This window comes from Arachis hypogaea, chromosome 1 (assembly GCF_003086295.3).
Source record: "Arachis hypogaea cultivar Tifrunner chromosome 1, arahy.Tifrunner.gnm2.J5K5, whole genome shotgun sequence".
NCBI lineage: Eukaryota > Viridiplantae > Streptophyta > Magnoliopsida > Fabales > Fabaceae > Arachis > Arachis hypogaea.
In genome coordinates, this window is record NC_092036.1 from 43034196 (window position 1) to 43106284 (window position 72089).

At 37.0% G+C, this 72089-nt stretch overlaps 2 protein-coding genes, 1 long non-coding RNA gene and 2 other non-coding genes across 11 annotated transcripts; 3 read left to right on the top strand and 2 right to left on the bottom strand.

Annotated features, from left to right (window-relative positions):
* The first annotated feature begins 451 nt into the window (after window positions 1-451).
* On the top strand, window positions 452-555 carry LOC112716539 (small nucleolar RNA R71). The gene has a single exon (XR_003160395.1). It is a non-coding gene; the product is annotated as a small nucleolar RNA R71 (small nucleolar RNA).
* Window positions 556-18740: 18185 nt separating this feature from the next.
* Window positions 18741-25253, bottom strand: LOC112803065 (probable lipid phosphate phosphatase beta). Of its 7 annotated transcripts, none has more exons than XM_025846537.2 (3): window positions 24563-25253; window positions 23128-24352; window positions 18741-19163 (listed from the first exon to the last, which is right to left on the bottom strand). In XM_025846537.2, the coding sequence occupies exon 2, from the start codon at window positions 23813-23815 to the stop codon at window positions 23129-23131; it is 687 nt and encodes a 228-aa protein (XP_025702322.1). In that variant the 5' UTR covers window positions 23816-24352; window positions 24563-25253; the 3' UTR covers window positions 18741-19163; window position 23128. The 7 variants fall into 7 exon arrangements, with proteins under 7 accessions (XP_025702322.1, XP_025702347.1, XP_025702338.1 ...); XM_025846562.2 differs by lacking the exon at window positions 18741-19163 and adding an exon at window positions 20006-20223; XM_025846553.2 differs by lacking the exon at window positions 18741-19163 and adding an exon at window positions 20006-20678.
* Window positions 24697-26163, top strand: LOC112803104 (uncharacterized). Its single transcript, XR_003202646.3, has 2 exons — window positions 24697-24843; window positions 25613-26163. It is a non-coding gene; the product is annotated as an uncharacterized lncRNA (long non-coding RNA).
* Window positions 26164-40966: 14803 nt separating this feature from the next.
* Window positions 40967-43275, bottom strand: LOC112719646 (uncharacterized). Its single transcript, XM_025770323.1, has 4 exons — window positions 42949-43275; window positions 42847-42900; window positions 42674-42693; window positions 40967-42440 (listed from the first exon to the last, which is right to left on the bottom strand). The coding sequence occupies exons 1-4, from the start codon at window positions 43273-43275 to the stop codon at window positions 40967-40969; spliced, it is 1875 nt and encodes a 624-aa protein (XP_025626108.1).
* A 16693-nt stretch (window positions 43276-59968) lies between these two features.
* On the top strand, window positions 59969-60072 carry LOC112715946 (small nucleolar RNA R71). Its single transcript, XR_003160074.1, has one exon. It is a non-coding gene; the product is annotated as a small nucleolar RNA R71 (small nucleolar RNA).
* Window positions 60073-72089: the final 12017 nt, after the last annotated feature.

Here is a 72089-nt window from a genome sequence, read left to right on the forward strand (position 1 = left end):
AGTTATGTAGCTCCAGAAAATTTATTTCGAGTGCAGGGAGGTCAGAATCCAACAGCATCAGCAGTCCTTTGTCAACCTTCTTATCAGAGTTTTGCTCAGGTCCCTCAATTTCAGCCAGAAAATACATGAAATCACAGAAAAACACAAAAACTCATAGTAAAGTCCAGAAATGTGAATTTTACATAAAAACTAATGAAAACATCCCCAAAAGTAGCTAGATCCTACTAAAAACTACCTAAAAACTCCCTTCCTTTGAGGTGTCCCATTATTCACGGAATTCCTCTCAGAAGTGTACATGAACTAGTTATTTGCAACCATGTCAATAAGTTCTTGAGCCTCTGCAGGCGTTTTCTTTAGGTGAATAGATCCACCTGCAGAATGGTCCAGTGACATCTTAGAGAACTCAGATAGACCATAATAGAATATATATATCATGGTCCATTTTGAAAACATGTCAGAAGGACATCTTTTGGTCATCTGCTTGTATCTTTCCCAAGCTTCATAGAGGGATTCACCATCTTTTTGTTTGAATGTTTGAACATCCACTCTAAGCTTGCTCAGCTTTTGAGGAGGAAAGAACTTAGCCAAGAAGGCCGTGACCAGCTTATCCCAGGAGTCCAGGCTATCTTTAGGTTGAGAGTCAAACCATGCTCTAGCTCTGTCTCTTACAGCAAAAGGGAAAAGCATGAGCCTGTAGACTTCAGGACCTACTCCATTAGTCTTAACAGTCTCACAGATCTGCAAGAACTCAGTCAAAAACTGATAGGGATCTTCTGATGGAAGTCCATGAAACTTGCAGTTCTATTGCATTAGAGCAACTAATTGAGGTTTTAGCTCAAAATTGTTTGCTCCAATGGCAGGAATTAAGATGCTTCTTCCATCAAACTTGGAAGTAGGTGAAGTATAATCACCAAGCATCCTTCTTGCATTATTGTTGTTGGGTTCGGCTGCCATCTCCTTTTCTTGTTCAAAAATTTCAGCAAGGTTGTCTCTGGATTGTTGTAATTTAGCTTCTCTTAGTTTTCTCTTCAAAGTCCTTTCAGGTTCTGGATCAGCTTCAACAAGAATGCCTTTTTCCTTGTTCCTGCTCATATGAAAGAGAAGAGAACAGAAAAAGAAGAGGAATCCTCTATGTCACAGTAGAGAGGTTCCTTATTGTTAATAGAAGAAGAAAGGGAATAAAGAAAGAAAAATCCAAACACAAAGGTGAGGATAGGGGCAGAGATTTTAGATGAAGAGAAGTGTTAGTGAATGAATAAATAAATAGAATAAGATGAGAGACATAAGTTTTCGAAAATAATTTTGAAAAGGAGTTAATGATTTTCGAAAATTAAGATAGGAAATAAAATTAAAATTAAAATTTAAAACAATTAATTAATTAAAAAGAATTTTTGAAAAAGAGGGAGGTATTTTCGAAAATTAGAGAGAGAAAAGTTGTTAGGTGGTTTTGAAAAAGATAAGAAACAAACAAAAAGTCAAATAGTTAGTTGAAAAAGATTTGAAAATCAATTTTGAAAAGATAAGAAGATAAGAAGATAAGAAGTTAGAAAAGATATATAAAATCAAATTTTTGAAAAAAGATAAAATTTTGAAAAAGATATGATATAAAAGATAAGATAAAAAGATATGATTAAAAAGATATGGTTAGAAAAGATTTAATTTTTTAAAATTAAAATTAATTACTTGACTAACAAGAAACTAAAAGATATGATTCTAGAATTTAAAGATTGAACCTTTCTTAACAAGAAAGTAACAAACTTCAAATTTTTGAATCAATCATATTAATTGTTAGCATAATTTTCGAAAATAAAGATAAAACTAAGAAAAAGATTTTTGAAAAATATTTTAAAAAAATAAATTTCGAAAATTAATAAAAAAATGAAAAAAATTTGATTTTTGAAAAAGTTTTGAAAAGATAAGATTTTTAAAATTTGAAAATTTGACTTGACTTACAAGAAACAACTAATTTTAAAATTTTTTGACTAAGTCAACCCAAATTTTCGAAATTTTGAGAGAAAAAAGGAAAAGATATATTTTTTTATTTTTGAATTTTTTAATGATGAGAGAGAAAAACACAAATATGACCCAAAACATGAAAATTTTGGATCAAAACCAATGATGCATGCAAGAACACTATGAATGCATGAATTTTTGAAAAATGCAAGAACAAGATAAATATGCAATTGACCCCAAACTTAAAACATGACACAAGACTCAAACAAGAAACACAAAATATTTTTGGTTTTTATGATTTTATGATTTTTTTGTATTTTCTTTTATTATTTTCAAAAAATATATAGGAAAAAGAAAATAAGAAATTCAAAATTTTTAATAAGAATTCCAGGAATCTTTCAATATTAGCCTAAAGCTCCAATCCAAGGGTTGGGCATGGCTTAATAGCCAGCCAGCTTTAGAAGATATAAATCAGGCATGTAACAACTGATATTCCAATTAACTTGCCTCTATGCTGATGGTTTTGAAGCCTCAATCCAATTGAGTTAGACATGGCTTTAAAGCGAGCCAAGCTTCAACATACTTTATGAAACACTAGAATTCATTTTTAAAAATTTTGAATAATTTTTCGAAAACAAAGAAAAAATTTTGAAAAATATTTTTGAAAACTTTTTGAAAAGAAAAATAAAAAGAAAATTACCTAATCTGAGCAACAAGATGAACCGTCAGTTGTCCATACTCGAACAATCCCCAGCAACAGTGCCAAAAACTTGGTGCACGAAATTGTTATCATCAACAATGGCACCAAAAACTTGGTAGCGCTCTCAAACGTGAATCACACTTTGTCACAACTCCACACAACTAACCAGCAAGTGCACTGGGTCGTCCAAGTAATACCTTACGTGAGTAAGGGTCGATCACACGGAGATTGTTGGTATGAAGCAAGCTATGGTAACCTTATAAATCTCAGTTAGGCGGATAATAAATGTTATGGAGCTTTCGAATAATAAATAATAAATAAACAGGAAATAAAGATAGAGTTACTCATGTAATTCAATGGTGGGAGTTTCAGATAAGTGTATGGAGGTGCTATGATCCTTCTGAATCTCTGCTTTCCTACTGCCTTCCTTCAATCCTTCTTATTCCTTTCCATGGCAAGCTGTATGTAGGGCATCACCGTTGTCAATGGCTACATCCCATCCTCTCAGTGAAAATGGTCCAAATGCTCTGCCACAGCATGGCTAATCATCTGTCGGTTCTCGATCATGTTGGAATAGAATCCCTTGATTCTTTTGCGTTTGTCATCACGCCCAACAATCGTGAGTTTGAAGCTCGTCACAGTCATTCAATCCCCAGAATCCTACTCGAAATACCACATACAAGGTTAGACTTTCCGGATTCCCATGAATGCCGCCATCAGTTCTAGCTTATACCACGAAGATTCTGGTTAAGGAATCCGAGAGATATGCGCCCGGTCTAAGGTAGAACAGAAGTGGTTGTCAGTCACGCGTTCATAGGTGAGAATGATGATGAGTGTCACGGATCATCACATTCATCATGTTGACGTGCAACGAATATCTTAGAATAAGAACAAGCGGAATTGAATAGAAGATAGTAGTAATTGCATTGAAACTTGAGGTACAGCAGAGCTCTATACCCTTAATCTATGGTGTGTAGAAACTCCACCGTTGAAAATACATAAGTGATGAAGGTTCAGGCATGGCCAAATGGCCAGCCCCCAAACGTGATCAATAGTCTCCTAAGATGAATAATAAAATAAAACTGAGACCAAAGATGTCTAACACAATAGTAAAACGTCCTATTTATACTAGACTAGCTACTAGGGTTTACAGAAGTAAGTAATTGATGCAGAAATCCACTTCCGGGGTCCACTTGGTGTGTGCTTGGGCTGAGCTTGATCTATCCACGAGCTGAGGCTTCTCTTGGAGTTGAACGCCAAGTTGTAACGTGTTTTGGGCGTTCAACTCTGGTTCGTGACGTGTTTCTGGCGTTTGACTCCAGAATGCAGCATGGAACTGGCGTTGAGCACCAGTTTACGTTGTCTAATTATGAATAAAGTATGGACTATTATATATTGCTGGAAAGCTCTAGATGTCTAATTTCTAACGCCGTTGAGAGCGCGGTATTGGAAGTTCTGTAGCTCCAGAAAATCCATTTCGAGTGCAGGGAGGTCAGAATCCAACAACATCAGCAGTCCTTTGTCAGCCTTCTTATCAGAGTTTTGCTCAGGCTCCTCAATTTCAGCCAAAAAATACCTGAAATCACAGAAAAACACACAAACTCATAGTAAAGTCCAGAAATGTAAATTTTACATAAAAACTAATGAAAACATCCCCAAAAGTATCTAGATCCTACTAAAAACTACCTAAAAACAATGCCAAAAAGCGTATAAATTATCCGCTCATCACTGCTCCACATACACTTCTCTATCTATCACACCATTCAAAAATGCACATTTCACATCCATTTGATATAATTTAAAACCACAAAATGCAACATAGGCTAAGAGAAGTCTTTCTGGCTTCCATTCGGGCAACAGGGGCAAAGGATTCATCAAAGTCTATTCCTTCTTCTTGGTCGTATCCTTGTGCCACAAGCCTTTCCTTGTGTCTTGCAATGCTGCCATCTTCTCCTAACTTGTTCCGAAATATCCACTTGGTGCCGGTCACTTTCTTTCCACTTGGCCTTGGAACCAAAGTCCACACTTGGTTCTTCTCAAACTCAAGAAGCTCATCCTCCATTGCTTTAACCCAAGAAGGGTCACTAAGAGCTTCCTTGACATTTTGAGGCTCTATTTGTGAAAGAAGGGCAATGTTTGATCCTTCATTTTCCTTTCTAGTGGAAGACCGAGTTTGCACTCCATGAGAGACGTCCCCAATGACAAATTTCTCAGGATAATTCTTCAAGAATCTCTATTCACGAGATCTGGTGGACTTGGAGGCAGATTCAGTCACCAAGGGATTCTGGGTACTGCTGGTTTCAGGATTTTCTTCAGATTCATGAGACAAAATGGAATTGTCTCTCAAATTTTTAGCAGCTATAGCATCTAGTTCAGCTAGTCCAGAATTTCCATTCTCTTTATTCAGAGCAGTTTCATTGTCCTTTTGAACTTAATTCTCTGCATCATAATCTTCCAAAATACTTTGCACCAAGTTAGTATCACAAAATGTAACATGTATGGACTCTTCAATAATTCTAGCATCTTGATGATAAACCCTATATGCTTTACTAGTTGTGGAATATCCTACAAACAAACACTCATACGCCTTTGGATCAAATTTACCCAAATTATCCTTGTTATTTAAAACAAAACATTTGCATCCAAAGATGTGTAAGTAGTCTAAGTTTGGTGGATAGCCTTTCCAAAGTTCATAAGGGTTTTCTTTAAAAATTTCTTTATGATTGTTCTATTCAAAATGTGGCAAGCCGTGTTAACTGCTTCAGCCTAAAGGAATTTTGGAACATTACTCTCACAAAGTATAGCTCTTGTCATCTCTTGTATGCTTCTATTTCTTCTTTCTACAACACCATTTTGTTGTGGTGTCCTTGGACAAGAGAAGTTGTGAGCACTACAAGAAAAAAGGCCTGTCGGCACCCTTTTTTCTTGCCATGCTTTTAAAGCGTGCCCAAAGGTAGTCTATGGGCACGCTTTTGCGAGGGTGGCCACTGATTTGTGATTTGGCCACACTTTTTTTGCCATGCTTAAAAAGCATGGCCATAGAGAGAAATCGGCGCGCTTTTACGAGGGTTGCCAAATTCTTGTATTCGAGATATTCCAAATTCTTCACAAAAGGATTCAAATAAATTATTTTCAAATTCAGTTCCATGATCACTTCTTATAGAAGAGATCTTTAAATCCTTTTCATTTTGAATTTTCTTGCAAAAAGGTTCAAAGGTCGAAAAGGCTTCATTTTTGTGTGCAAGAAATAAAACCCAACCAAACCTAGTATAATCATCTACAATCACTAAACCATAATGTTTACCACCTAGGCTTTGAGTTCTTGTTGGACCAAATAAATCAATGTGTAGCAACTCAAGTGATCTTTTAGTAGAGATGTCTTCCTTTGGTTTAAAAAAACCTTTTGTTTGTTTTTCCATTTGGCAAGCATCACAAGTGATGTCTTTGTCAAACTTTATCAAAGGAAGACCTCTTACTAATTCTTTCTTTACAAGTTTGTTTATTTGAAACATACTTGCATGGCCCAATCTCTTGTGCCATAGCCACTTTTCAGATTCTTTAGAGTGAAGACACGCTGCATTTTGATCCTTTAGTTCATCAAGAGTAAGTCCATACATATTATTAAAATGCTTGGCAACAAACATCACTTCATTTGCCTTTTCATTAACAATACAGCATTCAAGTCATTTGAAAGTCACTAAATATCCTAAATCACACAGCTGACTTATACTCACAAGATTGTGCTTCAAACCACATACCAAAAGTACATCATCAATGAAAGTAGATTGCTCATTACCTACTTTTCCAACAGCAATAATTTTACCTTTACCATCATCTCCAAAGGTCACAAAACCTCCATCATACTTATTTAGTTTGATGAAGTAAGTTGACCTTCCAGTCATGTGCCTTGAACATCAACTATCCATATACCACATGTCCTTTTTGTTCTTGGATGCTAGGCAAATCTCATCAAGATTGTTGTTTCCAGCCATGAAACAGTCTTTGTCTTCACCTTCTAATTCTTCTCCTTCATTTGAGTCGTTCTCAAGATCCTCCCAAGCTGCCATGAGCACTCTCTTCCTTTCCTTCTTTCCTTTGTCCTCCTATTTAAGCTTTGGACAGTTTAGCTTGAAGTGTCCAGCCTCCTTGCAGTGATGGCACGTCACCTTGCTCAAGTCGATCTTGTGCTCCTTTGAACTTGAACCCTTATATTTTCCCTTGTTCTTCATCATCCTTCTAAATCTCCTAGCAAAATACAAAAGCTCATCATCTGAAATACCATCACTAGACTCACTCTCTTTTGGTTCTATTTGTGATTTGAGGGCTATTCCCTTTTTCTTTGAGTCTTTGTTTGTGTGTGTGGTTTCATAGGCAAGGAATTTTCCTCTCAACTCATCATAGGTTATGGGGCTTAGGTTGTTGCTCTCGGTTAGGACAGTGGCAGTGGTTTCCTATTCTTTTGTGAGGCTTCTAAGGAGTTTTCTCACCAAGGTTTATTCTGCATAGTTTGTACCCATAGCATCAAGGTTGTTGATTATGATTGAGAATCTCTCAAACACTTCATCAATGCTTTCTCCATCCTTCATATTAAACATCTCGTACTCTTTTTGCAGTATATCAATCCTCGTTTCTTTGACTTGTTTAGTGCCTTCGTGTGTAACCTAGAGTTTTTCCCATATTTCTTTAGCTTTCTTACATCTAGACACCTTCCAGTACTCTTCAAAGCTGATAGCACAGTGAAGAAGGTGGATTGCTTTAGCATTCAGCTCTATCTTCTTCTTATCATCTTCATTCCATTCAGCTTCTTCTTTTGGAGTCACCACTCCATCAGCACTTATTTTTGTTGGGATCTTGGGACCGTTCACAACGATCTTCCATATGTTGTAGTTAATAGACTGGATGAATATCCTTATCCTTTCTTTCCAGTAGGCATAGTTCTTCCCGTTGAAGAAAGGTGGCCGGTTTTTTGACTGGCCTTCAGTGAAGGTGTAGGCAACTGTGGTTGTGCCCAAGTTGTTCACCATTAGATCTTTGCTCCAAGCGGTTAAGCTCGATTCTTGAGACCTTAGCTCTGATACCAATTGAAGGTTGTGGTAGGCTTAGAGAAGGGGAGGTTGAATCTATGCCTTCCTTTTTAAGTTGCTGTTATGACCTTTTAAATTAAACTTTCAATTCTGATTCTATTTGTACTCAGCAGTGGAAATTTATGAGACAATTTATTTTTGTCTCATGAATATCAGAAAATAGAACACAGCAGAGAAGAGAAAAGCTAACACCAGCATATATCCTGGTTCGGTTGCCTTGTGCTATGCAACTTACGTTCAGTCTCCTCCACAACAATGGAGGAATTTCTACTATAGTTAAAAGTATTACATACACCAATTTCACACTCAAGTTCTAACCTAACTTGACATTGGCTATGCTAACACCTAACTAGTCACTCTTAGTGCTAACCCAACTAAGAAAGGGATACCTAACAGATACAAGATACAAGACACTTAAACAACCTAAATAAATCAGAAAATAACTCTAGGCTTTTCTCTCAAGTGTATCACTCAGCCTTTTTCCACTCATGGCTTTTACTTGAGCTTTCTCACAATGCCTTTTCTCACAAGAAATTATAGAAAAATAAACATAGAAAAGTACATCACAATCTGTAAAACATGAAGGAGATTGACTTCATCAACAGCCTTTTAGCTATGTGCATAACCAGATTCACAAACCTCAAATTGAGTTCTTTAGTATTGGCCGAATGCTTCTTTAAAAGAAAGCATTATCCAAGTAGAGGAACTTCTCTTCAGAACACAACTCACAAACTCTGGTTTTATCTCCTTAGTTCTGAATGAGCAGAAAGTCTTCTTTTATCTCCTTGTATGTTGCTTGGTTGCTCTTCCTAGGTCAACTTCTTGAGCCTTGAGCTTCACTAACCCACTGTCTCACTTTTTTCGATTAATCCTCACAATGGAAACTTTGCTTCTGACCTTCCTTGGTTGACCGAAAGCCACTTTAACAGCAGAAAAGATTTATTCAATATTAAACCCAGATCTTGACCATTGAAACACAACTCGGTCCCCAAGACATATTCTCAACCGTTGATGCACAGCAGTGAGGAACAAAAATCCTCTTTTCCATATAACCCGAAATGGAGTGGTAGAGAGTTGAAGATGAAGAGAAGAAAGTGTGTTGCATGTAAAAGGAAATGGGTTACCTTTAACCTAAGCTTGATTTGGTTTGAAATGGGTGATTAGACTTCTGAGTTTCAAGCTTGGACTTTCTCTTTCTTGCTTCTTTGATGATCACCTTAGGGAAGAAGCTTTCTCTTTCTCTTTCTCACTTTTCTGAGTTTGTGATTTGACATGGTCAGAGAAGAGAAGAACGTTGAGTTGGTGAAAGTAAATGAGAGGGATTTGAAATCAATTCGGGCTTGGATCGGGTTCTACTCAAATTCAGCCCATTAGTTATCTTGCTTTGATTTCTTTGGGCTTTCCTTGCTTTATAGCCCGCCAACCTTGTTTCTTGATTTCAATCAGTTTGGGTTGCTTGCTTTTATATTAGGTTGTTGCAATGTTGAGTTTTGGCCTGCAACACTAAATAATTAGTAATATGCAATTATAATTAATCAACAATAATTATTTATTTTGCCCAAATTAATATTTGTCATCACTAATTAAATTTATTAATTTCTTATCTCAATAGAAGAGTTAAGCTAATTCAAAAAAAATGAAGTTTGAACTCTTGTACCTCTCCTAAATTTTAAGAAGGTAATCGATACCAAGTGGATCTTTAGAAATAAATTGGGTGAGGATGGTAATGCGGTTCATAACAAGACTAGATTAGTGGCCCAATGTTACGATCAAGAAGAGGGCATTGACTTTGATAAGTCATTTGCTCCGGTAGCTTGAATGGAAGCAATAAGATTATTTCTTGCATATGCTTCCCATAAAGGCTTCAAACTCTTTCAAATGGATGTCAGTGTGCATTTTTGAATGTCTTTATTGATAGAGAAGTATATGTAGCTCAACCCCCAGTTTTGAAAACAAAGTTTTTCCAAATCATGTCTTTACACTTGCAAAAGCTCCTTATGATTTGAGACAAGCTCCTAGAGCTTGGTATGAAAGGCTTAGTGCCTTCTTGTTGCAAAATAATTTTCAAAGGGGTGCTACGGATACTACTCTATTCATCAAAGAATCTAATGATCATTTCTTGCTTGTCCAAGGGTATGTGGATGACATTGTGTTTGGTTCGGCAAATAAAACCTTGTGTGAAGAGTTTGGAAAAATAATGAATAGTGAGTTTGATATGAGCATGATGGGAGAACTAACATTCTTCCTTGGACTTCAAATCAAACAAACTCCTAGTGGTATTTTTGTTCACCAAGGTAAATATGCCAAGGAGTTGGTGAAAAAATTTGGTTTAGAAAATTCCAGACCAATAGGTACTCCTATGCATCCAAATACCAAACTAGACAAGGATGAAAATGGGAAAGATGGTGATGAAACTAGGTATAGATGAATGATTGGATCTCTCATGTATCTCACATGCTCTAGACCGGACATAGTTCAAAGTGTGGGTGTATGTTCTCGTTTTCAATCTCAACCTAAGGAATCACATCTTTCAGCTGTAAAAAGGATCATTAGGTACATAAAAGGAACATCTGATCTTGGTTTGTGGTATCCTAGTACTAATGAATTTTGTGTAGTTAGATATTGTGATGCAGATTTTTCCGGTGACCGTGTGGATAGAAGAAGTACATCGGGGATGTGTTGCTCTCTTGGACAATCCCTAAATGTATGGTCAAGTAAAAAATAAGCCACTATTGCTATATCCACTGCTGAGGCTGAATACATCTCAACTTCTTCTTGCTGTTCACAATTAATTTGGCTTAAAACTCAGCTTGCCGATTATTAACTGAAAATTGATAGTATTCCCTTACTTTGTGATAATATGATTGCAATAAATATTTCTAAAAATCATGTGTTACATTCAAGAACTAAGCACATTGAGGTTTGGTATCATTCTATAAGAGAACATGTGCAAAAGAGAACTATTGAGATTTAATTTGTAAAATCAGAAGATCAATTGGCTGATATCTTCACAAAACCAGTATGTGAAGATAGGTTCTGTAAACTAAGAACTGCTCTAGGAATAATTGATATTAAATCTGTGGAGAAATTGTGACTAATGATTTTTTGAGTATTGATCTGTCTCGCAGGTTGCAGGGAGACAAAACTAGGAAAATAATAAACTCCTCTATAAAGCTTGAGAAAAGCCCAAAAACTCTCTGTGATATGAAACTAGAAATCTGTTTCAAATGGCCTAGTATGCCTCCATATCACCACCATTGGGCCTATGTAAGACAAGCTTTGTTTAAATGATATGGGCTTCATACTAATATTATAAAATGTTTTTAATTAATTTTGGTTCAAGTCTTTCCTCTTTCTTCTCTATTTCAAGTCATATCAATCAGAAACCTTTTCAATCTTTCATGATATGTCACTTCAAAAATCGTAGTTTTTTTTTTAATTTCAAACCTTTCCTTGAAAACTGTTTCATTAAACCTTTTAAAGAGAAGTTTTTCAATGTGCATTAACAACGGTTTCTCTTTCAAGATAACCTATCTCTTCTCCACTACCCATCTTCAACGCTCTCTCTCCCTTCCACCTTTTCTTCTCTTACTCAATATGAGAAAGAAAATAGCTACCAAAAGAAGCACGGGCTCATACATCCCTGCAATCCTTCTCACTCAAAACAACTTCAATCTCATACTCACATACATATTCATTCTCATTCATCCTCTTCTCAATCTCCTCAACAAACTGAATCCATGGCAAGGAAAACTGTTCATCCCAAGGGTTCCTCTGCTCACAAGGGAGTCGAATCTTCTCGTGCAAAGAGTGGAAAAGGAAAGGGGCCCATGCACGAAGAAGAGCATCCACCCTCTCCTCCTCCACGTCCTATTTCTCATCCTTCGGGGATGCTCTGCTCCATGCAGCCGTCCTGCAATGGGTCCCAGATGGTCTATTCTTCATAATACCAGGGAGCCTCCAAACCTTGATTCACTTGACTTTAAAAACAAGTTTGGTAAACTATCCCATTCTCACTATGATCCTCATTGTTTTACTTACAGCTCAGATTATGAGTTCAATTAGCAAGTTATTTCAAAACGAACACTTTATTCTACCTTTGTGACTGATATTGATGCATTGGCTAAAAGGGCATAGATTACAGAAGTAATTTTCAATCTCTAAAATGGAACAACATTTTTAAGATTCGAAAACTTGTTTATCCAAATCTGGTTAGAGAATTCTAGTCATGAGGGTGAACTCTACTCATATGTCAGGGGTACTCAATTTTTTTTAACATGAGCACCATAAGTCAAGCCCTCGGCAATCAAGACATAGGGGTGAGTGTTTACATGACTGAAAAATAGGATAATCATGTTGGTGTTTCTTATCAAAATGCTTTGGCTAGAATCTGTGAGAACTTTTCACTCATGGATGGTATGACCCCCACTCACAGGACCCTAGGTCCTGTTAGGGCTCAACTACATCGTATTATGACTCATATCATCATACCTCAAAGCAGGTCTTACCAACGGGTGATGGTTTGTGACTGTCTAGTGCGTTATGCCATTCTGAACTCTATTCCTATTTCATTTGCATATCTCATGATCCGCCATATGTGGGACTGTGTCAAAAGTGAGAAAAATAATTATCTTCCTTATGGAATATTTTTGACTTGTTTGTTTGAATATTTTTCAATTGATTTAAGTAATGTGCCCATAGAAAACAAAGTCTCTTCTCTCAAAGGCGGTGGTGCAACAAAACAAGCTAAAGGAAAAAGTCACAAGGGTGCTAAGGCTTCAGCCATGAATGAAAGTGAAGATGAAAGCCTTCCCTCTCCTTCAGTAGCTGGTACCTCTGACTCACACAAATACCTGATCTCTGGAATTGTTAAAGACGTTCTTTAAGAGTTCATCTTCATGACCAAATAGATGGTTAGATCAAGCAAAGAATAGCGTTAGATTGCACTGCAAAATGAAAAATCCTTGATGAAATCCCATGATCGAATTGAGGTATTTTTGAAGCATCTTGATTCGCTCGATGAGGACCAGGTAATGTCAGACAAAGATGAAGATTTTTTGGAAACTGAGGAAGAGGACCCTGATGCCTAGTCTTGCTCCCTGCTGCCATTGAAAGTTTAATATTTTGTTGCTTCTAGGTTCTGAACTCTGATAACTATTTTCTAGCTCTATTCAGATATTTTTTGGATGACTGTAATAACTTTAGACACAATAACTCTGTTTGATATGCATGGTTTGCTATTTTGCTTTGTTAATTGCTGTGTTTCATTGCAGGCTTCCCTCCTTGATAACAAAAGGGGGAGAAAGTGTAAAAAATGAATGGAAACAATATGGGTTTCAATGATGGTTGAATGCCGTCTCTGGTTCTGTTGTGATGAAAATTAATTATTTCATCTTTTTTGCTCTAATGGTTGAATGCTATCTTTTTGTGATAAAAATTAATTTTTTGCTCTGTTAGTAAGCTTTAGCTTTGATCATGAACACGGGCTGTACATATTAGTTAATGATTGGTTTTCTGTGCTCTTAATTGTTATGATCATGCTCTGAATTCAGATCTGAATCTATTGAACATTAGCTCTGACCTATGATCCTCTCAAGGTTGATCAAAGCGAATACTCAGAGGGAGCAAAGTGATCAAAAGAAAAGGGGAGCTTGATGATCAAAAGACAAGGGGAGTGATATAAATCATCAAAAGAAAATTTTTGTTCCTAAATTCCTTTCAATTCATTTTTAATAATGTTTGTCATCAAGGGAGAGATTGTTGAATATGAAAAACTAATATTTGATTAAAGTGATAAACAAATATTATTAGGTAGTTATCAATTGTTTGTGTAATATGTTTGATTTAGTGTGTAGGAAAATAAATGAATTAACTAGCCCCAAGGAACAAATAAGCAAGCCCACATCTACAAATCTTACTCAATACCAATTTAGCCATAACAACAATTTGATCCAAGAATTAAATTGCTGAACCTTGAGGAAGAAAGAAAACTAAAAAGGCCCAAAGAGAAGATCCAAGCCCGTTCGGCTAAGTCACCTAAGCCTAACTCACGAAAACTTGAATCCCAAGAACAATTCATTTTAATTTCATCTTACTTCCACCGAAAGCCAAACTCTCTCTTCTCTCTCCTCTCTCTTTCTCATCGGTCACGTCACTCGCTCAACAAGGAAGAAAGAAGGAAATAAAAACTACAGAAGCTAGGTTGTGGTGAAGAACAAAAAGGTGGTTTCCAAATCTAAACAAGAGGAAGGGCTACGACCAAGAAGCTATTCTCATTCGGTGAGAGAACGTCAAAGGATTCTTTTTCCATTTGTACTACACCAAGGAACCATGAAGAAATCTACCAAACCTTAAGCATAGATCAAGCAACCATGGAGAAAATAAATTCAAATCCAGTCAAAAATTCATCCATGGTCCAACTCCAAACTTGGGGACAAAGAAACAATCCACGGTCAATATTGAAGAAACTTGAAGAAAATGGTTGAGAAAGATTGGGTAGGTTGCATGCAACAGAATCAAAGCTCTCTCTCTCCTTTGACCAAGCCGCTGCAAGCTTTGAGGATTGAAGAAGAAGACAGTATTGGGTTTGAACTTGATTCAACCTTGGAAGCTTCACTTTTCTATAATAAGGGTGAATGGCCAAGGGTTGAAGGTAAGAGAGTAGAACGAAGTACTAAGTTCGATTTTCATAGCTACCTAAGCTGTTTTGAGGTCTTCTCCTACATGGCTTACATGTTGTATCTCTTTTTTTTAGTTTAGTCTGTCTGAGTCTCATTGAAAAAGGCAAACATGGTGAGATTTGTAAGAAAAAACCAATGAGAGGTAAAAGGCAGTGAGTTAAACTAGGAGAAAAAACCATAACATGTCTCAGCTTTTCTTTGTACGTCTTTCTGTTTTGTATCTTGATCCTGTAGGGATTCCCTTGCAAGTTGGGTTAGCACTTTGCTGTTGAAAGCTAGGTTAAGTCCTACTCAAATTCAGATTGGGTTAGAATCTGGATTTGTCCCAAATAGGATTGGGTAGATCCTAGGGAATTATTAGTGTTTGTAATCTTGTGAAAAAGATAGTGAAATTCCATCATTATTGTGATAGAGACTGGATGTAGGTTACATTGCACTGAGTAGCTGAACTAGGATACATCTGTGTGTCACTCTTTCTTCTCTACTCCATTTCTGTTTTTGTAAATTCAGGGGATAAAAAGGTGAGTCTCTTACCTCGATAGGAGGCAAAAGTAAAAATACCTCCTTAGGTCTTTTAATAAAGCAAAAGTGATAGTCAGAAGGAAAGGAGGCCAATATTCAACCCCTTCTCTTGGCTAGTGATAACCATCACGATAGATGAGACTCATCAGTCATAGGGCAGGCATACATCATATGCATTTGTCTGTTTGTTTTGGTTTGCATTCTTGGGTTTTCCTATTTGATATCCATGCTTAACTTCTATATGCTTTGTTCTCTATATTTGTAAACTACCTGTGTTTTCCTTGTTTACATTGTTTGTCTGTGCAACTGAGATGCCCCTTGTCTAGAGGTAGAGTGACGAGGGTAGTTCTATTGGTATCTCGGAGGGCTGGAGGAAAGATGGTAAACTTAGGGACTTAGGTTAGAATTGTGATAAAACCAGGAATCCTTAAACTTGGATACCTTGCCTTTTTTATGGTCTTAAATTTTAGTTTTAAGTTTGAATCTTTTGTCAGAAATTCTAGGATCGCCTTCGGCTTTTCTGGGACATTATATGTTAGTTATGTGGGCACTGTTACCATGCTAAGAACCTCTGGTTCTTACCCCATACATATTTTGTGGTTTTCAGATGCAGGACGTGAGGCACATTGTTGAGGCATTCTGAAAGTTTCTGAAGTGAAGGATTTTAACTTTTTGGAGATTCTATTTTGTTTTTGATATATATATATATATATATATATATATATATATATATATTATGTTTTATCCCTCTTAGAGGTTGATTTAGAGAAATAGGTTTTGTAAACAGTATTTTGGGTCTTTTTGGGGTTCTCATGTATATATGTAGATATGTTTATATGCTCTGTCTGGTTTTAACTTCGCAAGCCAGGTTAGAAGATTTGTTATATGTATCTTGGAACTCTCTTGTATATATATTCATGCTTAGTTTACTCTTATCTTGCTTTGGTTATGTTAACGTTTACGAGAGTGCTGCGCCTTTTCTGTTTAACGCTTTTGTCTTAACTTTCCTTCAAAGGCTCCTAGATAAAACTTCTTTTAACTATATTGTATATAAGATTTTACTTTTAGAGATCGTAATACCTCACCACCTCCGTTTTATGACTTAAGCATAAGACTCTGTGTGGTAGGGTGTTACATCGAGCATAACAATTGGAATATTAAGGTGTTACAGTGAACACTCCTAATAGAGTAATGACTTGACAACCAAGTTACTCATTCATAATTTTTAGTATTTTTGTATTTACTTTAACGAACAAATATTTATAACTTGCTATAATAATATTTATAGTGAAAAATGTTATATTGTTATTTATAATTGTGGATACATACTCATATTTTTCCTTCTAATTTTAGGTCTATGAATAACATACATGTTCTATTATTGCGTGGCATACTTAAAAGCAACAAATTGGATAGAGACAATTATGAAGATTGGTATCACAACTTGAGAATGATTTCATGGATGAAAGGTTTGTTGATAAATTTAATAAGTCTACCATGATGCCCCTAGTTCCTAAAGAAGGTGAAAGTGTTGATAATGAGACAAACAAGGCTTGTGAAAAGTATAATAAAGATTGCCTTATTACCAAATGTATCATTTTAACATCTATGAGTTTCGATCTTCAGAGGCAACATCAAGATATAGATCCGTCAACTATGGTTCAATATCTTAAAAATATGTATGGTGCACAAAGCAAGATAGCTTGATATCAATTGTCAAAGGCTTTTAGATCCACCTTGGCTTTGTGGACTTTCCCGTTGAACCTCATATCTTTAAGATGATTGATCTTATTGAACAACTTAAGAAGTTGGGATGAGCAGTCTCTTCCAAAAACTATTTCAATATTCATTGTTAGTCTTAATATAATTAAAGTAAGTTATGATCTACATAAGATGCTCAACATGTTAATTGATTATGAGAATCAAATTGTATCCGAAAAAAATAAAAGAGTTGTTATAATAGTTGACAACTCTTCTAAGAAGAAAAAAAAGTGAAAAGGAAAAGAAAATGGAAAGCATAATCCCAAAAAGAAACCCGCTACACCTAAAGGTGTTGTGACAAAACTCAAGGATAAAAAAGAAAAAGCTAGCTAAAATTATGCTGAATGTTTTTATTCAAAAGATAATGGTAATTGAAAAAGAAATTGTAAGAAGTACCTTGTTTTTCTAAAAATCAAAGAAGATGAGACATGCTTGAAAATTATATTCATGATTTTCTTTAGCTAGAATTAATTCTTCTAAATGAGTATTACATATGGAGGTGACCATATTGCAGGGACTACAAGTAAGTAGGTGGTTGAAAAAAGGAGAAATTTATTTTCAGATTGGAAACAGAACAAATGTTGCTACTACAACTTTAGGATCGGTTTTCTTAGTAATGCCTACGAACAAGACACCAGTATTAGAGAATTGTCATTATGTTTTCAAATTTTTTTGCAAATTAAATGTTATTTTTATTTCTTTGTCAGACAAGAGTGGGTTTCATTTTAAATTAAAAATGACATTTGCTCTACTTATTTTGATGATGATTTAATGTAAATGACTATATTCAATATGACATTTATATCTTTCTCTAATTTAGATAGTAATTCTTATATGTATGTTTCTACTCTTAAAAGAGAAAGGGATAATCAAATAAGTGAATCATATATTTGTCATGGTAGGTTTGTCATATAAGGGAGAAAAGGATCTTAAAAAAAAAAGTTATCTTGAAAACTATAATTATAAATCATATTCAACTTGTGAAATTTAGTCTCAGAAAAAATGACAAATTCTATTTGTTGGACTTGGAGAAAGAACTACAAAATTATTGAGATTGATACATACAGATATTTGTAGACTTATAAAAATTTAAGTCAAAGAAAGATATTCTTATTTTTATCACCTTCATTGATCATATGTCTAGATATGATTTTTTATATCTTATGAAATATAAATCTGGATCATTTGAAATGTTTAAATTTTTTCATAGTAAAGTTAAAAAACAAACAAGTAAAATCACATCTCTATAATTTAAATTGATTATTAGGAGAGACATGTATATCGTTATATCTCTGACAACCCTCACTTATGAACACATATTTTTAAGGGACTATAAGATCATTGTTTTTACTGCCGTCGCTACATACTAGTTCCCTTAACATTGTAATAATAAAAGAAAAAACAACAATTTGTATCATAAACTTTATAAATACTGACAAAAGTACTCGTAAAAAAAAATTAACATTATAACCGTAAAAGATAGATTCCGTGGGATAATGCCAAATCCTAAAATTTTGCCTATATAGAGTTGAAATTTCTCGCCAAAAAGGATAATTCCCTTTTCTTTTTTGTAATCCGCTTCCATATAATTTTTTGACTTTTTTTAATACATTCAAAAAAATTAATATATCTAAACCTGTTTTACATCTAATTACTTTAGTTTTTTAATGTGTAAAAAAACCAAAACAATTATTTTAAAATGGAGAGAATATTACAAAATCATAGTATCAAAATAAATTAATTAACATGCAAGTTACACGGTTTACAAAAATATAATCAAATATTTGACAGAAATAATAATTAGAAGAGTGCTAGAAGACCAGCAGATTTTGTTATTTGTACCCATCAATTAATCATCAATAGTATTTTTAATGGTGGGAAAATTCATCTAATAGTGAAGAATTATTCTTTTTTCTTTTGCTGGCCAAGTGCTGGACAAATTTTAATAAAAATGGTGGCCCTCTCGACTTTTTCATAATGACTATTGAGTGAGTAAAAATTAAGCAAATTTAACTTATATTAAAATTCAATGATATATATCAATAAAGCATCTAATTGTAATATAATCCTGAGCATTTTTTTTTTTCTTTGCAGAGAAGCAATTTGAATTTATTTTTTGCTTATAACTCCTGGCGAAGAACAAAACAAGGCATTTGACAAGGTCCAACTTCAAGTCTTATGAATCACTGCTCTTAGAAAGGGAAACGTCTAGAAAGTTAAATAAGGGAAAATTGTTTAATACAGAGAGCCAGATCCACCATTACTAAGGAAACAATCATGCGGGAGAATATCAAAAACAGAAAATGCAGGTGTCCCACAAAATACGTAGTTCCAACTTCCAACCACTCCAAATCCTCACAGCAGTAACTTAGGAGTTAGGAGTATTATTCACATACCAGGCAGGCCTGCAGTGCCTCCATGTACCTGGTAGGCCCCTCAATTTTTCTGATGGATTCCATCCCCCTTAAAATATCCAAGATAATTTATTATTCACGATTTCACAGAAAAAAAAATATTGTTATATGCTTCTTTCAATTACATTGATTCATTCTCCATTTAATTACGAGACCAAAATCATTAAGTCTCACACTCCGTCAAATGATAGAGGCGAGTCTATTATATATGCAAAAAGATGCGGGTACAAAAAAAAATTCTACATGGTAAATGAACCTCGAGCTCTAATGTTGATGCGATTATTTTTCAGTAAAAAGCATGAAGAAAGAGACATTAAAAACAGGAGAAGTTGTCACTGTTAAGCGGACTAACATGAAGCTGGACGCATGTCCCCTCCAAATTTATATGCTCAAAATTCTCGTAGAGTTCGAGTTAATACGAATTAGTCCCCACATGTCAAGTCAATGATATGAAACCGAAAATAATGACTTGTTTTCACTCATCTTTTGGTGTGTTCCACGTATTCCATATAAGCATATATCAATAACAATAGCGATGAAGACGCCAGCACAGCAATAACAACCACCAACGTCTGGCGCTAATTTAGAAAGTTTATGATATGAATGCTAATGCCATACAAAAATTTTTAAAGTAAAGCCAATCAGCAATCAATCAATCAATCAACCAATAACATCTAATCAAAATAAAAGCACCACACACGGTAAGAGTGCACATGCTAAAGAAGCAAACCCACCTAACAACCTTTTTATCCTTCAATTTGATGATGGTCTTCGATTCAATTTTACAATCAGCACCAGACACATCAGACAAACACACGGTCCCTCAAATCCAATCATAGAAGCACCCCTTTTGTTTGATCCAATTCAATAAATTGAGAGGACGTTTGGGCATATGCTAACTTTTAAATATCATATTATTATATTGTTCTCATGAATCTTGATGATAACTGTATATCAGAATTCAAACAGAGAAAGTGGTAATCTAAGATATAGACTAAACATAAACGAACTCAAGATTCTGGCAGTAATTGTCAGAGAGGATCACATGTTTGAAGTATTCACTGTTCAGATGCTAATATATAGAACCAATTGTCTATGCGTCAGGACCTCTGCAAAAATAAAAAACCACTGACAGAGGCTGCAAATTTGCACACTGCAGAAACAAATTGCATATATACATCCTATAGATTGAAGGGAACTTAAGACAAAAAGCTGCAAAACAATGATACTAGGATCTGTTATACCATGAATGGGATGTATCACATGTCTAGATTAATTATTTTGGAATTAAGGAAGAGTAGAGAACGGCAGAAAGTTAAATGGTAGGGGATATATTACAAAAATAGAACTGAAGCAATAGTAGTTGAGGAATGAATGATGAAGAATCTCAGACCATGTATTTACAAAATGTAGCTACTAATGCCTCCAAATTATGAGTGTGATAATCAAGATGCAAATGCACTAAAATATCCAGGATTCAGGGCTTCATTACCCACTGAAAACAAATTAGGAAGAATCCATTCTCAGTCCAGGCAGGCACAAGTTCAATGTACTCCATGTGATCCTAAATCATTAGAAGTTAAGAGGCGTACAACCATCAGACTCCATCATTATCCATCTAATAGAAGTTCAACCAAGCATGTTAAATTTAGTCAAAGTTTTCCACTTAGAACTAATCATTCCATTGCTTTCATTTTAAGTCCCACAGAGGGGGAAGGAGAGAGATCTAATGGTTAAATAGTACAGACAAAACTATGATAAGCAGGGGGCAGGGGGCAGGGAGGATGGCTAACCTTCACAGTTGTCAATGTAAAGCTATAAAGCATGGCAGTGCCAGCTTACCAGCATATTCGCGTGTCCGACATGTGTCCAATAAAAAAATATTTTTTATTTGTTTTTCGAATTGAACACTGCTCGGACACATGGGAGACATAACATGGACATGTTTTTTATTTTCCTTATTTTTTTTTCTATTTTGATAGACCAGCTCAAATATTAAAACACGTAACCCAGTATCCAACATCAAACCAGTATAATCTATTTTTGGAGACTACACTCATTGTCAATGTAGAAGATAAAACTTTAGATGATCAATCTAATTGATTTCCATTTTGTTATGGCTAGTTCTACTAGACATGTGCTTGCACATGCCTTTCTGGTAGAGGCACAAAAATAACATGTATTGACACAAGACTTACGGAAAGAGGCATAGAAATATTAATCTTGATAATTTGAAATTTATAAATGGTAAGTCTTAAATATTATACACAAGAAGATTACCAGTTTTGAAGCTATTTCGTTAAAACTTTTCGTATATGTATGTATCTATCATGTGTGTATGTCATATCAATGTCCTAAAGCTTTAATAATTTGGTATATGTCAGAGTTAGTGTCAATGACTAAATGCTTCATGTGAAGCCTGGCTCATATGCAAATATCTGAAAAGTGAAAATAAAAAGAAGGGGGAAAATAATGCACGTAAAAGAGTTGGTTAACAACCTTCTCCATGAACCTCATCCTTAATTCTCCATGATTAACAAACAAGAAGAATCTTCCTAATCATTAACGTCTGAAATAAGCTTTATACACACAATAGAAAAACCGTAATCATGAAGAATATCAATCACCAATTCAAGAATAAATATGTTAATAATGTTTTATCATTTAACTCTTTCACTTTCCTATGACAAATAAATCCTATTCATAATACATTACCAAAACACTTAATTTAGTAACCCTTGGTTTCTCCTTCCCATTTATTGCTTCCAAATGTACTCAATTTTCTCTCACACAACTCTGCTGGCTCATAATTGGGACAAAGGCCATACAACATTTGAAAATTGAAATAGACATTAAAATGTAGTCCCATTCCCCATCTTTTGTTCCGATTAATTATTTTATTTGGCTATGCCATGTGAATTCTGAAAAGAAAGAAACGCTTCCCCAGGCTGAAACATATGGACAAAATAAAATGGATTGTACAAGTACATAAGATGATCCGAATTGTATGGATGCTCAACCTAGATTATAAGGAAATAAAATAAATTGAGGTGAACAAAGGAGAAGTAAAAAAAAATCAACCACCATGCTATGTGTAGACAAAAAATCAGCTATCAAATCATTCATCTGTATAGAATACATATTAAAATACAAAATACACATTGAAAATGACTTAAACAACACATGTATGTATGCACAAATAATAGTAGCTGATTTTATTTTCCTTTTGTTGAAAACGGGAAAAATAAAAATACGTTCATGAAACAGATAATTAGTAACAACAGCATCCTAAAGAATGGTATATCTAGGTATTTTCAACGAATGACTCATTTACTGCATACATAAAAAAGAAAAAGAGAAGAAAAAGAAGAAAAAACACACGCACACACTATACTAGAAATGTTTGCTCAACCAGAATCACATCATCCAGCCAGCACCATGATTTTCGAAAAAAATTTTGGATTAGGCCTTTCTAGTTGTGTTGCATTGCTCGATAGAAAAAGGTTCTAGACATCTGGAATAAAGGAATAAACAATAAGAAGCCCTTGAGTATCATACTAGAGAAAAAGAATAATTTTTCTTACGAACAATTATAGTTACAACCATTTTGGCAAAGCAATTTTCACTTGTCAGGAAACAAAAAATATCGGCCTTGTTTCTTTCCGATCAGCACCAAGTACCTCCCTCTCTCTCAGTTTGTCTCTTCAACTAGCAATTTCCTAAAGAGAATGGGCATTGACAAGTTATCTAGCACATTGTAGATAAACCACTGCAACCAGATAGAGAGAGCAGAATCTAATAAACAAAAACGAATTCGATTAATCACAGTCACACTATCGCCTAATTACTTCAAAGGATTCTAACCTTGTTCCTCAAGTAAAATCTCCAATTCATGTCATAGAAAAATAAATATCTAAATAATAAAATGGAAAATGCAGCATTGTTAATCGATTTCCCTAACGATAACTGGTTCCATTCAGTCACAGCAGTTTCGAATTTGAACATTTTCTTACCTCAAATCCACGTTTGAATCTCGAGGAATCGCAATGTGAACAAAGCTTCTAGCACGCCGAAACAAGCCCCGAAGAAGACGTCCAGAACATAGTGCCTCCCGAGAGCGATCCTAGAAAGGGCGGTGGCTGAAGCCCAGGCCCAAACCGCGGTTACAACGGCGTTAATGGCGAAGACCTCTTCGCCGCCGAACCAATGGTCGATAATCATGAAGAGGCGTGGATGGTGAAGATCGGCGATAGCATCAACCATGCGGAGTTTGGAGAACGAGAAGATAGAGGCGACGAAGAAGACCCTGGAGGAGTGGCCGCTGGGGAAGGAGAAATGGTCGACGGGAACGACGGCGTTGTAGTCGCCGTGGTGGGAGTAGGTCGGACGGGATCTGCGCACGATGAGTTTGAGGAGAGCGATGAAGATGAGGTCAAGGAGGGAGCAGAGAGCGAGGGGGAGGAAGAGGTGGCGGCGGAGAGGGGAGGAGTAAGGACAGGCAAGGAGGAGTGCGACGGAGACGGGGAAGAAGAAGCGGAAGTCGGCGAGGAGCTCGAGGAAGCGGAGAAGTGGGCGTGGGGCGAAGGGTTTTGTGAGGTTGTGGACGTGGAGAGAGACGGCGGCGTCGAGGCGGAGTAAGAAAGGCTGTGGTGGCGATGTGGCGGCAGTAGATTTTGGTGGTGGCTGGTTAAGATGGCCCATGGCGATGTGGCTGGTTAGTGTGGTCCGATTTGACGTGGGAGGCCCAAACGAAACAATGAATACCCCAAACGACAGCGTTTCTTTTTTTTTTTATTGGGGATAAACAAATATTTTTATTGAGTAAACAAATATCAACAAAAGATGGTCTCCGTTTGACATATGTGCTCAAATGTTAAACACTGATTCACCGTCGATAATACTCCTACGTGGCAGTTAGTTTATATTGCCTATATTTTACCGTTATAAAGAGCCTTGACAAAAAAATTTCTTAAATCATTTGCTCCAAATCGAACTTTAAACCTACAATCTTCCCCAAATCGAAACCTTGATCCTGAGATTTCCCTCCAAGCTAACTGAATGTCAAGGCACAAGTTTAACTCTCCTACATCGAACAGGAATAAATACCCTGTTGCTTCAAGTTTGAAAAGAAGCACGAGCAAAATCTTGACATAAGATGTCTCCATAGAATGGATGTCGCATTGCTAGAGTTTGGCACATTGACGAACCTTAGGTAGCATTTGTTTGCAGAGACTGGAACTGAAATTGAGAGACAGAGTTTTAGTATTGTGTTTGTTGAGCTAGAGACTGGTACTTAAATTTCTGTCTCTATCTTTAAAATTTCAGTATTTTAGTACCCCTAAAAAATAGGGACACTGGAGACAGAAAAATATAAAGACAGAGACAAAAATTTTAATTATAATTTGTACCTAAATTATTCCTATTCTAATTTTATAATTCCAAAATTACCCTTAATGTAAATCAGGTCTTCTTGATCAACCATAGTGACTCCATCTTCTCATTCTCCTTCACCATCTTCTCCATCTTCTTCAAGAACAGCCACCGCGTCACCGCTGGCCTCGTCACCGCTAGGTAAGTGATTTGGCGCTTGCAAGTTCATCTTCGTAGTCCTCATCTTCTCATCTCCTATTTTTCTACTTCACGGGAAAATCAAAGAACGAAGTTGCCGCCTCTCCCCGGTTGCTGTCGACCTCAACCATCAACTCTTCATCTGAACTGCTCTGACCCAGGTTAGTTCTATACAAATGTTGTTTAATTTACTGATTCCTTTCATCTTTTCCGTTGTGCCCTAATCTGTGGATTTGTTCGTGAGCTAGCATTGGAACCTGTTTGCTTGATTTGTCATTATTTTGTTAATGGTGTGAAGTAGTAGCATTAAAGTTGAAGAAATTCTTTGCCTAATGTAGATTTGTTCGTGACCTAACTAACCCATTTATTTCAACTTTATAATTAATGAGTTCATGATGTCTACTTCCTTTTAAGTGCCACTAATTGGATCATTACTCAATTCATTAGCCCACTACATCTATTTGTTGATTTCATTCTCAATTATATTTTTTTTTCCAATTTTTTCATGTCTGCGACTGCTATTGTTCCATGCCTCCACAGAGCTCTCAGGACTATAATTACCAAATCTTCTTTTTTGCCTTTTGGAAGAATTTAATTTGCTTAAAAGTACCTGAAAAAGTCACTTTCAATATATTAAATGAGAGGAAAATCAATATTATTATTTTTATAGTGTTTCTATAGTATGTCCTGTTTAGATTTCCACTTGAAACTAAATTAAAATTGAGAAGTAAATAAAGTTACATGTCTTTTGATTTCAGTTTTTTATTCTTGTTTTTGATGAGTGGTCAGAACAATACAGATGGCTAAAGGTTTGTTTGTTTCCGAATTGATCAAGGATATACTTTTATAACTAGTAAATGGCATCTGAGATTATAATTATGGAAGAGAAATCTTATTCCACCATGTTTTCGATCTTGTCTTCGCTTATAGGCAGATCTATCAAAGGTGGATAGGAAAAGGACACCTTGGCTGGTTGTGTTGTTTCATGTACTATGGCATAATAGTAACAAGGCTGATCAATGGTTAACTCAACTCATGCTTATTGGAGTTGGCATAGGAATGATGATGACGAGTCAGTAAAAGCTGATGATTTTTGGATAACCTCTTTGGTTAGCTGGAAATGTGTTGATGACAAAAGCCATGAACTCCAGAGTATGCTTATGACACCGTAAAAGCCTCAGATCTGCCGGTGCCATCCCTTAACTTGGTGGATTAGCAAGAGTATATATGACACTACTAGTAGCTTGAAAGGACTATATAGAATATAGATTGATGATACTGAAGCATTTAGCATATTGAAACTGGTTCTGATTGTATAGTTATATATTTGAATGCTCAAAAGACAGAGAAATATAATTAAGTCATCAACTTTTAGTGTAATGATGATGTTCTCTTGGATGGTGTTACTTGTATTGTGAGAACTTATTATCTTGATCTGTATACATAAGAAGTTTAAGAACTGCTTATATAACCGATGCAAACGTGAGTCTTTGTATTTATTTGTGTCTAAAGCATGGCATGATTGGTTTATCATTGTATAGCAAATGGAGAATAATTTTATCCTTATATATTATAATCTAGTAGAATTTCCATGTTGCTTGCAGCTAAAAAATACAGGTAAAATGTTTGTGTAACTCTGTTAGTAATTTGAGTCACAAAAAGTAGAAGTCACATAAAAATGAATAGTTCTATCACTACTTGAGATACAAGAGCTAAAAACTCATAGGTTTAATGATTCTTAATTCATTGAACATAGTTTCTATTTGGGTTAAACAGTTTCTTATTCTGTCAAATGAAGAAAGGGCCTCATCAACTAGGGAAGAGTTTTGCTCAATCTCTCATCTTTACAACGCCTTTGATCTCCAACCATGGCCTCAAAAGTGTCCAAGAGTCTATCCAAATTCTCATGATTCTCCTCCCCAAATGCCTTCAATGCATGCACAATGCTCTCAATGGTGGACAAATAACCAGCTTTAGGTTGGTGCCTTACATCACTATACAAGCTCATCTCATTCACTTCTAGCTTCAAATGAGATAGAGAACTAATTTTACCATATTTGCCAATATTAAAAGTAAAAGCAGGCCTTCCAGCACAATTAGTATCAAAACTTGGAATATTGGAACTTTTCTCAACTTCACCATTCACAAATGCACCATCACTTTGCGGCCCAAATTTTCTAGCACTATCAACCAAGTTAAAATCTTTCTCAGCAAACAACTTCTGGGTTTCTGCATAAACACCACAATTTGGATCAGAATCCGAATGAACCAAAATTTCCCCAACTTCACCATTCATCATTGCACAATCATCATCATCATCATCACAAACACCATTTTTCAAACCACACTTTCCACCACTAGAATCAACCAAGTTACAATCTTTCTTCACAAAATTAACAAGCAAATAAGGTTAATTGACAAAAGATACCAGGTTTGTTGAGAGAGAAAGAACGGAGACCAGAGACACAGCTCCGAGACGGTGGTGACACAAACCACGGGCGCGCAAACGGCAACAAAGTCATAAATCTTGGGGAGAAACTGGTGCCACGAAGTGAACCGATGGAGAATAGGAGACGCGCCGTCGTCGTTCAGATCCTTGGAGGTGCTACCAGCAGTGGGTAAGACTAACGATTCCTTCACAGGAAAGGAGAGGATAAAGGAGGCTAGGGTTGTTAATTAAAATTAAGGGCATTTTTATAATTTTAAATTTTTAGTCTATTTTTATTCCAAACCAAACAGGATACTGAGAAATAAATCAGTTTTGTACATTTTTACACCAAACATAATACTGATACTTATTTTTGTTTCTGTCTCTTAGTCTCTGTCTTCTTGTCTCTGTCTCTTGGTCTCTGTCTCGCAAACAAACGCTACCTTAGAGATGGTTCATCTGTTATCTTCCTTGAAAAGTAAAAATTAACATTATTATTTTTTCGTATATACAAGCAAGAATAAATTACTATTTCTACCCATGAAAATTAAAAACACTAATATATCTATTAAAAAAAAACGGAAATTACTATTTGTACCTATAAAATATGACTTTTGCAAGCAAAATTATCTAAACCCCAAAAAGTTAAATAAAATTCCTAAACTACCATTCTCTCCACTACTACTATCATAGTTTCTCTGCCCCCCCTCTCTCTCTCTCTCTCAATGTTCTCAGCTACTCCAATCCCAAATTCTGCCACTACTTTTTTTTCCAACTACCACCATCATTGCTGCCATTATCATCATCACCACTGTCATCACCACCCTTCCTCCTCCCTCCACCTCTTCGACTCTGATCTCAACCACAGGCTCCGCTTCCCCCTCATTTTCCACTTCTTCCGAAACTCCAACCCTGACGCCTCCTCTCCCACCAGCTTTGAAAGGAGTTAGGAGAGCTTAAGAAAATCATTAATCAGCAAAGACTAAGTCACTGCAAACGTCAAGCAATTGGTGCAATAAGAAGACCCATCACCCTTCTTATCCACCTCATCACCATTCACATTCGCATTCGCATTCCCATTACCACTTACCGAGATCTGTGAGAAAATACCCAAGAAAGTCTTCAAGGGAACCTTCATTGACAACCCTCTCTTCTTCTTCATATCGCTTATTCTTGTGCCCAGACACTTTGCTTCACCTGGACAATCAAACAAACATCTTTCGTGCCCTTATTCTTGTGCCCAGACAGGAAGCAGTGCTCAAGATCCTTTGCAACTTTCTGAATACCCACTTCCAAAGGGGACAGCAATTCCTTCACAACGTAAATGGAATTGAAGAAGGACTCAACTAGGTCGTTTCCAAATACCATTTTTCGATCAACCCTTGAAAAAGTCGCAGCCTTTGAGTGTGTGTGCATATCTGAATCTAGTTCTCTAAAACCGATCCGAATTGTCGAATGATAGAAGAAAAGATACGTAATGCAGAAGCCTCTTCACGCACTCTATGGATTCTATTAGGATCTTGAATTTTGAGGCCAAACAGTTAAGTTTGACGGTGATGGAAGATGGCGAGGATGATGAAGTTAACAGTAGTTACGGTTTACCCATCCTAACAGATCGTTCATACTGCTCGCAGCGTCCTTAGATCTAGACTTTCCGTTAAGGATTGAATAAACCCTTCTCTCTATGGATGAAGTCTCAAATGGTAAAACTGGACTTTGAGAAGTGGAATTTTTCAAATCACATAAGTCTTGTTATCATAAAGTATCAGATTCCAAAAGACTCACGGACACTAAACCAAAATAAAGGTTACTGTTGTAAAGAAACTGCATATGGTATGTTTTGATAGAAACAACATAAATAAATAAAGGATTCAATTGTTTCTTTTGAATATGCTAAAAAAAACATACTATAAGGGAGATTGTGTTAAATATCACGTTTAGTGTATAAAGATAGACACGTCTCTAATTTGTTTTGATTGAGAAGTTCATTTTCAATGCCAAGACATATTTAGTAGTAGATTTTGACACTTCTATTCACATAAGTTGTCTATAAAAAAATCTATAGAGTTGTATAATGTCAAATGATATTGTTCATCTTTTTCGGTGATGACAATTTAGTGGGAGTTGAGATAGTAAGCTTTGTATTATTATTAAAGAATTGTTATTTGAATTTTGAAGAAAATATAGTATATATTTATATACTTTGGTTTCTATTTCTATTTTAACAAATTCAGTTATTTTTGTTTAATAATTGAGGTTCATCTCGTTAATTACCTAAAAGTAGTAAGTCTTTGGTATTTAAAACCAAAGGGACTAAATAGATAATATAGAGATATAAAGTATGCTTTGTTGTAAAGTGTTCCACTCAAAAGTGAATCATTAAATACAAAAAAAAATTTCTTTTAGTTTTACGAAAAGTTTCATTTAGAATTATAATGACATTGGTGGTATATTAGATCTTGAGCAACAGTAGATAGATATATGAAATTGTTTCTCAATAACAACGTTGATGAGACAATCTATATGATATATTAGAGAAATATATCAAAAGATGCCATAATTATATGAACGGCTATGATGAGCAGATATTTTATATGTTTTTTGGGGGTAATTTCATGTAGATTTTAGCATGTTTTAATTATTTTTTTTTAGAATTTTATTAGTTTTCAAGAAAAAATCATATTTCTAGACTTTACTATGAGTTTGTATGTTTTTCTGTGATTTCAGGTATTTTCTGGCTGAAATTGAGGGAGCTGAGCAAAATCTGATTTAGGCTGAAAAAGGACTGCTGATGCTGTTGGATTCTGACCTCCCTGCACTCGGAATATATTTTTTGGAGGTATAGGAGTCCAATTGGCGCGCTCTCAATTGGGTTGGAAAGTAGACATCCAGGGCTTTCCAGAAATATATAATAGTCCATACTTTGTGCGAAGATAGATGACGTAAACTGGCGTTCAACGCCAGTTCCATGTTGCAATCTGGCGTTCAGCGCCAGAAACACGTCACGAACCAGAGTTGAACGCCAAAAACACGTTACAACTTGGCGTTCAACTCCAGAAACAGTCCAAGCACGTGAGAAGCTTAAGTCTCAGCCCCATCACACACCAAGTGGGCCCCAGAAATGGATTTCTGCACTATCCATCTTAGTTTACTCATTTTCTGTAAACCTAGGTTACTAGTTTAGTATTTAAACAACTTTTAGAGACTTATTTTGTATCTCATGGCATTTTTTAGATCTGAATTTTATACTCTTTGATGGCATGAGTTTCTAAACTCCATTGTTGGGGGTGAGGAGCTCTGCAACGTCTCGATGAATTAATGCAATTATCTCTGTTTTCCATTCAAACACGCTTGTTCTTATCTAAGATGTTCATTCGCTCTTCACCATGAAGAAGGTGATGATCCGTGACACTCATCACCTTCCTCAATCCATGAACATGTGCCTGACAACCACCTCCGTTCTACATTAGATTGAATGAGTATCTCTTAGATTCCTTAATCAGAATCTTTATGGTATAAGCTAGAATTGATGGCGGCGTTCATGAGAATCCGGAAAGTCTAAACCTTGTCTGTGGTATTCTGAGTAGGATTCAAGGATTGAATGGCTGTGACGAGCTTCAAACCCACGATTGTTGGGCGTAGTGACAGACGCAAAAGAATCAATGGATTCTATTCCTACATGATCGAGAACCAACAGATGATTAACCGTGCTGTGACAGAGCATTTGGACCATTTTCACTGAGAGGATGGGAAGTAGCCATTGACAACAGTGACACCCTACATACAGCTTGCCATGGAAGGAACCTTGTGTGTGTGAAGAGGAGTACAAGAGAAGAGCTGAAATAAAGAGACAAAGCATCTCCAAAACTCCAACATGTTCTCCATTATTGCACAATAAGTATTTATTTTATGCCCTTTGACTTTTTACAATTAAAACGAAAGAACCCTATTGGCATCCTGACTAAGATCAACAAGATAACCATAGCTTGCTTCAAGCCAACAATTTCCGTGGGATTCGACCCTTACTCACGTAAGGTATTACTTGGACGACCCAGTGCACTTGCTGGTTAGTTGTGCGGATTGCAAAAGTGTGATTGCAATTTCGTGCACCAAGTTTTTGGCGCCGTTGCTGGGGATTGTTTGAGTTTGAACAACTAAAGATTTATTTTGTTGCTTAGATTAGGAATAGAGTATTGTTGCTATAGAGTCATTAAATCTGAGTCCTTTATTTTCTTTTCAAAAATTTTCAAAATTATTATTTTTCTTTATCAATTTTCAATTTTTTTCATGAGTTTAGTGTTTTGTTCTAAGTTTGGTGTCAATTGCATATTTTATATTTTCCTTTTAATTTTTCGAATTTGTGTTCTTCATTCTTCCTTGATCTTCAAGTTTTTCTTGTTTATTTTTCTTGTTTGATCTTTAGTTTTTCTTGTTTTGTGTCTTTTCTTGTTTTTCTTGTGCTTTTCCAAAGCATTAGTCTTCCAAAAAAGAAAATATACCTCTTCAAAACAAGTGTTACATTTACAGCTCAATTGGCTAGAGCATTGGTTTATGTTCTTGGTAATTGGGTATCTTCTTTTTAAAATCTTTTTCAAAAATAATTTTTCTTTGATTGAATCTTGTGCCAAACTTTAAGTTTGGTGTGTTTATTGTTAATCTTTTAATAATTTTCGAAAATTTTATTGAAGTTTTCTAAAAAATTTAAGTTTGGTGTTTTTTCTTTTGTTCTTGTTGTTCTTGTGAATCTTCAAAGTGTTCTTGAGTCTTCTTTGTGTTTTGATCTTAAAATTTTAAATTTGGTGTTCCTTGGTGTTTTCCCTCTAAAATTTTCGAAAACAAGGAGCATTAGATCTAAAAATTTTAAGTCTTGTACCTTTTGTGTGTTTTTCTCTTTCATCATAAAATTTAAAATTCAAAAGAAAATTTTATCTTTTCTAACTATTTTTAAGCTATTTTTTCGAAATTTTTTATATAAAAATTCAGATTTCAATTTCAAAATTTTTCAATTCTTATCCTTTTAAGATTTAAATATATATATATATATTTTTTTTCTTTTTCGAAAATATCCTAACCACTTTCTCTCTCCTCACTTTTTCGAAAATCTTCATAAAATATTTTCTAATTTTTATTATTTTTAATTTTTAATTTTCTTTTTTTTATTTATTTTATTTTATTTTTATTTCGGTTTTATTTTATTTTATTTTATTCTTTCGAAAATCAATTTTTTATAATAAATTAAATAAAATAAATCCAAGTCATCTCCCTTTCTCCATCATGGACCTAAGTGAAAATGAACAGTCCAGAAGGACTCTGGGGTCATATGCTAACCCCATTACTGCTTCATATGGGAGTAGTATATGTATACCCTCCATTAGAGTTAGTAATTTTGAGTTGAATCCTCAGCTCATTATCATGGTGCAGCAAAGTTGTCAGTATTCCGGTCTTTCACAGGAAGAACCTACAGAGTTTCTGGCACAGTTTTTACAAATCGCTGACACAGTACATGATAAGGAAGTAGATCAGGATGTCTACAGATTGTTACTGTTTCCATTTGCTGTAAAAGACCAAGCTAAGAGGTGGTTAAATAACCAACCTAAGGACAACATAAAGACATGGAAACAGTTGTAAGAAAAATTCTTGAATCACTATTTTTCTCCAAAACGGATGACACAGCTAAGGCTGAGCATCCAAGGCTTCAAACAAGGAGATAATGAATCTCTTTCTGATGCTTGGGAGAGATACAGAGAGATGCTAAGAAAATGCCCATCTGAAATGTTTTCAAAGTGGGTGCAGTTAGACATCTTCTACTATGGGCTTACAGAAAGAGCTCAGATTTCTCTAGAACACTCAGCTGGTGGATCTATACACATGAGAAAGACAATAGAAGAAGCTCAAGAGCTCATTGATACAGTTGCCAGAAATCAGCATCTGTACCTAAGCAGTGAATCTTCCATGAAAGAAGAGGCTAAAATAGTAACTGCTGAACTCAGTCCTGCAGATCAAGCTACTGAATTCAATCATTAATTAGACTTTCTAACAAAATAGTTAGCCGAATTCAAGGAGATATTACAAGAAACAAGAATGGCTAATATGAATATGGAAGTACAGTTGAAGCAAACAGAACAACAACTATCAAAATAAATAACAGAATAGTGCCAAGCAGTTCAATTAAGAAGTGGGAAACATTAAATACCTCACTTCAAGATAGCAGGAAGCCAAGAAATGAGCAAACCACCCAAAATCCATCTGAGGATAGTAAGAGCCCAGAAAGGAATAATTCTGGCGCTCAAACACCAGAAAATGGGTGGGAAGCTGGCATTGAACGCCCAACCCATGCTCAGTCCTGGCGTTCAATGCCAGAAACAAGCAAGGAGTTGGCGTTGAATGCCCAAAGGAAGCACAGTTCTGGCGTTCAAACCCCAGAATCAGATAAGGAGTTAGCGTCTAACACCACTCCAGCTTCCACCCCTGGCATTCAAATGCCAGTGGGGGATCAGACACATACAAGTGCTGATAATAACCCTTCTAAAAAGGCATCCCAACCCACATCTGTAGGTAATAAACCTGCAGCAACTAAGGTTGAGGAATACAAAGCCAAAATGCCTTATCCTCAGAAACTCCGCCAAGCGAAACAGGATAAGCAATTTGCCCGCTTTGCAGACTATCTCAGGACTCTTGAAATAAAGATTCCGTTTGCAGAGGCACTTGAGAAAATACCTTCTTATGCTAAGTTCATGAAAGATATCTTAAGTCATAAGAAGGATTGGAGGGAAACTGAAAAAGTTTACCTCACTGAAGAATGTAGTACAGTCATTCTGAAAAGCTTACCTGAGAAGCTTAAAGATCCTGGAAGCTTTATGATACCATGCACATTAGAGGGTACTTGTACCAAGCAAGCTCTATGTGATCTTGGAGCAAGTATCAACCTAATACCTGCATCTACTATCAAAAAGCTTGGGTTGACTGAAGAAGTCAAACCGACCCGGATATATCTCCAACTTGCTGATGGCTCCATTAAATACCCATCAGGCGTGATTGAAGACATGATTGTCAAGGTTGGGCCATTCGCCTTTCCTACTGACTTTGTGGTGTTGGAAATGGAGGAGCACAAGAGTGCAACTCTCATTCTAGGAAGACCTTTCCTAGCAACCGGCCGAACCCTTATTGACGTCCAAAAAGGGGAAGTAACCCTGAGAGTCAATGAGGATGAGTTTAAGTTGAATGTTGACAAAGCTATGCAACATCCAGACACCCCAAATGACTGCATGAGCATTGATATTATTGACTCTCTGGTAAAAGAGGTCAATATGACTGAGAGTCTCGAATCAGAGCTAGAGGAAATTTTTAAAGATGTTCAGCATGATCTGGAGGAATCAGAGAGAATAATATAACCTCTGAAAATACCTCAGGAAGAGGAGAAACCTCCTAAACCCGAGCTCAAACCATTACCACCATCCCTGAAATATGTAATTTTGGGAGAAGGTGATACCTTCCCTGTGATCATAAGCTCTACCTTAGAGCCACAAGAAGAGGAAGCACTAAATCAAGTGCTAAGGACGCATAAGACAGCTCTTGGGTGGTCCATCAGTGATCTTAAGGGCATTAGCCCAGCCAGATGCATGCACAAGATCCTATTAGAGGGTGATGCCAAGCAGTGGTTCAACCACAAAGGCGGCTGAATCCAGCCATGAAGGAGGTGGTGCAAAAGGAGGTCACTAAATTACTAGAGGCTGGGATTATTTATCCTATTTCTGATAGCCCCTGGGTAAGCCCTGTCCAAGTCGTCCCTAAAAAAGGTGGCATGAAAGTGGTCCATAATGAAAAAAATGAACTGGTTCCCACAAGGACAGTTGCAGGGTGGCGTATGTGTATTGATTATAGAAGGCTCAATACAGCTACCAGAAAGGATCATTTTCCTTTACCATTCATAGACCAAATGCTAGAAAGACTAGCAGGTCATGAATACTATTGCTTCCTGGTTGGATATTCAGGTTATAATCAAATTGCAGTAGATCCCCAGGATCAAGAGAAAACAGCATTCACATGTCCATCTAGAGTATTTGCATACAGAAGGATGCCATTTAGTCTGTGCAATGCACCTGCAACCTTTCAAAGGTGCATGCTCTCAATTTTCTCTGATATGGTGAAAATTTTTTTGGAAGTCTTCATGGATGACTTTTCAGTATTTGGAGACTCATTCAGCTCCTGTCTTGACCATCTAGCACTTGTTCTAAAGAGGTGCCAATAGACTAACTTGGTTTTAAAATGGGAGAAATGTCACTTTATGGTGACTGAAAGAATTGTCCTTGGGCACAAAATTTCGAACAAGGGAATAGAGGTGGATGAAGCTAAGGTAGAGGTAATTGAAAAATTACCACCACCTGCCAATGTTAAGGCAATCAGAAGCTTTCTGGGGCATGCAGGATTTTATAGGAGGTTTATAAAGGATTTCTCAAAAATTGCCAAACCTCTAAGTAATCTGCTAGCTGCTGACACGCCATTTATCTTTGATAAGGAGTGTCTGCAGGCATTTGAGACTCTGAAAGCTAAATTGGTCACAGCACCAATCATCTCTGCACCAAACTGGACATTACCATTTGAACTGATGTGTGATGCCAGTGACCAAGCCATTGGTGCAGTGTTGTGACAGAGGCATGACAAGCTTCTGCACGTCATTTACTATGCCAGTCGTGTTTTAAATGACGCACAGAAGAACTACACAACCACAGAAAAAGAGCTACTTGCAGTGGTTTATGCCATTGACAAGTTCAGATCCTATTTAGTAGGATCAAAAGTGATTGTGTACACTGACCATGCTGCTCTTAAATATCTACTCGCAAAGTAGGATTCAAAACCCAGACTCATAAGATGGGTGTTGCTTCTGCAAGAGTTTGATATAGAAATAAGAGACAGAAAAGGGACAGAGAATCAAGTAGCAGATCACTTGTCCCGAATAGAACCAGTAGAAGGGGCGTCCCTCCCTCTTACTGAGTTCTCTGAAAACTTTCTGGATGAGCAACTCTTTGCCATCCAGGAAGTGCCATAGTTTGCAGATATTACAAACTACAAGGCAGTGAGATTCATACCCAAAGAGTACAGTAGGCAGCAATCAAAAAAGTTGATCACGGATGCAAAGTACTATCTTTGGGATGAACCATATCTCTTCAAGAGATGTGCAGACGGAGTAATCTGTAGATGTGTGCCTAAAGAAGAAGCACAAAAGATCCTCTGGCATTGCCATGGATCACAGTATGGAGGACATTTTGGAAGTGAGCGAACAGCCACAAGAGTCCTCCAATGTGGCTTCTACTGGCCTACTCTCTATAAAGACTCTTGAGTGTTTGTACTTAACTGTGACAGTTGCCAAAGATCTGGCAATCTACCTCACAGTTATGCTATGCCTCAACAAGGGATCTTGAAAATTGAGTTGTTTGATGTATGGGGTATTGACTTTATGGGGTCTTTCCCACAATCATACTCAAACACTTACATTCTGGTGGCAGTGGATTATGTATCCAAATGGGTGGAAGCTATTGCAATACCCACTAATGACACTAAGACAGTGCTAAAATTCATCCAGAAACACATCTTCAGTAGATTTGGTACCCCTAGAGTATTAATCAGTGATGGGGGCACTCATTTCTGCAATAAATAGCTTTACTCTGCTTTGGTTCGTTATGGAGTTAGCCACAGGGTAGCCACTCCATATCATCCACAGACAAATGGGCAAGTTGAAGTTTCTAACAGAGAACTTAAAAGAATCCTGGAACGGACTGTGATTAACTGTAGATGGGATTGGACAAGAAGCTTGGATGATGCTCTGTGGGCATACAGAACAGCATTCAAGACCCCTATAGGGACCTCTCCATACCAGCTTGTGTATGGAAAGGCATGTCACTTGCTAGTGGAATTGGAACATAAGGCCAACTGGGCTACCAGATTCCTAAACCTTGATGCCAAGTTAGCTGAAGAAAAATGATTGCTTTAGTTAAATGAGCTAGAGGAATTTAGACTCAATGCTTTCGAGAACGCAAAAATTTACAAAGAGAAAGCAAAAAGATGGCATGATAAGAAACTGTCATCCAGAGTCTTTGAGCCAGGGCAGAAAGTTCTGCTATTTAATTCTAGGCTCAGATTATTCCCCGGGAAATTAAAATCCCGGTGGAGAGGACCATATGTGATTACAAGTGTGTCACCATATGGATACGTAGAGCTTCAGGATAATGAGTCTAACAAAAAGTTCATTGTTAATGGACAGAGAGTTAAACATTATCTCGAAAGCAATTTTGAGAAAGAATGCTCAAAACTGAGACTTGATTAAAGCTCAGTAATAGTCCAGCTAAAGACAATAAAGAAGCGCTTGCTGGGAGGCAACCCAGCAATTTACAAAGTTTATTTGTTAATTAATTGATTTTTACAGGTATATGTCAAGTATCTTCAAGGTAAAATAGCAATTGCTTGAGTTCACAGAGTTATAGAAGGATTCAAAGGATAAAAACAGCAAATGGAAGTTCACTGGTGCGAAAACGCCAGTAAAAGCTGTTTTGGGCGTTAAACACCCAAAAGAAGCACCTTCTGGGCGTTGAACGCCAGAAAGAAGCACCTTCTGGGCGTTCAACGCCAGATTTATAGCGTCCTGGGCGTTCAGAAAAACGCCCAGTGACGAAGGAGTTCCTAGTGTTCAACGCCAGAAAGAAGCAACAGCTGGGCGTTGAACGCCCAGGAGAAGCAGCGTTTTGGCGTTTAACGCCAAGATGGTGGGGAGGAGGTAAATTCGTTTTTTCTTCACAAATTTTTTATTTTTTTTGTGTTTCAATTCATGATTTCTTGCATAAACACGTTCCAAATTCTCATCCTTCAATTCCAAAAATATTAATCCTAATTTCTAAAAATCCTAATTTCTAAAATCCCTTTTTCAAAAATATCAAATGTATCTTAGTTCATAAACACAAATTTTTTCCAATCCAATCCAACTCTTTTCTCAAAATTTTTCAAAACTCAATTATCTTTTAAAATCATTTTCAAAAAAAAAATTTCAGATTTATCTTTTTCAAATATCATTCACAACTTTTTTTTAATTATATCTTTCTCTTATCATATTTATCTTTCATAAATCATATCTTCTATCTTATCTTTTTAAATTTTTTTTCGAAAACCACCCCTCTCCCTTTTAAATCCACATTCGGCCTCCCTCCTCTCATCCACCATTCGACATTAGCTCTCCTTCTATCCCTCTCCTTTCTTTTCTTTTGCTTGAGGACAAGCAAACCTCTAAGTTTGGTGTGTTTATCCGTGATCACAAAAACATACTCACTAAGATCATGGCTCCTAAAGAAAAATAATCCACTCCAAGAGGCAAGAAAGAGAATATTCCAATACCACTTTGGAATCAAGGGAAGTTCTTAACCAAAGAACATTCAGACCACTACCACAAAATAATGGGTCTAAGGTCAGTGATCCCGGAAGTCAAGTTCGATCTGAAAGAAGATGAATATCCGGAGATCCAAGAGAAAATTCGAAACAGGAACTAGGAAATCCTAGCTAATCCTGAAACAAAAGTGGGAAGGAATATGGTTCAAGAGTTCTATGCTAATCTGTGGCAAATAGACAAGCAAAGAATATCTGAAACTGCCCTCTATGACTATCGGACCTTGGTCAGAGGAAAGTTTGTTCACATCTACCCTGACAAACAAGGGCCTGGACAAGATTCTAGAGGATATATGTATCCCTGGAGCCAGGTGGACCACCAGCACCACTGGCATCCCAATTCAACTCAAGAGAGAAGATCTCAAACCAGTCGCCAGAGGCTGGCTAGACTTCATTGGGCATTCTATATTGCCTACTAGCAACTGTTCTGAAGTCACTGTTAAAAGAGCAGTGATGATTCACTGCATCATGTTGGGAAGAGAAGTAGAAGTTCATCAACTAATCTCGTGTGAACTTTACAAAATAGCAAACAAGAACTCCAAAAATGCCAAATTGGCTTATCCAAGCTTAATTTCTATGCTCTGCAAAGATGCTGGAGTGAGGATGGGAATAACTAAGTATATCTCAGTTGAGCGGCCAATCACTAAAATATCAATGGAAAAATAATAGTTGCAGGATGACCCCATCAAGAGGAGAGCACAGGAATTCCTCCCAGAAATCCCTCAATTTGAATACTGGGAGCATCTTGAGGCATCTGTTTCCAAGTTGCAAGAAGCTATGGACCAAATAAAGGAAGAATAGAATAATCAGAATAGCATGCTTTGCAAATTGCTTAGGGAACAAGAGGAGCAAGGGCGTGACTTAAGGGAACTGAAGCATCAGAAATTAATTCTTGAAGGACCAAGCATCCCAAAGACTAGAGGAACACCCACTTCCCAAAATACAGGTTGTTGAGTTCTAATTTTAGCCATAGTTATAAGAACCGGACCGGTGATCGAACCGGTCAGGTTACTGGTTCACTGGTTTATTGGTTCAACCGATAAACCGCTGGTTGAACCGGTAAAACCGGTTTCACATGAATAAAAAATATAAAATACTAAAAATAGTCATAAACTTAATAAATTCAAAATACATATCGTTAGTTCTTCACTAACATTTTAAAAACAACCAAGTTTCAAAGTCTAAATATAACTAATACAAAGATAAACATGAAAGTAGTTAGTACTAGTACATTAGTATCTTAATTAAACACAATATGGATAACAATTCATAAACTAAATCCAAGGAGTGATTTCGAAGTCGGCAAGTTGCTCTTCATCTGACAAATGTGGAGCTACATCCTGATTGGTTTCATTTTGATTTGCATTTTCCACAGAATTATTAGCTTCATCATCCTCCCGATCATCTTCCAAATCCAATTGATCTAGCATTATAGATAATGTTTCACAAATCAAGATAAAAAATAATATAAAACATGTTATAAGGAATACAAAAATCATAGTTGATCAAAATTCATAAATAAATAAAAGCATACTTAAATCATCTAAAGGTGATTGAAGAGACATATTTGCAAGATCATTTCGTAAAGCATCAATTTCTTCAGGAGTTAAAAATGATGGTGAATCTTCCAATATCCATTCCGAATGATCCTCAAATGCATTAAGACAAATTGGATCATAAACTTGGTTTCTCATTTGGTTCCTATGTTATCAATATATTTCGTTACTCATGTGATGATTAAGATTTTAAAATAATGCTTTCAACTTAAAACAATCAAGAAAGTACCTTTGTTGTAACCTTAAGTTGTAATGAACATAAACAAGATCATTAAGTTTTTGATGCTCTAACCGATTCCTCTTCTTTGAGTGAATGTGTTCAAAAATACTCCAGTTACGCTCACAACCTGAAGAGCTACAAGTCTGGCTTAAAACACGAATAGCCAACTTTTGCAAATTTGGTGCTCCACAACCATAAGATTCCCACCATTGATCTTAACATAAAAAACAGATAAATAATTTATCACAATCATAAATATCACATAATAAATACATCACAATACTAAAAGACCAAATTTATGAAGAAATTTCACCTGGCATAACAGTGGTTCGTTCACGTATTGCAGAGGGTCTTCCAAAATCTTTCTCAGCATTCTTAAAGATCCTCTTCTCACTTGTCAGCTTAGAATTTAATACAGGATCATCATAAGCATATTTCTCAATGACATCCAACAAGCCAAAAATCATTTCTTTGTGATTTTCAAATTCTCCAGCATTAAATCGAAAAGCTGGATTTAACCAGTAACCAGCGGCATGAAGATTTTTCTTAAGTTGTGCATCCCAACGGGTATCCAAAATCTTTAAATAAGGATCAACAACCTTCTTTCTTTTTTGAAACCTCCTCACCATTTCTTCTCTAGCCTTATAAATAGCTTAATAAAGATAACCCATGGCAGGTCTGTCTTCACTATCCACAATACGTAAAACATGAACAAGTGGCGAAGTAAGCTTAACAATATCAGTGCATTGACTCCAAAATTTAGAATCCAAGACTTGATCCACAAATTTCTTAGCTTTGGCTTCTTTGGAGTAAGCTGAGCTTGTAAATTCTTTAGAAGTCACCATAGCTCTCAAAGGATCCTTTTGAGCTAAAATACTTTGCAAAGTAATGAAATTAGTAGCAAACCGAGTTGGAGCTGGACGAAGTATTTCCTGCCCACCTGTAAACTTTCTCATCAAGAACAGTGGATAGCAATGATTATAGATATACTTAGTGATCAGTAAAGCTTGTGACACAGTTTGACTCACTTCTTGCAACTTCCCAATATCTTGAAACATCAGATTAACACAATGAGCTGCACAAGGGGACCAATACAATTTAGGAAACTCAGCATCCAACAATCTTCCCGCAGCAACATAGTTTGCAGCATTGTCCGTTACAATATGCACAACATTCTCAGGACCAACAAACAATACAACATCCCTAAACAACTTAAACAAATTTTCAGCAGTTTTTGAGATATTAGAAGCATCAACTGACTTTAGAAAAACAGTTCCTTTAGGACAATAAACTAGAAAATTAATCAAAGTACGCCTACAACGATCAGTCCATCCATCGGCCATAATAGTGCATCCAGTTTGCTTCCAAATCTCACGATAACCATCAATCATCTTCCTCACATCCTCAACTAATTTACTCAACAAATACCCATGGACTCTTGGATAACTTGGCCCTTTATACCCTGCACCCATGTTCGCAATAGCATCAATCATTGGCTGATAGTAAGCTGAATTAACCGCATTAAATGGAACAGAGGCATCCACCATCCATTTCACAATAGCAATATCACACTTCTCCACAATTTCTTTGCTTTGAAGAAAGCTTTTGATAGTTGGTTGAGCTCCGGGTGTTGTTGCCAATGGAAAATAGGATTGTAAACCTTTGACTTGTTTTCCTTTTCTAGAGATAGGTGTTGGAACCCTGGATTTTTGTTGTTGTTGCATCTCATTACGTTTGATCTCGTCAAATTCTCTTTCAACATCATCACAAGCATTATAACTTTCGGCATATTGTTCTTGAGTTTTTCTTTTCTTGCTTCGAAGCTCTTCAATACTTTCATGGAATTGGTGTCTCACTGCAGCTGGCACCTTTCGACAAGACTCAACATCTCCTCCTTTTCCAGCCAAATGAAGTTTAAACCGATGAATTCCTCCACCCCTAATAAGCTTCTCATAATATATGCATAGCAGAATTGTTTTTCCAGACTCCACAACTTGTTTACAATGACCCCATGCAGGATAGGTTTTTGCTCTATTATTATTTTTTTGGGTTCCGATTGATGCATCAGGAGTTGATCCTTGTTCTTGCGAAGATGGTGTTTCTGATGGTGTATTCGCAGAAGCCATTCTAAAAGAATATAGAGTAGCAAAACCGCAAAATTATAAAACAATAGCAATCCTAAATTCCCTAGTTCCTATTCCCTATTCAACAAGACAGCAACCTTAAATGCTTAAAATAATAGTTAAATTCCCTATTCTGCAAGCAAGCATATTCATATTTCATAGATTCAAATCAAGCATATAATCCAACAGTTTCATATTTCCAGTACAAATCAACAAAACAACAAATTTACAACTTACAAGTCAGCAAGGATATTCAGCTTAACAATTTCAACAAGCATATTCAACAGTTTCATATTTCAAGCTTTTAACAAGGATATTCAGCTTAACAATCTCAACAAGCAATAAGCATATTCATATTCATAACAGCAAGTGAGCAAGAAGTGCAGAAAAAAAGTAAGTTTACAACTTACAAGTGCAATGCAGAACAGAGCGGGTGTAATGCATTTCACAGAACAATCATTAAACTTCAAGTGCAAAACAGAGCAGAAGCATATTACAGAACTGGAGCTTACCTGTTTGACAGAGTCACAGAGCAGAAGGGCGAGGCAACGACGAGTTCGACCGGAAAAGCAAGGGCGACTGGGCGAGGGCAACGGCGCTGGAATGGCGAGTTCGACTACGCGCAACAGCGAGTTCGCGGCAACGGCGAGTTCGCGGGTGGTGGGTATGTATCTGTCCTGTTCGGCTGTTCCTACTCCCTTGGTTGAGTTGGTTTCTTCAGAGTTCAGACCGGCGGTGAGACGAAGAGGATGACGGCGGGCGGCTTGGGGCTGGGTACTGGGTGAGTGAGGTGAGGCGGACTGGCGGAGGGCTGATAGGGTTAGGCTTAGCCACGCCATTAGGGTTGGGGGGGAAAGGGGAGGGAAATTGGAAACTGGGGTCGGGTGGGGGTGGGGATTGGTATGGTAGGCCGTAGGGCTTTTCTTTTTTTTTTTTAAAATAAACCAAAACGACGTCGTTTTGGAAAAGAAATAAAAAAAATTTTCTGAACCGGTTGGTTAACCAGAAACCGCCAGTTTTTCGGTTTTCATCAAAACCGGCCGGTTCAACCCGATTTGAAACGGCTCTCTTCCTTATCCGGTTACATCACTAAACCGGACCGGTCCTGAGTCCGGTTCACCAGTTTTCCGGTCGAACCGGCCGGTCCGGTCCGGTTCTTACAACTATGATTTTAGCTTTAACTCTGTGATAGTTGTTATTATAGGAATTTACCTTAGAAGTTATATAGGAGTAGTGGTAATTAGTATATCTATTTTGATTTTATTTTCAATTAAGTTATAATTTATTTTTCTCATCATCATCAAACATGAATAAAATAGTAGATTTTTAGAATAAAGAGGTAATTTATATTTTTCGAGTTCTTAATAAGAAAAACTATAATTAATTATATATGGTGGCAATACTTTTTGTCTTCTGAATGAATGCTTGAACAGTGCATATTTTTTATCTTGAATTTTATGAATGTTAAAATTGTTGGCTCTTGAAAGAATGAGGAACACGAAAAATATTATTGCTGATATGAAAAATCATGAATTTGATTCTTGAAGCAAGAAAAAACAGAGAAAAATTTTTTTTTGCAAGGAATCATTGGATCAAGAAAAAGAAAAAAGCCAATAGCCCTTAAAACCAAAAGGAAAGGGTGAAAAGGATCCAAGGCTTTGAGCATCAGTGGATAGGAGTGCCCAAGGAAGTAAATCTTAGCCTAAGCGGCTAAATCAAGTTGTCCCTAACCATGTGCTTGTGGCATGCAGGTCCAAGTGAAAAGCTTGAGACTGAGTGGTTAAAGTCGTGATCCAAGGCAAAAGAGTGTGCTTAAGAACTCTGGACACCTCTAATTAGGGACTTTAGCAAAGCTAAGTCACAATCTGAAAAGGTTCACCCAATTATGTGTCTGTGGCATTTATGTATCCAGTGGTAATACTGGAAAACAAAGTGTTTAGGGCCACGGCCAAGACTCATAATGTAACTGTGTTCAAGAATCAACATACTACACTAGGAGAATCAATAATACTATCTGAATTTTGAGTTCCTATGGATGCCAATCATTTTGAATTTCAAAGGATAAAGTGAGATGCCAAAACTGTTCGGAAGCCAAAAAGCTACCAGCCCCGCTCATCTAATAAGAATCTGAGCTTCACTTAAAACTCTGAAATATTATTGCTTCTTAATTTCTTTTCATCCCATTTTATTTATCTAGTTGCTTGAGGACAAGCAATAGTTTAAGTTTGGTGTTGTGATGAGTGGATATTTTATACACTTTTTGGGGGTAATTTCATGTAGACTTTAGCATGTTTTAATTATTTTTTTTAGAATTTTATTAGTTTTCAAGAAAAAATCAAATTTCTGGAATTTACCATGAGTTTGTGTGTTTTTCTATGATTTCAGGTATTTTCAGACTGAAATTGAGGGAGCTGAGCAAAAATCTGATTTAGGCTGAAAAAGGACTGCTGATGCTGTTGGATTCTGACCTCCCTGCACTCGGAATGGATTTTTTGGAGCTTCAGGAGTCCAATTGGCGCGCTCTCAATTGGGTTGGAAATTAGACATCCAAGGATTTCCAGCAATATATAATAGTCCATACTTTGTGTGAAGATAGATGACATAAACTGGCGTTCAACGCCAGTTCCATGTTGCAATCTGGCGTTCAGCGCCAGAAACACGTCATGAACCAGAGTTGAACGCCAAAAACACATTACAACTTGGCGTTCAACTCCAGAAACAGTCCAAGCACGTGAGAAGCTTAAGTCTCAGCCCCAGCACACACCAAGTGGGCCCCAGAAGTGGATTTCTGCACTATCCATCTTAGTTTACTCATTTTCTGTAAACCTAGGTTACTAGTTTAGTATTTAAGCAACTTTTAGAGACTTATTTTTTATCTCATGACATTTTTTAGATCTGAATTTTATACTCTTTGACGGCATGAGTCTATAAACTCCATTGTTGGGGGTGAGGAGCTCTGCAGCGTCTCGATGAATTAATGCAATTATCTCTGTTTTCCATTCAAACATGCTTGTTCTTATCTAAGATGTTCATTCGCTCTTCACCATGAAGAAGGTGATGATCCATGACACTCATCACCTTCCTCAATCCATGAACATGTTCCTGACAACCACCTCCGTTCTACATTAGATTGAATGAGTATCTCTTAGATTCCTTAATTAGAATCTTCGTGGTATAAGCTAGAATTGATGGCGGCATTCATGAGAATCCGGAAAGTCTAAACCTTGTCTGTGGTATTCCGAGTAGGATTCAAGGATTGAATGGCTGTGACGAGCTTCAAACTCGCGATTGTTGGGCGTAGTGACAGACGCAAAAGAATCAATGGATTCTATTCCTACATGATCGAGAACCAACAGATGATTAGCCGTGCTGTGACAGAGCATTTGGACCATTTTCACTGAGAGGATGGGAAGAAGCCATTGACAATGGTTACACCCTACATACAGCTTGCCATGGAAGGAACCTTGCGTGTGTGAAGAGGAGTACAAGAGAAAAGCTGAAATAAAGAGACAAAGCATCTCCAAAACTCCAACATATTCTCCATTATTGCACAATAAGTATTTATTTTATGCCCTTTGACTTTTTACAATTAAAACGAAAGAACCCTATTGGCATCCTGACTAAGATCAACAAGATAACCATAGCTTGCTTCAAGCCAACAATCTCCGTGGGATTCGACCCTTACTCACGTAAGGTATTACTTAGACGACCCAGTGCACTTGCTGGTTAGTTGTGCGGATTGCAAAAGTGTGATTGCAATTTCGTGCACCAGGCTACTTAAAGAATTTTATCCATGGACTCGAGAAAGCTTTTTATCATTAATATTTTATATATTTTCAAAATTATCATCTCATATGGCCTTTTGAGATAAACATGATTGATGACTTATATTAATTCAGTGGGAGTAAGTATATTTTATTATCCTTGTATGTTAATGGCATACAAAATTATAAATAAAGTTATATACTCAACACTAACAGAGATAAGTATAGTCTCATTAGGTGCCTCAAGAAAGTTATAAAGCTCAAGAGTACATAAGATTTATTATGCTTCAGTAGTAGTCTGATGGATAATAAATTTGTACAGTTACAGTTATTGTGTACTTTATTAGTATCTTTGGCAGATATTTGAGTCAGTGATGCACCACTATTTCGTGGAACATCTTGTGCTTAATTGAGTGGATTTTATCCAGGATTCTCACGCTTATTCATGTAAATCGCATGTTTTACATTTTTCTTCCTGATTTTGTGCTATGATTGAAAACATGCTTATTTGGTCTTAATTTTGCAACGTTTAATCCTCTCTTATTACCATTTGATGCCTTGATATGTGTGTTAAGTATTTTTAGAGATCACAGGGCAGGAATGACTTAGAGGATGAAAAGGAAGCATGCAAAAGTGGAAGGAATACAAGAAGCTGAAGGAACAGCAAAGCTGTTAGCCCTGACCTCTTTGCACTCAAATGGTCATAACTTGAGCTACAAAGGTCCAAATGAGGCGGTTTCAGTTGCATTGGAAAGCTAACATCCGAGGCTTTGCAACGATATATAATTTGCTATAGCTGCCTGGCTGTTAAGTGATGCGCATGCATGGATCACGCGTACGCATGACCTGGCGAAAGTTCAATCCACGCATACGCGTCACATGCGCACGCGCTGGACGTATCAGAAATTGCTTGGGGCAATTTCTGGGCTGTTTTTGACCCAATTTTTGGCCCAGAAAACACATATTAGAGGCTATAGAGTGGGGGAATCCAGGGAATTCATCATACACTTCTCACCTTTCAAAATTTTAGATTTTAGATGTAGTTTTTAGAGAGAGATGCTCTCTCCTCTTTCTAGATCTTAGGATTAGAATTTCTTCTTCTTCTTAATTCCAGGTTCAATGTTTCTTTAATTTATTAATGAAAAGTGTATTTTTCCATTTAATTTTATTATTTGTTTAATTGCTTCCATTTAATTTTAATTACCATGTTCTCTTTTTACTTCTTTTATGATTTATGAAAATGGCATTCATGTTAACCGAGTAGACTCCCAACTTGACTTGGGAGTTGATTAAGAGAAGACACTTGAGTTAGAATACTCAAGAGTTAATTGGTAATTGAAAGTTGTTGGCTAGCTCTCTAGTTACTAACACTAATCCTTCTCAAGGGACATGATTATGACTTGTGAATAGAAGTTGGCTTAACTACTTGACTTTCCCTTATTTGGTAAGGGTTAACTAGGTAGAAACAACAATCAATTATTAACTGATCTTGAGAAAATCCAACAAGGATAGAACTTCCGATTAATTTCTCCTAGTCAAGGCTTTTATTGTTATTATTTTATTTTCTCTACAATTTACTTTTCTTGTCTCTTATCCAAAACCCCAAAAAATATACTTTTCCATAACCAATTATAAGCACACCTCCCTGCAATTCCTTGAGAGACGAGCCGAGGTTTAAATACTTCGGTTATTATTTATTAGGGGTTTGTACTTGTGACAAACAATCTTTTGTACGAAAGAATTTTGGTTGGTTTAGAAGCTATACTTTCAACGAGCCTTTATTTGTGAATTCTAGACCACACAAAAGTGCGTTCGTCAAAATGGCGCTGTTTTCGGGGATTACTGGTGCACGGAATTGTGATCATCAACAATGGCTCCAATAGTTTGGTAGCTCTCACACGTGAATTATACTTAGTCACAACTCCGCACAACTAACCAGCACGTGCACTGGGTCGTCCAAGTAATACCTTACGTGAGTAAGGGTCGATCCCACGGAGATTGTTGGTTTGAAGCAATCTATGGTCATCTTGTAGATCTCAGTCAGGCTGATTCAAATGTGATTGGGTTAGATAATTAAGATAAATAAAATAGGATAGAAATACTTATGTAAATTAATGGTGGGAATTTCAGATAAGCGTATGGAGATGCTTGTCCCTGTTGAATATCTGCTTTCCTACTGCTTTCATCCAATCCTTCTTACTCCTTTCCATGGCAAGTTGTATGTAGGGCATCACTATTGTCAATGGCTACATCCCATCCTCTCAGTGAAAATGGTCCAAATGCTCTGTCACAGCACGGCTAATCATCTGTCGGTTCTCAATCAGGTTGGAATAGAATCCCATGATTCTTTTGCGTCTGTCACTAACCCCCAACCTTCAGGAGTTTGAAGCTCGTCGCAGTCATTCAATCTCGGAATCCTACTCGGAATACCACAGACAAGGTTAGACTTTTCGGATTCCCATGAATGTCGCCATCAATTCTAGCTTATACCACGAAGATTCTGATCAAGGAATCCAAGAGATATGCGCCCGGTCTAAGGTAGAACAGAAGTGGTTGTCAGTCACGCGCATTCATAGGTGAGAATGATGATGAGTGTCACGGATCATCACATTCATCAAGTTGAAATGCAACGAATATCTTAGAACAGGAATAAATCGAATTGAATAGAAAATAGTAGTAATTACATTGAAACTTGAGGTACAGCAGAGCTCCACACCCTTAATCTATGGTGTGTAGAAACTCCACCGTTGAAAATACATAAGTGATAGGTCCAGGCATGGCCGAATGGCCAGCCCCCAAATGTGGTCACAAGATCGAATGATCAAAAGAAAAAGTATCGAACCAAGCTAACCACGATGTCTCATAGGCTAGTAAAAAGTTCTATTTATACTAAACTAGCTATTAGGGTTTACAGAGGTAAGTAATTGATGCATAAATCCACTTCCGGGGCCCACTTGGTGTGTGCTTGGACTGAGCTTGATCTATCCACGAGCTGAGGCTTCTCTTGAAGTTGAACGCCAAGTTGTAACGTGTTTTGGGCGTTCAACTCTGGTTTGTGACGTGTTTCTAGCGTTTGACTCCAGAATGCAGCATGGAACTGGCGTTGAGCACCAGTTTACATAATCAAATCTCGAATAAAGTATAGATTATTATATATTGATGGAAAGCTCTAAATGTCTACTTTCCAACGCCGTTGATAGCGCGCCATTTAGAGTTCTGTAGCTCCAGAAAATGCATTTTGAGTACAGGGAGGTCAGATTCCAACAACATCAGCAGTCCTTTGTCAGCCTCTTATCAGAGTTTTGCTCAGGTCCCTCAATTTTAGCCAGAAAATACCTGAAAACACAGAAAAATACACAAACTCATAGTAAAGTCTAGAAATGTGAATTTAGCATAAAAACTAATGAAAACATCCCTAAAAGTAACTAGATCATGCTAAAAACTACCTAAAAACAATGCCAAAAAGCGTATAAATTATCCGCTCATCACAACACCAAACTTAAATTGTTGCTTGTCCCCAAGCAACTGAAAATCAATTAGGATAAAAAGAAGAGAATATACTATAAATTTCAAACTATCAATGAATATTAGTTTTAATTAGATGAGCGAGACTTGTAGCTTTTTGCCTTTGAACAGTTTTGGCATCTCACTTTTTCCTTTGAAGTTTAGAATGATTGGCATCTATAGGAACTTAGAATTTCAGATAGTGTTATTGATTCTCCTAGTTAAGTTTGTTGATTCTTGAACACAACTACTTTTATGAGTCTTGGCCGTGGCCCTAACCACTTTGTTTTCCAGTATTACCACCGGATACATAAATGCCACAGACACATAACTGGGTGAACCTTTTCAGATTGTGACTCAGCTTTGCTAGAGTCCCCAGTTAGAGGTGTCCAGAGCTCTTACACACTCTTTTTGTCTTGGATCACGACTTTAACCACTCAGTCTCAAGCTTTTCACTTGGACCTGCATGCCATAAGCACATGGTTAGGGACAGCTTGATTTAGCCGCTTAGGCCTGGATTTTATTTCCTTGGGCCCTCCTATCCATTGATGCTCAAAGCCTTGGATCCTTTTTACCCTTGCCTTTTGGTTTTAAGGGCTAATTGCTTTTTCTGCTTGCTTTTTCTTTTTTTTCGCCACTTTTTTTTCGCAAGCTTTTGCTTTTTCACTGCTTTTTCTTGCTTCAAGAATCAATTTCATGATTTTTCAGATTGTCAATAACATTTTTCTTTGTTCATCATTCTTTCAAGAGCCAACAATTTTAACATTCATAAACAACAAGATCAAAAATATGCACTGTTCAAGCATTCATTCAGAAAACAAAAAGTATTGTCACCACATCAATATAATTAAACTAAATTCAAGGATAATTTCAAAATTCATGTACTTCTTGTTCTTTTGTATTAAAAACATGTTTCATTTAAGAAAGGTGAAGGATTATGGAATTTATTCATAGCTTTAAGACATAGTTACTACATACTAATGATCATGAAGTAGAGACACAAAACATAGATGAACATATAACATAAAAACCGAACAACAGAAAATAAGAACAAGGAATGAGTCCACCTTAGTGGCGTCTTCTTCTTGAAGGACCAATAATGTCCTTAAGCTCTTCTATGTCCCTTCCTTGCCTTTGTTGATCCTCCCTCATTGCTCTTTGATCTTCTCTAATTTCATGGAGAATGATGGAGTGCTCTTGATGTTCCACCCTTAATTGTTCCACATTGTAACTCAAATCTTCTAAGGAAATGTTGAGTTGTTCCCAATAGTTGTTGGGAGGAAAGTGCATCCCTTGAGCCATCTCCGGGATTTCTTGGTGATGAGCTTCCTCATGCGTCTCTTGGGTTCCATGAGTGGGATCTCTTGTTTGCTCCATCCTTTTCTTAGTGATGGGCTTGTCCTCCTCAATGAGGACGTCTCCTTCTATGATAACTCCAGCTGAGTAACATAGATGGCAAATAAGATGAGGAAAGGCTAGCCTTGCAAAAGTAGAGGATTTATCGGCTATTTTGTAGAATTCATGGGAGATGACTTCATGAACTTCTACTTCCTCTCCAATCATGATGCTATGAATCATGATGGCCCAATCCACAGTAACTTCAGATCAGTTGCTAGTGGGGATGATGGAGCGTTGAATGAACTCCAACCATCATCTAGCCACGGCTTGAGGTCCAGTCTTCTTAGTTGAACCGGCTTGCCTTTGGAGTCTCTTTTCCATTGAGCTCTTTCCACACATATGTCCATAAGGACTTGGTCCAATCTTTGATTAAAGTTGACTCTTCTAGTGTAAGGGCGTGCATCTCCTTGCATCATGGGTAAGTTGAACGCCAGCCTCACATTTTTCAAACTAAAATCTAAGTGTTTTCCTCGAACCATTGTAAGATAATTCTTTGGGTTCGGGTTCTTACTTTGATCATGGTTCCTAGTGATTCATGCATTGGCATAGAACTCTTGAACCATTAAGATTCTGACTTGTTGGATGGGGTTGGTTAAAACTTTCCAACCTCTTCTTTGGATCTCATGTCGGATCTCCGGGTACTCATTTTTCTTGAGCTTGAAAGGGACCTCGGGGATCACCTTCTTCTTGGCCACAACATCATAGAAGTGGTTTTGATGGGCTTTGGAGATGAATCTTTCCATCTCCCATGACTCGGAGGTGGAAGCTTTTGTCTTCCCTTTCCCTTTTCTAGAGGATTCTCCGGCCTTAGGTGCCATCAATGGTAATGGAAAAATAAAAAGCTTATGCGTTTACCACACCAAACTTAAAATATTGCTCTCCCTCGAGCAAGAGAAGAACGAAAAGAAGAAGAAAAAGAAGAAAATATGGAGGAGAGGGGGAGAGGTGTATTCGGCCAAGGTATATAAGAGGGGGTTGTGTTGTGTGATAATGAAGGAGAATGGAGGGGTTTATATAGGGAGGGGAGGGAGGGTAGGTTCGACTATTTAGGGTGGGCTTGGGTGGGAAAGATTTTTGAATTTTGAAGGTAGGTGGGGTTTATGGGGAAGAGTGGATGGATGTGAGTGGTGAAGGGGGTAATTGGGAAGAGAGATTGAGGTGATTGGTGAAGGGTGATAAACCACTATTTTATGGTTTATCTTATGCTCAATTGAGTAGTTTTTATCAACTCTTTACTCACTTATTCATACAATTCGCATGTTTTACATTTTCCTTCCTGATTTTGTGCTATGATTGAAAACATGCTTCTTTGATCTTATATTTGCTTATTATTAATCCTCTCTTATGACCATTAGATGCCTTGACATGTGTGTTAAGTGTTTTCAGATATTATAGGGCAGGAATGGCTTGGAGGATGGAAAGGAAACATGCAAAAGTGGAAGGAATACAAGAAGTTGGAGAAACTGCAAAGCTGTCAGCCTGACCCTCTCGCACTAAAACGACCATAACTTGAGCTACATAGGTCCAAATGACACGGTTCTAGTTGTGTTGGAAAGCTAACGTCCAGGGCTTCGATTTGATATATAATACGCCATAGTGGCCCTAACGCTAGGCGACGCGACCGCGTGCTCCATGCGGCCGCGTCGCAGTGACGAAAAAATCAGCGTGGCAGATTTCTTCTCCAGCGATTTCTGGGCTGTTTTCGACCCAGTTTTCGGCCCAAAAAACTCAGATTAAAGGCTATAAAGTAGAGGGATTGCATCCATTCAGAGTAGACTTCAGAGGCACTCATAATTCTCTTTTTATTATTTTAGATGTAGTTTTCAGAGAGAGATGTTCTCTCCTCTCTCTTAGGATTAAGATTTAGGACTTCTCTTAGTTTTAGGAGTGACTCTCAATCCCAGGTTCTTTATTTTTATTTATTTTTCAATGTTCCATGTTTAGATTGATTTTCTTGATTAATGTTATTTGAGATATTTTAGATTGATGACTGCTGTCTTTTATTTATATAAATAATTTGGATTTTTCTGTTCCCCTCTTGGCTTTGGTTAAATAATTGGTGACCCTGGAGTTATCGAACTCATTATTGATTGAAAATTGGATTTCTTCATTTCATTAATTCATATTCCAATAACTCTAGCCTTTTCCAAGGAAAGACTAGGACTTGAGGATTCGAACTAATTCATCCACTTAACTTACCTTCATAGTTAGAGGTTAACAAAGTGGGAGAAGAATCCAATTCTCTTTATAATTGATAAGGATAACTAGGATAAGACTTTGAGTCTTTATATCTTGCCAAAAGTTTATTTTACTGTTATTTTATTTTACTTGTCATATAATATATTCCCACCTTACTTCCAAAACCCCAATTTTACTTTTTTATAGCCAATAATAAGAACATACCTCCCTGCAATTCCTTGAGAAGACGACCCGAGATTTAAATACTCGGTTATCAATTTTAAAGGGGTTTGTTACTTGTGACAACCAAAGCGTTTGTACGAAGGGATTTCTGTCGGTTTAGAGACTTTATCTACAACGCGACTGTTTTTATGAAATTCTTTACTAGCAAAAATCCTAACGTCAAAATGGCGCCGTTGGTTGGGAATAATGGCCAATGGCACAAATCGTCCCATGCGAGAGTGTGGCTGGAGGCGTGCCAATGGCACAAATCGTCCCACGCGACCGCGTCGCTGACGTGACCGTGTCATATGGGAATAATGGCCACCCACGCGACTGCGTGCCCCACGCGGCCGCGTGACCAAGATTTCGACGTAAAAGGGTGCACAACCAATTATTGTGGTAGAGTGGTGCCGGATTGGTGCTAAACGCACAATTCTATCCACGCGGCCGCGTGACCCACGCGACCGTGTCACATTCTTCTAGAGCCCACTCACGCGATCGCATGCCCCATGCGATCGCGTCACTTAAAATTTGGCACTAATAATAATTTGAATAGAGAGTTGTGCGAGCGCGAGGCTGCCCTCGCGCCAGTAGCATGAATTGTGTTAGGCGACCGTGTGACCGACGCGATCACGTCAATCAGTACCAGCACAAGTCGCGCGACCGCGTGTTCCACGCATCCGCGTCGCTGCGCCGCACAGCTTACATAATTTTGCCAAATATCTTATCTTTTCTTCCCCAATCCTAATTTCTTCTATCTTTTCTTCTTTCTTCTTTCTTTCTTACTTTATTTCTTTCACTTCTCATTCTTTTTCACCTTCATCCTATTTTACTTCATTTATTTGCATATTTCATTCATTGCATTTTAAAATTGTGCATATTTTTATTTCCTTTTCTGAATTTTTATTGGTGTTAAAAATTTTTCTTATTCAAGCGTTGCATCTTTTCTTGAATTTATTTTGGTAACTTGTTTTACACTGTGGGATGATATTAATTATTTGCCAATGCCAATCTTTTATGATACTTGCACTCCATTTGCATTGGCATGAACTTGTATTGATACTTCCATTATCCACTCTCCTCCCCTATGTTACAAATTTTGTACCACTGGCATGCCATGGCTTCTATTGTTTTCTCACGTACATGTTGAAGCTTCCATGTAAATGAGACCCTTATCATTTGGCATTAACCCACCCATACTTTATTTATTTTCTTATCTTTATTTCTGGGTTACTTTTTTTCCGTTTTTCTTTCAGGATGGCCACCCGGAGGGGAACCGGAAGACATTTACATGGGGAGACAAACAAGTCCATCTGCAAAATCTTGAAGAAAAGCATCAGTTAGAACAACCCATCCACCTGCACATCTCAGCATGCACCGAGGACGGTGCAATCTTTAAGTGTGGGGAGGTCGATACCGATCTCTATGGGTTAGTACTTTCTTGTCTCAAACACCAATGTTTAAATTTTCTTTGTAGATTAGTTGTTGCATTTGCATACTTGTTTGATTTTTGCATATTTTACCATTTGGTTAAAGTAATATTTTTTTTCAAGAAACCTTTTAGAGCATTCACTAATTTGAATAAAATTTAATGTTACACTTGTTTGAAGAAATATTATTTTGGAACATGGTTTAGAGTTCGGACACACAAAACCTGTGAGATTTTGAGCCTATTTGAATTGGTTGCATTTTATCAACCAAAATTTTGTTTTAGTGTGTATTTTTCTCTCTAAAATTGTGATCTTTGTCTTGCTTAATTCTATATTTCCATTATTTGATGTATGCATGCACTTACATGATTGAGGCATTTGTTTCACTGAGCTTACATACCCATATGGCCTTACCTTTCATTATCCCTTGCAAACCAATGTTGAGCCTATTATACCCCTTTATTCTTTACTTTAGCACATCATTAACTCTAAGCGGAAAGCAATAATATCCTTAATTTGAATCCTTGGTTAGCTTAGACTAATGAGAGTGCTCATGAATTAAGTGTGGGAAAGTGAATTTAGAAACATTTGGTTTGAGAATTGAGTATGTTAGAATTTTCTGAAAATGTGAAAGAAATGTTTAGGACATGATTCATGCATCCAATAATTTAATCATATGCATTGAAAAAAAAAGAAGAGAAAAAGAGCAAATAAGAAAAAGGGGACAAAATGCCCCAAAGTAAGTAGTAAAGGCAATGCATATGTACTGTACTTGAAATTAGAATGCATGAATATGTGGAAAACATGGTTAATGGATGGTTAGATGTTGTATTATGATTACATGGATTGTTTATGTTAGGTGGAAAAGTTTCAGTTAATTAAGGATTCAGATTTTAGTCCACTTGGCCAAATACAATCCTACCTTGACCCTAACCCCATTACAACCCTTAAAAGACCTCTTGATATGTGCATTTATGCATTAAATTTTTGTTGATTGGTAGAAGAAAAACAAGCCTTAGAAAGCAAGGTTAGTAGAGAATTGAGAGAATCGAACCTTAAACACTTGAGTGATTAGAGTGTATACACTACCAGTGAGGGTTTGATGCTCAATCCCTTGTTCCCGGCTTTCATGAGCTATTTTCTCCTTGCAAGTCTATTTGTACTTAATTTTTATGATTTGAATTAGTGAAATCCAGTTCATATATGTTCTTAAAAGAATTGTTTACTTTTAACCAAGTAGGTAGAAGCATGTTGCATTTAGTTGCATTCATAGGTTGCATCTCATACATTCTATCATTCCTCTTCATCTCTTTATAGTTTTTCTTGAGTTTAGCATGAGGACATGCTATTGTTTAAGTGTGGGGATGTTGATAAACCACTATTTTATGGTTTATCTTATGCTCAATTGAGTAGTTTTTATCAACTCTTTACTCACTTATTCATACAATTCGCATGTTTTACATTTTCCTTCCTGATTTTGTGCTATGATTGAAAACATGCTTCTTTGATCTTATATTTGCTTATTATTAATCCTCTCTTATGACCATTAGATGCCTTGATATGTGTGTTAAGTGTTTTCAGATAATATAGGGCAGGAATGGCTTGGAGGATGGAAAGGAAGCTTGCAAAAGTGGAAGGAATACAAGAAGTTGGAGAAATTGCAAAGCTGTCAGCCTGACCCTCTCGCACTAAAACGACCATAACTTGAGCTACAGAGGTCCAAATGACACGGTTCCAGTTGCGTTGGAAAGCTAACGTCCGAGGATTCCATTTGATATATAATATGTCATAGTGTCCTTGATGCTAGGCGATGCGACCGCGTGCTCCATGCGGCCGCGTCGCAGTGACGAAAAAACCAGCGTGGCAGATTTCTTCTCCAGCGATTTCTGGGCTATTTTCGACCCAGTTTTCGGCCCAAAAAACTCAGATTAAAGGCTATAAAGTAGAGGGATTGCATCCATTCAGAGTAGACTTCAGAGGCACTCATAATTCTCTTTTTATTATTTTAGATGTAGTTTTCACAGAGAGAGGTTCTCTCCTCTCTCTTAGGATTAGGATTTAGGACTTCTCTTAGTTTTAGGAGTGACTCTCAATCTGAGGTTCTTTATTTTTATTTATTTTTCAATGTTCCATGTTTAGATTGATTTTCTTGATTAATGTTATTTGAGATATTTTAGATTGATGACTGCTGTCTTTTATTTATATAAATAATTTGGATTTTTCTGTTCCCCTTTTGGCTTTGATTAAATAATTGGTGACCCTGGAGTTATCGAACTCATTATTGATTGAAAATTGGATTTCTTTATTTCATTAATTCATATTCCAATAACTCTAGCCTTTCCCAAGAAAAGACTAGGACTTGAGGATTCGAATTAATTCATCCACTTAACTTACCTTCATAGTTAGAGGTTAACAAAGTGGGAGAAGAATCCAATTCTCTTTATAATTGATAAGGATAACTAGGATAAGACTTCCAGTCTTTATACCTTGCCAAAAGTTTATTTTACTGTTATTTTAATTTACTTGTCATATAATATATTCCCACCTTACTTCCAAAACCCCAATTTTACTTTTTTATAGCCAATAATAAGAACATACCTCCCTACAATTTCTTGAGAAGACGACCCGAGGTTTAAATACTCGGTTATCAATTTTAAAGGGGTTTGTTACTTATGACAACCAAAACGTTTGTACGAAGAGATTTCTGTCGGTTTAGAGACTATATCTACAACGCGACTACTTTTATGAAATTCTTTACTGGCAAAAATCCTAACGTCAAAGGGTTTTTGGGAAAGTGTGTTATAGGATTAATTAGGAGGTAATGTGGGAATATGTTAGGTGGAGATCCTGTGGGGTCCACAGATCCTGAGGTGTCAAGGATTTACATCCCTGCACCAATTAGGCATGTAAAATGCCTTAGCATACCATTTTGGCGTTTAAACGCCGAAGTGGTGCACGTTCTGGGCGTTCAGTGCCCATGTGTAGCATGTTTCTGGTGTTGAACGCCAGTTCCATGCTTGTTACTGGCGTTCAGCGCCAGCTTTCCTCTGGGCATATTCCTGGCATTCAAACGCCAGGATGTTGCTTGTTTCTGGCGTTCAGCGCCAGATCCATGCTCTGTTCTGGTGTTGAACGCCAGCCAGATGCTCCTTACTGGCGTTTAAACGCTAGTAAGTCCTTCCACCAGGGTGTGATTTTTCTTCTGCTATTTTTGATTCTGTTTTTAATTTTGATATTTTTCGTGGCTTCACATGATCATGAACCTACTAAAACACAAAATAACAATAAAAATAAAATTAGATAAATAAAAATTGGGTTGCCTCCCAACAAGCGCTTCTTTAATGTCAATAGCTTGACAGCGGGCTCTCATGGAGCCTCACGGGTGATCAGGTCAATGTTGTGGACTCCCAACACCAAACTTAGAGTTTGGATATGGGGGTTCAACACCAAACTTAGAGTTTGATTGTGGGGGCTCTGTTTGACTCTGTATTGAGAGAAGCTCTGCATGCTTACTCTCTCTTGTTACAGAAGGATAGCCGTGTGCCTTAAACACAAGGTAGTCCCCATTTAATTGAAGGACTAATTCTCCTCTGTTAACATCTATCACAGCTTCTGATGTGGCTAGGAAAGGTCTTCTAAGGATGATGCATTCATCCTCCTCCTTCCTAGTGTCTAAGATTATAAAATCAGTAGGAATGTAAAGGCCTTTAACCTTTACCAACACGTCCTCTACTGATCCATAAGCTTGTCTTACTGACTTGTCTGCCAATTGTAATGAGAATAAGGCAGGCTGTACCTCAATGATCCCCAGCTTCTCCATTACAGAGAGTGGCATAAGATTTATGCCTGACCCTAGGTCACACATAGCTTTTTCAAAGGTCATGGTGCCTATGGTACAGGGTATTAAGAATTTCCCAGGATCTTGTTTCTTTTGAGGTAGAGTTTGCTAAACCCATGTATCAAGTTCACTAATGAGCAAGGGAGGTTCACCTTCCCAAGTCTCATTACCAAATAACTTGGCATTTAGCTTCATGATGGCTCCTAGATATTGAGCAACTTGCTCTCCAGTTACATCTTCATCCTCTTCAGAGGAAGAATAGTCTTCAGAGCTCATGAATGGTAGAAGGAGATTTAGTGGAATCTCTATGGTCTCTATATGAGCCTCAGATTCCTTTGGATCCTCAATAGGGAACTCCTTCCTGCTTGAGAGACGTCCCAAGAGGTCTTCCTCACTAGGATTTTCGTCCTTCTCCTCCCTTGTGCATTCGGCCATATTGATTACATCAATGGCCTTGCACTCTCCTTTTGGATTCTCTTCTGTATTGCTGGGGAGAATACTGGGAGGAGTTTCAATGACTTTCTTACTCAGCTGGCCCACTTGTGCCTCCAAATTTCTAATGGAGGATCTTGTCTCATTCATGAAACTTAAAGTGGCCTTTGACAGATCAGAGACTAAGTTTGCTAAATTAGAAGGGCTCTGCTCAGAATTCTCTGTCTGTTGCTGAGAAGATGATAGAAAAGGCTTGTTATTACTGTGCCTGTTTCTTCCACCATTATTAAAGCCTTGTTGAGGCTTTTGTTGATCCTTCCATGAGAAATTTAGATGATTTCTCCATGATGAATTATAGGTGTTTCCATAAGGTTCACCCATGTAGCTAACCTCTGCCATTGCAGGGTTTTTAGGATCATAAGCTTCTTCAGAAGCTGTCTCTTTAGTACTGTTGGATGCATTTTGCCATCTATTCAGACTTTGAGAAATCATGTTGACTTGCTGAGTCAATACTTTGTTCTGAACCAATATGGCATTCAGAGCATCAATTTCAAGAAATCCCTTCCTCTGAGGCGTTCTATTATTCACGGAATTCCTCTCAGAAGTGTACATGAATTGGTTATTTGCAACCATGTCAATAAGTTCCTGAGCTTCTGCAGGCGTTTTCTTTAGGTGAATGGATCCACCTGCAGAGTGGTCCAATGACATTTTAAAAAACTCAGATAGACCATAATAGAATATATCTAATATGGTCCATTCTGAAAACATGTCAGAAGGACACTTTTTGGTCATCTGCTTGTATCTTTCCCAAGCTTCATAGAGGGATTCACCATCTTTTTGCTTGAAGGTCTAAACATCCACTCTAAGCTTGCTCAGATTTTGAGGAGGAAAGAATTTATCCAAGAAGGCCGTGACCAGCTTATCCCAGGAGTCCAGGCTATCTTTAGGTTGTGAGTCCAACCATGTTCTAGCTCTGTCTCTTACAGCAAAAGGGAAAAGCATGAGCTTATAGACTTTAAGATCTACTCCATTCGTCTTAACAGTCTCACAAATCTGCAAGAACTCAGTTAAAAACTGGTAAGGATCTTCAGATGGAAGTCTATGAAACTTGCAGTTCTGTTGCATTAGAGCAACTAATTGAGGTTTCAGCTCAAAATTGTTTGCTCCAATGGCAGGAATTGAGATGCTTCTTCCATCAAACTTGGACGTTGGTTTAGTGAACTCACCAAGCATCCTCCTTGCATTATTGTTGTTGGGTTCGGCTGCCATCTCCTTCTCTTGTTCGAAAATTTCAGAAAGGTTGCCTCTGGATTGTTGTAATTTAGCTTCTCTTAGTTTCTTTTTCAGAGTCCTTTCATGTTCTGGATCAGCTTCAACAAAGATGTCTTTTTCCTTATTATTAGTAGAAGAAGAAAGGAATAAGAGTGGAGAATCCAATCACAAGGGTGAGGATAGAGGCAGTGATTAGAGATGAAGAGAAGTGAAGAGAAGTGTTAGTAAATAAATAAATATATAAAGAAGAAGAGAAGAGAGGGAGAATTCGAAAATAATTTCAAAAAAGTAGTTAATGATTTTCGAAAATTAAAGATAAGATATAATTAAAATTAAAATTTAAAACAATTAAAAAGAAATTTTTAAAAAGAGATGAGATATTTTCGAAAATTAAAGAGGGAAAAGTAGTTAGGTGGTTTTGAAAAAGATAAGAAACAAACAAAAGTTAAATAGTTAGTTGAAAAAGATATTAAAGTCAAATTTGAAAAGATAAGAAGATAAGAAGTTAGATAAGATATTTTGAAATCAAATTTTTGAAAAAGATAAATTTTGAAAAAGATATGATAAAAAGATAGGATTGAAAAAGATTTAATTTTTAAAATTAAAATTAATTACTTAACTAACAAGAAACTAAAAGATATGGTTCTAGAATTTAAAGATTGAACCTTTCTTAACAAGAAAGTAACAAACTTCAAATTTTTGAATCAATCATATTACTTGTTAGTATAATTTTCGAAAATCAAGATAGAATTAAGAAAAAGATTTTTGAAAAATATTTAAAAAGATTTTCGAAAATTAAAAAAATAAAAAAAGATTTAATTTTTGAAAAAGATTTTGAAAAGATAAGATTTTTAAAATTGAAAATTTGATTTGACTTGTAAGAAACAACTAATTTTAAAATTTTTTGACTAAGTCAACTCAAATTTTCGAAAATTATGAGAAAATTAAGGAAAAGATATTTATTTATGAATTTTTAATTATGAGAGAGAAAAACAACAAAAATGACTCACAACATGAAAATTATGAATCAAAACTCATGATGCATGCAAGAACACTATGAATGTTAAGATGAACACCAAGAACACTTTGAAGATCATGATGAACATCAAGAACATATTTTTGAAAAATTTTTGATGCAAAGAAAACATGCAAGACACCAAACTTAGAATTCTTTAATGCATGGACACTATGAATGCAAAAATGCATATAAAAAACAACATACAACACAAAACAAGAAAACATCAAGATCAAACAAGAAGACTTGTCAAGAACAATTTGAAGATCATGAAGAACACCATGAATGCATGAATTTTCGAAAAATGCAAGAAAAAATTTTTAAAGCATGCAATTGACACCAAACTTAAAAATTGACTCAAGATTCAAACAAGAAACACAAAATATTTTTGGTTTTTATGATTTTATGATTTTTTTTTGTATTTTATTTTATTTTTTCGAAAAACATATAGGAAAAAGAAAATAAGAAATTCAAAATCTTTAAGAAGAATTCCAGGAATCTTTCAATATTAGCCCAAAGCTCCAATCAAAGGGTTGGACATGGCTTAATAGCCAGTCAGCTTTAGGATGGAATTACATGCATTGTGGTGATTTGTTGAAGACCAATTCCAAAGGAGTTTGAATATGGCTTTGCAGCCAGCCAGGATTCAACATGCTTCATGAAACTCTGGAATCCATTCTTAAATGTTTTGAAGCCACAGAATGATATATTTTAAAAAAATTTGAAAATAGGAATAAAAATTTTTTTTGAAAGATTTTTGAAAAGTTTGTGAAAAGAAAATTACCTAATCTGAGCAACAAGATGAACCGTCAGTTGTCCATACTCGAACAATCCCCGGCAACGGCCCCAGAAACTTGGTGCACGAAATTGTGATCATCAACAATGGCTCCAATAGTTTGGTAGCTCTCACACGTGAATTACACTTAGTCACAACTCCGCACAACTAACTAGCAAGTGCACTGGGTCGTCCAAGTAATACCTTACGTGAGTAAGGGTCGATCCCACGGAGATTGTTGGTATGAAGTAATCTATGGTCATCTTGTAGATCTCAGTCAGGCTGATTCAAATGTGATTGGATTAGATAATTAAAAGATAAATAAAATAGGATAGAAATACTTATGTAAAATTAATGGTGGGAATTTCAGATAAGTGTATGGAGATGCTTGTCCCTGTTGAATCTCTGCTTTCCTACTGCTTTCATCCAATCCTTCTTACTCCTTTCCATGGCAAGCTGTATGTAGGGCATCACCGTTGTCAATGGCTACATCCCATCCTCTCAGTGAAAATGGTCCAAATGCTCTGTCACAGCACAGCTAATCATCTGTCGGTTCTCAATCAGGTTGGAATAGAATCCCGTGATTCTTTTGTGTCTGTCACTAACGCACAGCCTTCAGGAGTTTGAAGCTCGTCGCAGTCATTCAATCCCGGAATCCTACTCGGAATACCACAGACAAGGTTAGACTTTCCGGATTCCCATGAATGCCGCCATCATTTCTAGCTTATACCACGAAGATTCTAATCAAGGAATCCAAGAGATATGCGCCCGGTCTAAGGTAGAACGGAAGTGGTTGTCAGTCACGCGCGTTCATAGGTGAGAATGATGATGAGTGTCATGGATCATCACATTCATCAAGTTGAAGTGCAACAAATATCTTAGAACAGGAATAAATCGAATTGAATAGAAAATAGTAGTAATTGCATTGAAACTTGAGGTACAGCAGAGCTCCACATCCTTAATCTATGGTGTGTAGAAACTCCACCGTTGAAAATACATAAGTGATAGGTCCAGGCATGGCCAAATGGCCAGCCCCCAAACGTGGTCACAAGACCGAATGATCAAAAGAAAAAGTATCGAACCAAGCTAACCACGATGTCTCATAGACTAGTTAAAAGTTCTATTTATACTAAACTAGCTACTAGGGTTTACATAGGTAAGTAATTGATGCATAAATCCACTTTCGGGGCCCACTTGGTATGTGCTTGGGCTGAGCTTGATCTATCCACGAGCTGAGGCTTCTCTTGGAGTTGAACGCCAAGTTGTAACGTGTTTTGGGCGTTCAACTCTGGTTTGTGACGTGTTTCTGGCGTTTGACTCCAGAATGCAGCATAGAACTGGCGTTGAGCGCCGGTTTACGTCATCAAATCTAGAATAAAGTATGGACTATTATATATTGCTGGAAAGCTCTAGATGTCTACTTTCTAACGCTGTTAAGAGCGCGCTATTTGGAGTTCTGTATCTCCAGAAAATTCATTTTGAGTGCAGGGAGGTTAGATTCTAACAGCATCAGCAGTCCTTTGTCAGCCTCTTGTCAGAGTTTTGCTCAGGTTCCTCAATTTCAGCCAGAAAATACCTGAAATCACAGAAAAACACACAAACTCATAGCAAAGTCTAGAAATGTGAATTTATCATAAAACTAATAAAAACATCCCTAAAAGTAACTAGATCATGCTAAAAACTACCTAAAAACAATGCCAAAAAGCGTATAAATTATCCGCTCATCAATTACCCTATACACCTGAGTGACTAGAGTGCATATACGCTCCTAGTGAGGGTTCAAGCTCGACTCTATGTTCCTGGATTTCATGAGTGGTGCACAAAATTGTGATCATAAATTGCGCCATCAACATGGTACGCTCAATTGCAATCTCAACTCTTTATCACAACTTCGCACAACTAACTAGCAAGTGCACTGGGTCGTCCAAGTAATAAACCTTACGCGAGTAAGGGTCGATCCCATGGAGATTGTTGGTATGAAGCAAGCTATGGTCATCTTGTAAATCTCAGTCTGGCAGATTCAAATGGTTATGAATGATTTATGAATAAAGCATAAAATAAAGATAGAGATACTTATGCAATTCATTGGTGAGAATTTCAGATAAGCGTATGGAGATGCTTTGTCCCTTCCGTCTCTCTGCTTTCCTACTGTCTTCATCCAATCCTTCTTACTCCTTTCCATGGCAAGCTGTATGTTGGGCATCACCATTGTCAATGGCTACAGTCCCGTCCTCTCAGTGAAAATGTTCAACGCGCTCTATCACAGCACGGCTATTCAGCTGTCGGTTCTCGATCATGTCAGAATAGAATATAGTGATTCTTTTGCGTCTGTCACTAACGCCCCACAATCGTGAGTTTGAAGCTCGTCACAGTCATTCAATCCTTGAATCCTACTCAGAATACCACAGACAAGGTTTAGACCTTCCGGATTCTCTTGAATGCCGCCATCAATTCTAGCTTATACCACGAAGATTCTGATTAAGGAATCCAAGAGATATTCACTCAATCTAAGGTAGAACGGAGGTGGTTGTCAGGCACACGTTCATAGGTGAGAATGATGATGAGTGTCACGGATCATCACATTCATCAAGTTGAGGAACAAGTGATATCTTGGAACAAGAATAAGCTGAATTGAATAGAAGAACAATAGTAATTGCATTAATATTCGAGGTACAGCAGAGCTCCATACCTTAATCTATGGTGTGTAGAAACTCCATCGTTGAAAATACATAAGAACAAGGTCTAGGCATGGCCGAGAGGCCAGCCCCCATGATCTAAGATAGCATAAGACTACTCAAAGATAGCTACCAAGTGTCTAATACAATAGCAAAAGGTCCTATTTGTAGAGAACTAGTAGCTTAGGGTTTACAAAGATGAGTAAATGACATAAAATTCCACTTCCGGGCCCACTTGGTGTGTGCTTGGGCTGAGCATTGAAGTATTTTCGTGTAGAGACTCTTCTTGGAGTTAAACGCCAGCTTTTGTGCCAGTTTGGGCGTTTAACTCCCATTCTTGTGCCAGTTCCGGCGTTTTACGCCAGAATTCTTGAGCTGACTTGGAACGCCTGTTTGGGCCATCAAATCTCGGGCAAAGTATGGACTATTATACATTGCTGGAAAGCCCAGGATGTCTACTTTCCAACGCAGTTAAGAGCGCTCCAATTGGGCTTCTATAGCTCCAGAAAATCCACTTCGAGTGCAGGGAGGTCAGAATCCAACAACATCTGCAGTCCTTTTCAGCCTTTGAATCAGATTTTTGCTCAGATCCCTCAATTTCAGCCAGAAAATACCTGAAATCATAGAAAAACACACAAACTCATAGTAAAGTCCAGAAAAGTGAATTCTAACTAAAAAATAATAAAAATATAATAAAAACTAACTAAAACATACTAAAAACATACTAAAAACAATGCCAAAATGCGTACAAATTATCCGCTCATCAATGAGCTATCTCCTTACAAGTTTACTTGTCTCTTATTGTGTGATTTGAATTAGTGGAATTTGATTTCTGTTTGTCTTGAAGAACTTGTTTATTTTCTTAACCAAGTAGGTGTAGACATTTCATCATATAGTTGCATTCATATGTATAGGTTGCATTGCATTGCATGAGTCCTAGAGTCCCTACTCATTCTTTTTGATCTCTTAGAAGCTTAGCATGAGGACGTGCTAATGTGTAAGTGTGGGAAGGTTGATAAACCACTATTTTATGGTTTATCTTATGTTGAACTGAGTGGTTTTTATCACCTTTCTCCTACACCTACTCATGTAATTAGCATGTTATACGTTTGCCTTCCTGATTTAATACTATGATTAAAAACTTGCTTCCAGAGCCTTTAAATTGTAGATTTTTATCCATCTCTATACAATTTGATGCCGTGATCTGTGTGTTAAGTGTTTTCAGGCTTTACAGGGCAGGAATGGCTTGGAGGATGGAGAGGAAGCTTGCAAAAATGGAAGGAGCACAAGAAATAAAGGAGACAATCAGTGAGGAGCAACGCTCACACGTGCGCGTGAATTAAAGTTTTCTCAACGACGCGTGCGCGTGCTTGACGCGTGCGCGTGACAAGAAAAATCGCCAAACGATGCGCACGCGTGAGTGACGCGTACGTGTGACATGCGCGACGTACAGCAGTTGTAGAAAATTGCTGGGGGTGATTTCGGGCCAGTTTTAGACCTAGTTTTTAGCCCAGAAATACAAACTAGAGCCAGGGAACAGGAGGGACTCAGAGGACATTCTCATTCTGCATAGTTTTAGTTTTAGTTTTTGGATATAGAGAGAGATTTTCCACTTCTTCCTCTAGGTTTCTTCACAATCATAGTTATTTGAATTTTATTGCTTTTTGTTGTTGATTGGGATATTGAGAAGAGTTGCTACCTCCGTTGAAGTTTCATTTATTCCAGTTTGTTTCCTTTGTCCCTTACTCTTCCATATCCTGAATCCTTATTCAGAGTTACAATTGGATTGTTTTTAGAATTTATTAATGCAAGAACTATTTTTACTTTTAATTAATTTTTAGTTATTGTTTATCATGTCTCACTTTTATTCCTCTCTTAATTCTGTGAAAGTTATATTCATGTCAATGGAGTAGAACTCCCACTTGACTTGGGGGTTGATTAAAAGGAGACCCTTGAGTTGGAATGTCCAAGCGATTAGTTAATTTGGATGTTATTGGCTAATTCTATATTTACTAATGCTAATTCTTCCCAAGGGAGAGGATTAGGACTTGTAAATAAGAGTTAGCTCAATCACTTGATTTTCCTTTATTTAGTAAGGGTTAACTAAGTGAAAATAACAACATCTTGAAGCTACACTTGAGAAATTCCAACAGGGATAGAACTTCCAATTAATCTACCCCCGGTCAAGGCTTTTTATTTCTAATTTTTATGACAACTTTTTTAAATTGATACGCGGTATCTTCATTGGTTAAGAGCTATACTTGCAACACTGTTTTCTCTATAAACTCTTGATCGGTGATTTTTTGTACGTCAATTTTTGGCGCCGTTGCCGGAGAATTGCAAACGTGTGCCTTATTATAGGTTATTGTAAATATTTGCTTTTGCTTGTTTATTTGTTCTCGTTTTTCTATTTTTGTGTTTTTAATTTTTATTAACTACTATGAATTCTCACCCCTCTGGCTTTAAGTTTGGTTCCAATGTTGTTGTAAGGAATGGAAGCTATAATGAGAACACGCATCAAGGTTGGAATAATCAAAGATGGGAGGAGCCACAAGGATTTGATCAACCTTCTCGGCAACAATCCCCTCCAATGTGCTACTATAACCAACAACCATTCTATGATGCATATCCAGACAATAGTTATGGTGGACCCTTTCATGACAACCAACCTCCACCAAATTACTATGGTCAAGAGCCATTCTAGGGTGCGTACCAAGATGATGGATATGGTGGACCCCCTTGTAGTTACCAACAAGCCCCACCATATGCTTATGAACCACCCCCTCAACATAACTCTGAACCACCATACTCACAAGCCTATTTCCACCATCACCTCCATATGACCCTAATCTTTATCCACCACACCAACCACCATATGAACCATACCCATAACCACCACCTCAATATTCATCATCTCCATATCCTTATCAAGAAGAACCAACTCCGTATTATGAGCCATTTCTCCCAACAAATGAACCCTCCTATCCATCCCAAACCTACATGAAGAACACACTTACCTCTCTCATTGGTCTCACCTCTAAACTCCAACATCTTATATCCTGCATGGACCAACCTTCCACCTTCAATATTCAACCCTCAAGCTCTAGTGCACTTCCTCTTCAACCACATAATGATCTTTCCATCCCATCACCATTCTCCATAGAAGAGCACCCACATCCATCAATCCAAGAGCAAGATGATTCCAATTATGCTATTGACATGGAACAAGAGAGAAGGGATCATCTTCATGAATTCATACTTCATAAGAAGCTCGAGGAGGCCCTAAAGGTGAAGGTAGGAGAGACCCTTGAAGATGAAAGAGTAGTTGAAGGGAGTTGTCATGGAAAGGAAATCATCAAGGAGAAGTACGATTTTATACTTAAACAACTGGACAAAGCAGCAATTATTGAAAAGGAAGAAGTGGTTGCAGACTTAGGAGATGCTGATCCTCCATTGGAAAGTCCAGTCATAGAGCCTCCTTCCAAGGTGTTTGATGTTGATGTTGAGGAGGGTGTACAACCTCCAAGGCAGATCATGGTTGAAGACTTTGTAGAGGTTGATCACGAGTTGGAGATTAAAGAAGAAGAAGCACAGCCTCCCATGCTCTTGGTAGGCAATGCAGAAGAGATTGAATTGGGAGAAAGCTACTAAGAGGAAGCGGTTGAAGTTGAAGAGGCTTACAGAGAGGTGAAAATTGTCAAGGAAGAGCCCAAGGGAATAGAGCTGAAAATCACCTTACCAAAGTTGTTGGAGACCTCTTCCCCAAAGCCATCACCATCCATTCCTTTATTCAAGTGGGTAAATCTTTCATCTCTAAGCTTAATTAGCCCACTTGAATATGTTTTGCTTGAGATGGATGGGCAACTTAGAGCTCTTTGTGGCTATGAGAGTAAGAGAGAGATGGTTAGTGGTAAGAGTTGTCAAGCAAGGTTCAATAAGGTTCCGCATTCCACACTGGAGTACAAGTGTTGGTGTGGAGCCCGAATGGATGGGTCTAGAAAGCTGTTTGGATGCCTTAGTGAGAATTCGGATTACTTACCACCCGGATGGAACCATGATAATCAACTTGCAGATAGGTGTAGAATCAAGATTTGGGATCTCGGAATACATGAGGATCAATCTTGGGAGCTCAAAGCTTGTGAAGAACTCCATCAAAGCTTGAGAAATTTACCTGGTATCGATAGAGCTTATTGGAAGTCCAAGCATTGGTGGAAGTTTCAAGATGAGTTCAAGCACAAGCCACCATGACAAGGAGCTCACCATATGTCCAACTTAAGGACTTTAACTAAAAGTGCTAGGTGGGAGACAACTCACCATGGTATGATCTTTCATTTTTATTATTACTTTTATTTTATTTTATTTTATTTTCACAAGTTTTTCATTCATAATTTCTGCATATTCATTTGCATGCTGCATTTTGCATATTGCATAAAAAAGAGCACACGACGCGTACACGTCATATGTGTGTGCGTGCAACAAAAGAATTGAACATAAAGTTGGGCAGGAGTGGTGCTGGACACGTGCCTGGCGCACAAGCAAGACCACGCGTACGCATCCCTCACGCGTACGCATCGCTTGCGATTTCAGCCCTCCACGCATACGCGTCCCTGATGCGCACGCGTGATCATGAAAAATCAGCCTAAAAATGTGCTGAACAGAGAGTTGTGATGGTCTGGGGCTGGCACTATGCTAGAGGCACAAAATCACCCACGCGTACGTGTCCCTGACGCGTGCGCGTCCTTTCCCTTTCAGACCACCCACGCGTATGCGTGGGCGACGCTTACGCGTCGCAGGGCCAACTTAGTTTTCACGCGTACACGTGATGCAGGCTTACGCGTCACGTCCCGTTTCTCATTCCCTTCTCCTTTCTTCTCTCCTTTCCCCTTCTTTTCCTTTTCCCCATCTATTCTGTCTCCCTTCTTTCCATTATTGCATTTATTTATTTCATGTTGCCTTAGTTATCTATGGTTTCTTCTCATGCATTTTTATGCTGATGTTGGAATTTTATTTGGGTACTATTTTATTATTTTGAGCTTGTGGAATTTATGAGGACTGATTTGACAATTGATATTTCAATTTGGCTCTCTTATACATTTGGATTACATTATTTTCATTCCAATTATACCTTGCACACCACGTTTGTGAAAAAGCTTTTCTAGCACTTTGAATCCTATTTTCTTTTACTCGTTTACTTGTATGCCTCTTTTTCATGACAGTTGGATTCCACATGTATTTGAGATTATTATTCACACTTATCTTCATTACATATGATCTTTAATTTGGCACATTTAATAATTGATGCTTGAATTATGCTTCTCATGCCCATTACTTGCATGCTTTTACCATCTTGCATCTAATTTTATGAATTGCCTTTTTGATCCATATTGATGTCTTACATACATGTTGTAGCTACCATGTAGTTGGGCTAACATATTTCCTTTGGCATTCATTATCACTTGGAATTTTCTCCCTTCCGGTCTTAGTTGTCTATATTTCACACTCTTCCTTTTCTTTCTTCTTTAGACATGGGTATCAAGAAAGGAAAAGAGAAGGCCACTGACAAGACACCGGCACGGAAAGGAACCACGAGACCTCCAGCTAAGGCGCTTCCATCTACAAGCGTCAGTTGGAGTAACCCGTCCACTTGCACATCTTAGCATGCACCGAGGACAGTACAATCTTTAAGTGTGGGGAGGTCGATACTGACTTCCGTGGGTTAGTTACCTTCTTTTCAACACCAATCATTTATTTTCTTTGTTAGTTGTTGCATTTGCATGTTTGTTTACATGTATGTCTTGCTTGGTTATAATAATGAGTTGCTTTTCAAAACCCTTTTTACAATATTTCACTAATTTAAATTGATTTTTTTTAAATTGTTTGAGGATTGTAATTTGGAACATGAATTATAGCTATGAACACACAACCTATGAGATTTGAGCTTAATTATATGGTTACATTATTTAGCCATAAATTTTTATTCTTGTGTGTTTTCTTCTCTATGATTGTAATATATATTTTGTTCCATTCTATATGTCCATTGTTTAGTGTATTTACATGCTTGCATATGATTGAGGCCATCATTTGTTGTTAGCTCACTTATCTCAAATAGCCTACCCTTTCAATCACCTTTGTTTGCCACCTTGAGCCTTTTAATCCCCGTTTGTTCTATATTTTACCACATCACTAGCCTTAAGTGGAAAAACAAGTAATTACCCCAAATGAATCTTTGGTTAGCTTAAGTTAGAGATTGTGTGTCAGTTAAGTGTGGGGAACTATGGGAACTTGGGTTGATGAAAGTATACAGTGTTTTATTGACAAAATATTGGGAATTTAGGTACTTACTCATGTGAGACCAGAAAAATTAAAAACTCATGTGCATTGATATGTTATGTTTGCTTTCAAAAAAAAGGAAAAAAAAAGAGAAAAACCAAAAAAAATTCAAATAATTAAATAAATAAGTGAATAATGGGACAAAATTATCCCAATGTTAAGATTAATAAACGATCAATGCATATGTGATAAAATTAAAGAAAAGTTGATACATGAGTATGTAATACAAAAGTGAGAATTTTGGGTAGCTAGGCATGATTTTAGAGTTACATAGAGTGTGTATGTGTGTTAGGTGAGAGCTTAGGTTAATCAAAGATTCATATTTTAGCTCACTTGGCCATATATATATCCTCACCCGTACCTTAGCCCTATTACAACCTTGAAAAGACCTCATGATGTTTGCATTGGTATACTAAATACTTGTTGATTGGTTAGATGAAGAACAAAATTGTAGAAATCATGATTAAAGAAGAGTAGAGTGATTGACCCTAGACATTTGAGAGATTAGAGTGCATATACACTTTCTGTGAGGGTTCAATAATTGATTCTATGTTCCCAGCTTTCATGAGCTATCTTCTTACAGGTTTACTTGTCTTTACTGTATGATTTGAATTAGTGAAATCTGGTTTATGTTTGTCTTGGAGAACTTGTTTACTTTTAACCAAGTGGACAGAAACAATTTGCATTTAGTTGCATTCATACAGATAGGTTGCATCTCATACTTTCTACCATTCCTCTTCACTCTTATAACCTCTCTTGAGTTTAGCATGAGGACATGCTAATATTTAAGTGTGGGGAGATTTGATGCACCACTATTTCG

What these genes read in the sequence shown, in the direction of transcription:
- LOC112803065 (XM_025846537.2), bottom strand. Translation starts at nt 23,815, where the DNA reads ATGGGCCATCTTAACCAGCCACCACCAAAATCTACTGCCGCCACATCG.
- LOC112719646 (XM_025770323.1), bottom strand. Translation starts at nt 43,275, where the DNA reads ATGGCGTGGCTAAGCCTAACCCTATCAGCCCTCCGCCAGTCCGCCTCA. An exon ending in TCTGTGACTCTGTCAAACAG is followed by an intron (nt 42,901 to 42,948) that starts GTAAGCTCCAGT and finishes TTGCACTTGAAG; the next exon opens with TTTAATGATTGTTCTGTGAA. An exon ending in CTCTGTTCTGCATTGCACTT is followed by an intron (nt 42,694 to 42,846) that starts GTAAGTTGTAAA and finishes GAAATTGTTAAG; the next exon opens with CTGAATATCCTTGCTGACTT.